Below are 72,089 nucleotides of genomic sequence, written 5' to 3' on the forward strand. Positions count from 1 at the left end.
TTCTCTCTGTCCTGATTTTATTTGTTTTTTTGTTAATAGAAAAAAAAATATTCTTTTGCTTTCGTAACATGCCAAGAGCTTTCCCTAAGACTAGAGGAACAGGTTTGGTGGCGCTGATACAAAATCAAGGAAAATGACACCATCAGCCTGGACACATTCACCAACCTGGAGAAAAGACCATCTCACAGCCTGGGCGGCGGGGGGCGGGGGGGGGGGGGACACGGAGTTGGTTTATGGGGGTGGGGGGGTGCGGGTGTGAGATTGATATGGGAACCTGGGTTTTTATGCTTTGGTGGGGCAGGATTCCCTGGCTCCCTTTGAGACAATGACACGCGGCCACATCTTCAAATTGTTAATTATGTACTGCCCCCTAGGGATTTTTGTTTTGCTGGTGGCAACCTGCTTCAAATCCTACAGGAAATATTTATCAGCCTGCCTCAGCCAGCATTGGTCTCACAGAACCCTGCAGCTTTTTGTGACCTTGTTGTACAGAGTCCGCCCTTTCCCCAGCAAGTCGGATTCATACACTTGACTTCTTGAATTGTTGGTTTTTTTTTTTTTTTCCTCCCTCTTTGTCTTTATTTTATTTTATTTCCCCAGGACAGCTACATTTGCATAATCTGGGATAGCCAGGATCGCCTCGGTGCTCTAAAAGCGTCGTCGCTTCCCCTCCACCACCACCACATTTCCCCTGCGGTTTTGTAAACATCTCTGGATTGGGGGAAGAGAGGACGAGCAAACTGTGAATTATAGACACTTACACACAGGCACTTACATATTTATCTGCACTTACCGATGGAGGATTTCTCTACACTCTGAAATGTGCTCTATGAAATCCCATTTAAATCAAAAACTTTTATCAGAAAAATGAAATTGCTTCGTGATTGAATAGCACTTTGCTTCTAAGTACCAGCCATCGAGGCTGATGAAATGACCAAGAGGACGCTCTTCCCCAGAAAGACATCCTTGTCCTTTATTTTAAAGTTGGAGTAAAAAATTTCAGCACCATGTTCCTACACACAGCGTCTCTCCATAGAGGAAAGGTCTCCAGCTATAATTAAAGACATGTTGGGATCTGATAGGAATTTTAGAAATACACATCATTTTGACTGCTTGTGTAGTTTATTTCTTCTTTTAATAATGCATTAGACAGCCCTGGTGGGAATCTTTCTTCATGCAGTATATATATATATATTTTTTAACACACACACACACACACACACACACACACACACAAATCCTGTACACAACAAGTTTAGCAAATATATGCATGATCAAAACAGTTCAGAAATATACGATCTGCAAATGAGCAGAGGGCAGCAGGTTTTGAATAGGCTTCATCAGCAGAGGGGAGAGGTCAGTCGTGGAGATTAGTTATAGGAGCTATTAAGTCTCCTCTGACACCCACAGTACAAGCTGCTTAACATAATCAGCCGCAATCAGCAAAACTGCTGTTTATTACAAAACGTTTTTCCCTTTTAATATTTCATATTGTTATGTAAAATGCTGCAGTGTAGGGACACACACATTTCACCAGGGACAAATTGTACAAATTGTCAGCAATAATAATTTGTGGCTCTTCTGGTGACATCTTTTGAAGTTAAAACCGGCGAGCGATACCTCTCCAGAGCTATTTTCTCTAATGTGGTTAATGGTTTGCACTGGAGTTGACCAGCCACTCTCTGTACAATGTTGTGGCCATTTACTGGCGTGAGACAATGTTTGCCTGACCGTATATCAACCAGACAAGTCTGTAATTCGGGGCCATGAAGCTTGGTTCTACTTACCCTTCTCCATTTGGCGAGACTCTCAGTTATAGGTGTGTCTCATACTGGAATAAAAATTAGCAGAAGTATTTCCTTACCTGTCCTAATCACTGAAGTCATTCCTTTTTTGTTTCAATAGATGATGAGGTACATGATAGGAGTCTGTATAGAATTCCCTTGAATTTTACATACTGGGTATTAGGATAAGAGAACTGTCCCAGCTGTCCAATAGGACAGGTTGCAGTGGTCCAGATTAGAGGACACTTAGATATTATCCCCACGCTTTTCTAAGGAATATGAGGATGTAGAGGGGCAGCTCCCATTCCAGCTCACTGATGATGTCATCCAATCCCTGGAAGGTTCTTGCTGGTCATCCTCCTTCCTACCCAGAGCCAGCCTGACTGCTTTGGGAATGCTGGACTGAGGAGGAAGCACTACAGCAAGACATAAGGGTAGGATTTTATTTGCACAAACAGGCTAAGACTGAAGAGGTAAAATGAGAATCATCAGGCTGAGGCCAAGGCGCAGCAGTAGAGCACTTGCCTAGCATGTGTGAGGTCCTGGATTTGACCTCCAGTATCACAGACAAACAAAAACAAGCATTGTCCTTTCCAAAGTGGTCAGCTTGGCAGGCTAAAAGACATACTTATTCAGGGGCTAGGGCTGGGGCTCAGTGATAGAGCGCCTGCCTTGCATTGTGAGGCACAGGGTTCAATCCTCAGCACCACATAAAAATAAATGAATAAAGATATGTGTAATCTAGAACAAAAAAAAAAAAAAAGCATACTTATTCAAACAAACAGCAGTGCTGCAATTTCTCATGTTTTGGTTCCATTTCCTTTAAACACCACAAAAGATAAAGATAATCAGTATCATTACCTGATACTTCTTTGTAATCCCAGCTTAATATCTATCTTATTCATTAGGCCTGGCTCCATATAAATGGACATTCCTTATACTTGGTACACCCTTCCCCCACTAGAACAATATAATTAGTGTTAGAATAATTTTTGTGGGTCTGGGGATGTGGCTCAAGCGGTAACGTGCTCGCCTGGCATGCGCGGGGTGCTGGGTTCGATCCTCAGCACCACATACAAATAACAAAAATAAAGATGTTGTGTCCACTGAGAACTGAAAAATAAATATTGAAAAATTTTCTCTCTCTCTCTTAAAAAAAAAAGAATAATTCTTGTGGGTGTATGATAAACTTCTTGAGGTCATAAATTTTCATTTTTACTTCTACAAGCATCCCTGTCTAGCTAACGTCAGGCACATAGTGGGTGCTCAATCTCTGTTAGTTCAATAAATGAGTGGATATTTTCCAAAAATTAAATTCATCCTTAGGACAAAATTGTGCCTCAATTAGGGCTCTGGACTCTGAAGACTGTTCCAATATAGGATTTTAAAAATTTCTTTGACATTTCTTGGCTTTTGATTACACTTTTATTAATGCATTCTAATTGTATGTATCTAATAACGTGTTTCTTGACAACTCCTTAAACAATGAAAACTTCTCAGGAATTAGTGTCCATGGGTTAGCATGTCACTGAAATGCAAAACCTCCCCTGTACTTGACTTTCTAGACAAGTGCTATCCACTAGAAATATAATGTAGGCCACTTATAGAATAAATTTCCAGTTTGTTAGAAGCATGGCAATTAAAAAAAGGCAAAATAGGTGAAATTTATTTTAATAAAATATTAACAATATATTTTACTTAATCCAATATATCCAAAAAATCAACTTAAAATTATTGAGGTATTTTACATTCTTCTTTGTTGTTGTTATCCTAAGTTATTAAGAATTGGTGTGTATTTTATGCTTCTAGCAGGTCTTCGTTTGCAGGGAGCAGCCGTAGTTCTAGTGCTCAATAGCCACCAGTGGCAAAGAAGCTAGCTACCATGTTAGCGTGGGTGCAGGTTTGCTTGATGGCCGTTTGGCCAGTGCCTTCTTGGGATTGAGACCTGTTGGGTGAACTGCAGGGGGCAGCAACAGGCAATGACTGGATGTGCCCTGAGTGGTCACTTCTCTGCTTTATTTGCCCTTTTCTCTCTAGCCAAAGAAAAGAGACTAGCGATACAATGGAATTTTGTTCATGTTAGAACTTCAAAAGCTTGTAAAGCAAACCACCTTTCATGTAAGTTCCAACCCCATTTTTATTCCTTAGGCTAGTTGTTCGTTTGTGCATTTCCTTGTTTTCAAGCCAGTCTTCCTCATGGAAAGGCTCAGGCCAGAGATGAGTGTGCTTTTGTCTAGAGTGGTAACAATAGTGCTGATGGAACTTCACGATGCCGGATGTGAGAAAGAGGATTCCAGGGTTATTCCTGGGTTTTGTCTTGTTCATCATGTTAGATGGTGGTATTGGTACCACCACCTAGGGAGACAGTCTGGATAGAAAAGCAGGTATTGCCAATTTGAGAGCCTTGGGACCTCACAGCACCATGAGACTGAGGGGAAGAGATTGTGAGAAACCCTGGGGCCTTCAGAAGCCTAAAGAAGAAATTGTCTCCCAATAGTGAGAATGGCCAACTCCTGCAAATCAAGTAAGCCTTGTGGATGCACAAATGTGATACACGGAAAGTGGGTTGAGAAGGCAGCTTGGGCCATGAGCAGAGCAGAATCAGGATGGTTGGAGGACAGAGTGACACTGATTCAATAGCCCTGGCAAGTGCAAGTCTGGGTCAGAGGAGAACAGATGTTAGGATCCAGTTAAGCTAGCACTAGACAAGGGAACACAGACAAAAAAAAAAAAAAAAAAAACCTTCATGACTTGACAGCTGCCAAGTGGAGCTTGGGTAGAGCTACCTACCTCCCACACACTGTTTTCCTTCTGCACAGAGGAGGCCCAGGAATATCTCCCTCCAAGGTTCCTGAAGAGTTGCAGTGTGTGTAGGTTTGAAATTTAGCATACCTGGAGACCTTGCTTTCTCAGCATCATATTTGCTTAGGATATTTTATGATAGAAATTCTTAATAAAAAGACTGATCTAAATTTTCTTATTTTGTTAAATAACTTATAGAACAATCAATGCAATAGTAAGCACCTATTAAAAAGAATGAGAGCTAGACACACTGTTTCAAGAAAATTACAAGATTCATTTCTGAGTGGTTCATAACACTGTATAGAGAATGCTCCCTTTTGTGGGGAAAAGGGGGTTTATGTACATATTATGCATATGTTTATGTATGTATGTGTGTATGTGTGTATACCTTGTATTTGGCCAGGAGTTTTCTGGAAGGATGAACAAGAAGCTGATAATAGTAATTGTCTTGGAGAAAGAACTAGAAAGGAATTGAGAGTGAGAGGGAGATTGGCCTTTTGTGTCTAATCTTTTGTATTGCTCAATTTCTAATGGTGAGGTACAGGAATTATTTTTCAAATTGAAATAGCAATTTAAAGCATTTTAAACAACATTTTACTTACAGTGTTTATATAAACTCTATACAATCTCTTGGAGAAAGAACTGCACACCTCTATGTTGTGATGACCAGTGAGTGCCCTGTGTTCATCCATTTGATCAATCATTCTTCCAATTTCAAATTTGGGGGCATTGAAGATGACATTGTCAAATACTTTCCTTTTAGTAATTTGACTCAGTGCCAAAAACCAAGTTCAGAGGCTGGCAGACAGTGAGATACTGATGTGGTGCTGAACCTCAGGTTATCTGCAAGTCTAAAGAGCAGGATGAATGTGAAAGATGGGACCAGTCACAGACTTGCCCTCCCAGCATTAGCATCACCTGCACACCATGTGACAAGTGGGAATTACCCCAACTGTGAGAAACAGGAATTGCCCCAGGCAGGTGCCATGAGGCTATGTATCAGGAACAAAGAGACGCTGCTTACTGTTCTGTTTCTTCTGGCTAGCATATATGGTAAGGATCATCTATTCCCATTAACAAATTTAGAGATGGTAGAATTCACTTCTAATCAGTGTGATTTGAAAAAAAATGGGATTTAGGTTAGGTCTTAATGCATGTGAGGTAAATATTATTTTAATGTATTATGTCATGTGTAATTTTTACTGCCCCAAATTCTTGCTGTTTTGCACTCCTTAATCCCTTGGAGCAACCCCCCCCCCCCCCCCCCCCGCCTCCTTTAGGGAAGAGCAGAATCTGGCCCTGAATGTGAGAAAGACACCATTTCTTCCTTCCTGTTTCAGGTTCAAATTTGTGAAAGCCACTTTCACTTGAGAGCCACCCTTGGTTGGAGGAAGAAAGCGTTGATGGGTTTCAGGGACAGAATTAGAGGAACAGAGTTTTTATGATTAGCCACAGGAAGATGGGGGGACACAGGGTATAGTATAAGGACTGTTCCTGAATCATAGAAGAACAGATATTTGCAAAACAGACAGGGAGGGGAGGACCGAGGAGCAGAAGGAGAGGTTTGGAGGAGACAAGTCTAGGATTAAAGCACAAATCAGACCCCTGAGAAGGACCTAGTATCTCTTAGTCCTGGTCCCTGGCTAGCCAGAGTGCAAGATGATGGGAACAATGGTACACTAAAGGGGCTCGGGCTTTGCTTTCTGTTGGAATTTCGGGAAGAGACCACCTGGCCAGTTACAAAACCAACAAGCGTTGTTGCAGGAGAATGTGACAGTAGAGTGTGTATAACAAGAGCAGGCATGAAATGGAGTCTCCCAGAGCTTCACAGACAGAGTGAGAGTCCCCTCCCAACCCTGTGGGGGAGCCGAAGGGCTGAGAGCTAGGAGACACCAGGCAAAGCCCAAAGCGAGAATGAAAAGATGATGGATCCCGTGAACGGGGACCTCTGAAAGGGTTTCAAATCTCAGCTATGGGTGCTACTAAGTACTTCTGAGCAGGGAGTGATATGGAGAGTGTGTTATTTTCTAGAAATTGGTCTTGACACTGGATGGCTTATGGTACATACTTAAGAAGATAGCTCTCAAGAAGTTCAGCCCTTACATAAAAAGGGCAGGTAGCAGTCTTCCCCAAAATTGCACAGTTGAGCTACTCCAAGGGATGCTAGAAGGTTTTTTTTTAAGCATCTCTTAGGTTAAATGTTTTGCTTTTTTACGTAGAATGGAGAACAGAGATAGTTTTCTGCTTGCGAGAGCTGTCTGGGATCACTGAAGGTCTTGGTCTCACCAAGTGGAGGCACTCACTTCAGGTGATGTTTGCCTGGTGGCATAGAGTTGACCATGGCCATTCTAAGGAGCACAAACATTTCATCTTCACTTGAGTGTCATATTTCTCATTTTATAATGTAGGCCTTAATCATTCAGTCCCCACCAACAAAGCCAAAATGCAAAACAAAACAAAACCCCCAGAAATGCAGTTAATAAGCCCTGGGGGAAACAGTCATGGCCCTTTGATCTTAAATCTGTTGAACTGGAAATGTAGTGCAAGTTAAGCCCTTTAAGCAAGTGATAAATCAAGATTGCCGCTGAAGGGAGGGGATGCAGTCTTTCAAGTGGACTCTACTCCTGCATTTCTTCTAATTTGTTCTGAGTATCTTTTCCTTTGGCCTCCATTTCTAGATTCCAGCAAAAATCCTACGTAGTAGGGAGTCTACCATTTCCTATGACACAAATATGTTTATGTGGTGGCTTTAACCAGCCTAACTAAGGAAATAGAACTCAAAGCTTCACCCCCCACTTTCTCTAACATTAGGACTGTATTATTCTCCATCTAGAAAGATCACCCAGCCATAAAGATTCAGATGATAACCAGAGCATATGCCCATCCAGATGCTTTTTCAGCTCTATATTAAGTGTTCCACCAATGCATGTGCATCCCATGTATTTCAAATTTTATTTATAGAGAAGAGACACTTACCCATTATACATTATACATTATATCTCTGGATGTTAAGGGAGATTACAGTCCATTTGCTGCCCTAGTGTATTGTTTTTTCTCCCTCATTAGATAGGGCCCACAAGAGCCAGACACATGAGCTCATGGAGTTTTAAAAGCATATTTGGTTGAATAGTAAGTCAAAATCCCCTCCTAATGAATTTCCCTCCTGAAAATTATCTTCCATGTCAGGAAATAGTCGACAAGGAACAAACATCTTCTTTCTCTGATTTGCATTGTGGAAAGAAAAGGAAAATAGCACAGATGCATTCGGTATTGTACAAAGAGCATATATGGGCATTTCAATCCCTAATATCGCACTAGTTTCTGATGCTAATGTAAAATATGTTCTTTTTGCATTTATAATCATGATGAGCAGATGGCGAAGACGGTTTAAAGTAGTACTGTATGTCTATTAAAATAATGTATGCTGTTAGTGAGTCTTCCCTAAAACTGGAGTTTAATTGCTTATAAACACATACATTAGAAAGAACCACAATTCTAAGAGCCATTTGCTTCGCTGGGACAATAGTTAGACAGAGTTTCCTATAACAGGCTTTGGCCCAAATATTCCTTGTGGTGGCAGATGCTTAGCTGTGCTTGCTCTCTCTCTCTCTTAAAGAGGCTTAATTGACAAAAATGTTGGGACTGGCACAAAAGGACCCTGGTTTCTTAAAACAAAGGAATCGTTCTTAAAATTAAACTAAAATGGAAAAATTGAGGAAAACGTGGGCTGGGGAAGAACTGGTAAGGAAAGAATTAAATATGTAAGCTGCTCCATTTTTTTTTTTTTCTGGCTTGTTTTAATTTTTTACTACCCTGTTTTAAGCAAACCGTCAGGATGGCATTTTGTGATGTTCCATGATTAATATCGATTATATGGTGGTTGTGCTTTCTAAAAGTCAAATCTTCCAGAGAAGAGAGTTTCCTTGTTTCAATCTAAGGGACTTCACAGCCCAGAGGATGTGGAGGCTTCTGTCTCTGACAGTTTAGACCACCCACTCGGCCTCCCTGGAAAGGGGTTGCTTCCAAGGGAGGACATGTGATCATCAAAGCAGATGATAAAGTCGGGAGGATCGAGTCCCCTGAATACCAGCGGAGAGAAGTGATGCTGTTTGCAAACAGGAGAAAGAGGGAGGCAGCAGCAGAGAAGGCAGGCTGAGAGCCAAGGGCCCTAAAAAGGCAGCAAGTTTTAGAAAACACTCATTTGACTAATTTGCCTAATATAATAAAGAAAGGATGGTTTTATTTTCAAATGCAAAAGTGGTGATTGATTAGGTGGGCATTATATTTGCAGCATGTGGAATGAATAATGGTTGTGAATAGATATGGAAAATATCTCACCAAGCAGGGAAAAAAAATCCATAAGTCATACAAGGCAGAGCACAAAAATACCAACATACCAACATTCAGAGAGAGTTTAAATAATAACAGACTGAATCTTGGAAGGGGTCCAAGGAAACAGGAACAGAAAGAGAGCTACACAGAGCATAATGGCTTCTAGACAATAGGCAAAGGGAGAGGGTCTGCACATGCTTGTGAATGTGGTGCTGGCTCTTTCATTAGTATAATTACCCAAGTTTAAGGTCAAGTCACCTGTGTATTGCTGATAAAGTGAATGATTTCTTTTAAAATAGAAATAGCTCTTGCATCACCCACATGTTATAGGAATAGACAATCCACGTGGGTGAGATATTACAGAATCATCTCCATCTTACAGAGCACATCTCTGGTAAAAAAAAATGGCACCGAATCCTGCCACATCTGCTGTATTCTAACACAGAAGCCTGGAAATACATTCCCCTGTCCAGGTTCCCTCTTTGGTAAAGGGTGGCCCCTCCCCTTACCTAACATATGCACTCATTTGACAGGGTAAAGACATGGTTGTCTTGGAATAGGGTTTACCCCAGGTAAAATGCAGCCAGATTTAGTTGTGTGTGTGTGTGTGTGTGTGTGTGTGTGTGTTTGTTTGATTGTTTTTTGTACCAGGGATTGAATCCTAGGGTGCTTTATTACTGAGCTACATCTCCATCTCCAGCCCTTTTTATGTTTTATTTAGAAGCAGAGACTTGCTGAGTTGCTTAGGGCCTTGATAAGATGCTGAGCCTGGCTTGGAAGGATTACAGGTGTCCACCACCACACCCAGCCAGATTTGGAAATTTGAACTCAAGTTGTTCGAGCTCCAATCAGTTATCAAATTACAACCCAAATTTAAAAAAAAAATGATATAGAGAATTTGCAAAATAGTTGTACTTTGAACATTTCTATTCCATGAAATGTTATTTAAGTGGTGGGATAAAAGATTTTTTAAATTTTTTTTCTGTAACAGAAATAACTCAAAAAGTCCATGACTTAATTTTACATCAGCATGAATTCCAAATAATTGAGAATAAATACTTAAAATGTCTGATGCAGAAACTATAGAGGAGAGCTTTCATATTGCCTGCAGGTAGGTCCTTAGCTAGAGCTCAGAATCCATGGGGGTGTGGCCCAGACATCAGCAATGGTTAAATACTTCAGAGGTGTTTGTGACCTGGGTTGGGCCTGAGACCATTGCTGAGAGAGGAGACAGTTTTTTAATGATTTTTCAGACCAAGTTAGATCTGCGTTTTTCATAGATACTAATTGAAACAGCGGATCAACTTAAGATGAGGCAAGATTGGTGTTAGGGAGTGCCCTTGGATGCTACTCTAACAGCCCTATGAGAGTTGCTGGAGTGTCTAAATTTGGACAGTGGAAGTTGGAGAGGGAGATGAAGGGTTAGAGATCGGGAGGCTGAGTCAATACATTTGAAGGCCAAGGCAGTGTTACGTGGATGGAATGTGGTGGGTGGACAAGTCATATATAACTATTAGGTTTCTACCTTGAATGACTGGTTGGATGGTGAAGCTTTTAACTAAATATGTTCTAACTCTAGTTTTCCAACGCCAACTGGTACCTGCCAATGCGATTCAATCCTGACACTAGCTATCCAGAGCTAGTGCAGACTCCATGGGTTAAGAGGTTCAGTCCCCCAAGACGGCCCCCATATCATATGCCAACCACGAGCGGAGCCCCTGTGCTACCCATGCTTTGGTTTGACTTGATTACAGATTTGGGGGTCCCATGACTCACTTCAGGTTTAATAATTCACTAGAATGACTCATAGAAATTGCCGCAAGCGTGATTATACAGTGTACCAATGAACAGCCAGATGAAGAGGCACTTCGAGCAAGGCTGGACGGGTCCTGAGCACAGGAGACTGTGCTCTGTGGAGTCAGGGTGTGCCACCCTCGGGTGATATAACCAGGAAATTCCCCTGGCCTCCTTGCTTCAGAATTTTCCTGATCTGAGGTTTTGTTTGGTCAGTGTGATTAGTTAAAAGGATTGGCTACATGACCCAATGCAATCTCCCCTCCCTGGGATCCAGAAGGGACTGAAAGTTCCTTGGACTGTTCTTGGCCACCCCTTGCTCTAAGCTGCTGCACTTGTGTGACCCCTGAGAAGGAAAGCTACATGTCAGGAAGGGGTGAGACCTCCTCGCATGCCTGATGTGTGGCATGGCCAGCCCTTCTGAAACCATCCAAGGGTCCACCAGGAGTCACCTCATTAGCATAAACTCAGGTATTGCTAAAAGGGAAAAATAAAAAATCCATTCCCACCACTCAGGAAGTTCCACATTTTTAAAGTTCTGTGCCAGGTATGGGGGTAACAACCAAACACATTTTTTAATCTTATCAAGTACTTTTTTTTTTAAATCCCACACTGAGGAATAAGTAAAATAGGTTTTCAGGGAAAGGTAGCTAGTACCATTTTGAAAGTGGTGAGTATAAGATTGCCAAAGTGGATAGAGCCAGCAGACAAGTGATGTACAATGAGAAGCTCACGGGTACATCAGACTGGAAGCAGAAATGCAGAAGTCAGTGTTTGAATGAAGTGGTTGCTCCAAAAGCAGCATAAGGGTGTATGAAATATGGTGACATTGTAAAAGAAGGACTTGAAGTTAAACTGTGTCTGGTAGAATCCAGAATGAGATGAGCTAACATCCTGACCTCCAGCACACGTGGGTCAGAAAGCTTTTCCTACAAAGAGACCTTTAAATATCTCAGGCTTTTCAGGTCTCTGACACTGCTGCTCAGTTCTGCCCCTGGAATGCAAAAGCAGCTGCAGGATGAGCCATACTTATTGAATAAGCACGGCTATGTTTTAATAAAACTTTATTTATAGACACTGACATTTGGATTTCTTGTATTTTTCACACGGCACAAAATATTCTTCCTTTTATTTCTTTTTCAAATGTCTAAAAATGTCAGAACCACTTATAGCTTGTGGACTGCATAAAACAAGAGGCGGGACAATTTGGTCCTTGGACTGTTCTTGGCCACCCCTTGCTCTAAACCGCTGCACTTGTGTGACCCCTGAGAAGGAAAGCTACATGTCAGGAGGGGGTGAGACCTCCTTGCACAGAGACACCTGTAGCCCCTTTGCTGATGACATAGAACTTGCCTGGGAAAGGTGAAGAGCCTGCTGAGCTGGGGAACTCAGCTGAGCCCGGGTACCATTCTTCAGGTAGGAGCAACTCCTTCTTCTCTTGGCTCTTTGACACCACCTGCTCCTGGGTGTCTCCTCTCCCAGCCGCTCCTCCCAGCCTTCCTCACAGACTCCTGCCTGCTCCACCTTCCTGTGTTGAAATGTTTCCAGTTAGTGCTGGGCCTTCTATCTGCCCTCCTGTCCTAATCAATTTGATCCAGCCCTGTGGGTTTAAGCATTATCCGTGTTCACTCCTAGATGTCTATCTTCAGTCTTACCTCACCCCGGAAATTCACATTTGTATCTCCAACTACCCATCTGACATCTGAACAGATATGTCAAATAGAAATCTCTTACCTTTCCCTAACTCAGTAGAAAATCACCATTCACCCAGTTGTTTAGACTCAAATCCTGCCTTTCTTTCACCCTCCTGTCCTGGCTATCAGTAAATCCCATTGGCCTGATTTCCAAAACATGCTCTGGATCCATTTTTCCCATCTCTTCCCTCTCCTTCCTCTTTGTCTCAAAGTCCAGCCGCATACCCCTTACCCAGATGGCAAGCCTCTAGACAAGTCTTCCAGTAACCACTCTTCCTCTGTCATTCAGTTGCTAAATATCAGCTCTAGTGATTAAAAAAACAAAGCACAAAAACAAAAGCTAGAACTGAGATGTGGTAGAGCTCTTACCTAATACACACAAGGCCCTGTTCCAACCTCATTCAAGGCAAAAAAGAAAAAAATGTTTTGTTTTGTTTTTTAAATCTGTTTTTGTTTTTTGTTTGTTTGCTTTTGCTTTTTAGCAGTTTTAGGTTTACAGAAAAATTGAACATTAAGTACATAAAGAGTTCCCGAATACCCCCTCACCAAATCTCTTCTTCCCTATTGCTTTCCCTATTATTACTGTGGTAGATTTGTTAGAATAGATGAGTCAATGTTGACATATAACAATGAACTAAAGTTCACTATACCAAGGTTCACTCTTTTGTCGGTGGGTTTTGACAAATATATAATGCCATGTATCCAAAATTACAGTATCAAGCAGAATAGTTTCACTACTCTAAAATAACCTCTGGACTCCTTCATTCTCTCCAAAACCCTGGCAACTACTTATCTTTTTATTGTCTCCTTAGATATGCCTTTTCCAGAATGTCATATATTTGAAATTATACAGTAGGTAGACATTTTGGATCAGCTTCTCTCACTTAGCACAATGTACTTCACATTCCTTTAGGTCTTTTCTTGACTTGATATTGCTCGCTCCATTTTTATCAGATATTCCCACAGTTTGTTCAGCCGTTGAAGGACATCTTCCTTGCTTCCAAATTCCAGTGATTTCTTAACATAGAAGTCAGAACATGACATTCTAATCATCACACCCCAAAACATTGCTTACTCAGTCTTTTAGTCGCCTCATGATCTGGCCCTACCTGCTCTTCTTCATCCCTGACCACTGTTGTCACTTGTCCTTCTTCTGTTCCTGCTTTAGGGCTTTTCATGGGCTGCTCTGTCCACTGGCATGCTCAGTCCATGGTGATCGGCTTGGTCCACTTCCAATTCAGATCTCAGCGTACATTGCCCTTCCTCAGCAGAGCTCTCCCTGACTTCAATCCAAAGTCACTGCCCAGTTACTCCCTGTTATTATATCCCATTTTAAATACTTTCCTTACCACTTATCTTTATTTTGCATTTTCCTTTTATTTGTTCATTGTCTTTCTTTCCCCAATAATAGCAGGGACCTATTCTGTCTTTATCTACTGACATATACTCAGCACCTAGAATTAAGCTGAATAAATAAGAACTTTATTATTAAGTGGTTCCCACTGCTGAGTCAGTTGCACCAAAGTATTTACAATACTTAAAGTAGAAATGAACATTTTGAAATGGACTTTTTCTAGACCACGTGTTTTTTATTTGCTTAGCAAAACACTTCTCTTGATTCCCACTCCTAGACATGGCTCTACCTCCTCCAAGGACCTCTGAGTCTTTCTTGGAGTCTCTCTTATCTTTGCTAAATCAACAAAGCTGTAGACTGAAGTGGCAGAGCCAGAGTGGTAGAGCAGGGGAAAACAGGGCTAACCCAGTAATACCCAAAGAGAAGAACAGAAAACAGCAAATGGATGATCAAGTACAAACGGCGGATTTGGCAAAAAGTTCTGAAAGCAATTCAAAGAATAGAGTCTTCCAAATGTTTTGAATAAGCAAAACATTGAGTAAATGGTTAGCCTCCTAAAGAGATTCCTTTCAAGGATAGCTTTCATTAAAAATGAAATAAGATTGGTTTAAAATTTTATACCCACACATTTTATTTAGGACAGCATTCAAGGTAGGGAAAGACTTTCTGTTTTGAAGAAGCAGAGAGCTAAACAACTAGATGGACAAAAGGCTTGCAGGATGGAGGGTAGCATGTTAGGGCAGAAGAGGACCCTGATTTGGAATTGCTCAAGGAGAGGAATAGATTTGCTTGTGGGCATTAACATATTAGGAGCCACAGCCAGCACTTGGTCCCAAGACCTCAGTCCTCCCTTTGGGTTCTCTACCTAACTTGTATACACTGCTTGTCTTTTTTTTTTTTTTGTACCAGGAATGGAACCCAGGGGCACTTTACCACTGAGCCACATCCCCATCCTTTTTTAATATTTTATTTAGAGACAGAGTCTCGCTAAGTTGCTTTGGCCTTGCTAAGTTGCTGAAGCTGGCTTTGAACTCAAAATCCTCCTGCTTCATCCTCCTGGGCTGCTGGGATTACAAACGTGTGCTACTGCACCGGCTCCAGTGTTATTTTAAGTCCGTGGGTTTTGGGATTACTTGTGATGCAGCATTATATAATGGAACACATTTAATTAAGGACATTCATGAAAAAATATAAGAAGTTAGGAGACACACATACACAAAGACAGAGATAGAGGAAGTAAAGGAAAGAATAGAGGGCAGAAAGGGAGAGAAGATTGACAGAAATGAGATGATAGTGTAGCAAACACTGATATCTGTTTTACAAAAGGACCTTAAAATACTCCTCCTGCTGTGTTTCTTTCTTTCTTTTTTTTTCTCTTTCCCTCCCTCCTTCCCTTTCTTCCTTCCTTTCTCATTACTGGGGGATCAAACACAGGGGCACTTTACCACTGAGCTACATCCTCAGCCCTTTTTAGTTAGTTTGTTTGTTTGAGACAGGATCTTGTGAAGTTGCTTAGGGCCTCCCCCTCCTCCTGCCTCAGCCTCCCAAGTCTCTAGGATTACAGGTGTGTGCCACCAAGCTGGCCCACCAAATCCTTTTAAAGAAAGCTGAGAATCCTCCTTAAAGAAGCCCTTCTGTATTAAGGGACCTGAAGGAACTCTACTTTCACCTTCTGCTTTGCTTCTGGAAAAATCAGCAGGTATCATTAAGGTGGAGATCCAGTAGCATGCTTCCTGCTCCAAGATGTTATCAGGGGATTGTGTGACCTCATCGAGGCATGACATGCACTTTAGGTAGCTTTCTGGTGTCTAGGCATCTCATTTATAGCTCACTCATATAGTAATTGAGGTCATTAAGGTCATTTCTGGAAGGTCTGGGGTACGGGGTCCTTGAGGAGGAGAGTTACACCATGCTTACAAGTTAAAGCAGTGGTGACTTAGGTTGTTTCCTCTGGCAGCACCATTCTCACAGGGACGTGAAGGTAAGAGAACATTCCTAATTCTGAGTTTGTATAGAACCTAAATTAATCCTTTTGGGAATGCTTTGGGAGCTCACCCTAGCTCAAGGTCTTTTTTCCAAGCCCTAATTAACATTGCTCTTCAGGTATAGAGAAGTTTCAATTAATGGAGAACTTGAAGATGGGGGTCCAAATAGAGAGTAAATCTGTTTTTATTATAGTAATTAATTAACATTCTCAATAATATTTTTCTCTCTCTTTCACACTAACCATATAGTAAAATAGCATTAAATTACTCATTTTGTAGAATTTCCTTATTCTCTCATTTATCTTCTTATTCAAGGTATTTTTGGATTAAACAAAGGAGTTTTTAAAGCCTTGGATAGCTATTGACCATTAAAAAATCAATAGTTAAATTTTCCCCCTTTACTAATAAAAATAATTTACCACAATTCCTATTATGAGAATTCATTCTTGGAGAATTTATTTGTCAATTGGAGGAAAATAAAGTTTACATCCTTGATATGTTTCTTGTCATCTTTGCCACTTGGCAAATCTTATTTTTATTTATTTTTTCTTGCCTGAGTCCTTGATAAGACAGAATTAGCTTGCCCATCTCCTCCTCACCAGCTACACCTGATATTTCTCCTCAAGATCAGAATTTTTTTAATGAATGTTACAATGAAATTTTTTTCCTATACTGGCTATACATACATTTTTTTTCCTATATAACTCAAAATTTGTTGCCTTTGACCAACATCCCCCAACTCCAAGGCTATAATTTAAAAACTGCTGCTTGTGTTTTGAAATCCATTGTATTTTATTACAATGTATTGAACATTACAGGTAGCTTTTTAGAAAAATTTGTGAATAGTAAGTTCTCTTTTCACCCAGTTCTTACCTGTAACTTACCTGTAACATCATCGTCTTTCCTGAACACTGAAAGCACATTTCTTCACCCTGTGTATGAGGCTCTTTCTCTGGCTCTTTTTTTTTTCAATAAAACTTTCAAGCGGTGCTGCTTTGCCCACTTCTCCTTCCCTTTCAGGGTTTGTTAACTGCTCTTGAGGCACTGAAAGCTTTTTCCTTCCTCCTTTACTTGCCCGGTACTCAGATGCCGAGGAGAAGCTCTTTTCCTGCCTCCTCTCCCACTTCAATCAGAACGATGGTGTGCTTACTCTGAGTTACTCAGCCCTTTGACCTGGGCGACAGCTAATTTCTTGCTTTTATCTGGCACGGCACCATGGGAACCCTGAGCTTTTCCCCGCAACCCCAGCTCTTTTACCATTTTCCGGGGGCCTCAGATGAGTACCTCACCTTAGATGCCAACAAGAGTGCTGCTGCTCAACCCCCTAACGTTGCAGGGAAGCGTGCTACCAAGTGTCAATCAATGGAGAGGTATATGATGGGGACAGTCACTTCATCACAAAGACTTCACTTGGGTCAGATAAACTCACAATAGCCTAAAATGGTCATGGGAATTTGCCACTTCAGATACTGAAAAGCTCATATTACAAGAGGTTTTTTTTTTAAGGTAGATTTGTTTCTTAAGAGTTTATTTCCTGTTGATGCTTTATCTACAAATACACAGTGTCTGATTGATTAGTAGAACATCTTTTATGGTGATATAATTAGAGACGTTGAAGACAGAAAAATCCTAAATTTCCCTTGTTTTTGGTAATTGTGATTCATAAGAACAAGACATTATCCCATTCTGATAATTAATCATTAGTACATAATTGATAATCTTTCTAAAAACTTGTATAGGTTTTAAATCTTAAAATAGAAAAAAAGATGTTTTACATTAAATATGACAAAATTATGACATGCATCTGTCTCCTCTTCCTCCACAAACTTCCCTAAAATGACAGTGAAGGAATAAAAAAGGTGTTGATATACAATAGAAAGGACAGAAAAGAGGACAAAAGCAGAAGAGAAAGTGAACAAGGTTTTCCAAAATGAAAACTGGATTGGAGAATTGGTAACGGACAGGGGAGCAGAAGAAGTTTCAAATAAGAATCTGAAGAGCTATCTCCATCCCATCTCCCACCACCAATCCTGTGTGAGGCTCGAGGATCATTTTGAAAAAAATGAACCAAAGAGGCTTTAGGGTCAAGTTTGAATTCAAACAGAGGGATGATGTGGAACATGGACTCGTGGGGCCCTCAGCCCTGGCCTTCTTCTGCTCCTGGACGCCAGGTGCTAGTTCTTTTCAGCAGGAGCCCAGAGGACTTTTCAAGTAAACTGGACACCCTCAGAGAAAAGACCTCAGCTTCTGATATTTTGGAAGCTTCCACTAGAAGTAGCCCTTAAAAAGCTGGACCATCCCATGGTGAAACCATCATACAGCAAGTCCTGTCCCCTCAAATCCCAGATTTTCCAAACAGCTGCTATTATCTCAGTCTCTAATAGAAAGCAAAGTACAGCAGATAGTTAAGGAAAATATCCCAGAACAGAGACTAAGAGAAGCAAACAGCCAGGGAAATAGAAGGAACCTCAAGAAGAAAAAAGCCAACTTCTGATTAAAACAAACAGTGCAAAACAAATCCAAGATATGATGAGAAAAAGAATCATCAGAAGAAAAAATATATTAGAAAATAAAAAATACAATCTAATAGAATGTTTTCTGTCTTCAACTTAGACCCAATCTCCAAATTTTTTTTTAAAATTGATTTTTAAAATTAAAAAAAAAAAAAGCACTGGGGACATAACTGGTGGTAGAGCACCCCTGGGTTCAATCCCCAGTACTGCAAAAGAAAAGAAAATTAAACCGTATAAACTTGACTATTAAAAATAATGATAATAAAGGTAATAAATACTCAAAATGCTTCATTTTCAATTTATTCTACCATTGTCCAGGCACTTATTTATGAGTATTGTTTCTGATTGGCAAAAATGCTGTAATTGACTGTATATTTCTGCTCAATTATACATTTCGTATTGTCACACTGGAGCTTGGAATTGGCCACTGAGAGTACTTCTACCATGGAGGTCAGCAACTGCTATAAATCAAGCTTTCCACCACCACCTTGCAGGGCTGGGGTCTAAACATTAGCCAGCATGCCAAAGACTAATGCCCAATTGCATAGACATCAGACATAAAGACTTCAATATAAGTGACAGCAAATTCTTAGCAAAGTCAATAGCTCTCATAAAGTTCTTTAACAGAACATTATTTCCTTTGTTCTATTCATGAATTCTCCAGATGTTTCCTTAGAGAATACCGACTTTAAGCTTATATACAATTCCTGTTAATCTACAGAAATAAATGAGGAAGGCATCTTTCTACCAGGGAGACATCACCACGAAGAGCTCAAAGAGCTCATCAGTCAACAGCTCGATGACAAAAATGGACAAATAAAGCAATGAAAGCCCACTCAAGAACAAATAAATTCGAGCGGTCTGAGGATACTAGCTTAGAAGGGCCCTGAGAGTTGCTGCAATACATCATAGAACAAGAGATAACCATCCTAAAGGTGACCCAGAACTATAAAGGGAAAGTTTGCTATTTTCTAGATACTGTTTAAGAAAGCAAAATACTGTGTAATAGGCATTTAAAATATCAAAAGTGGTTTTTCAACAAGTTGCTGGGAAAATTAAATGCCCCTATGCAAAAGAATAGAATTGAATCCTTGCTTTAAGCATATATAAGAAATTAACTCAAAATCTATCAAAGACCAAAACGTGAGAGATACAACTGTTAAAACTCTTAGAAGAAAACACGGGGAAAGTTTCATGACATTGGATTTGGCAATGATTTCTTTCATATGACACCAAAAGCACAGGCAACAAAAGAAAAACTAGACAAATTAGACTTCATCAAAAATAAAAATTTCGGTGCATCAAAGAATGCTATCAAGAAAACGAGAAGGCAGCCCATAGAATGGGAGAATATATTTGCAAGTCATAGATCTGATAATAAATTAATTAATGTCTTGAGTGTATAGAGAATTCCTACAACTCCATAACAACAAAACATTAAACATTGGGTGAAGGACTTCACTAGGCATTTCTCCAGAGAAGATATAAATGACCAATAAATGTATGAAAAGATGCTTAATGTCACCAATCACTAGGGAAATACAAATGCAAACCACAATGAAATACCATTTCACACCCATTAGCATAGCCATTATGTAACAAAACAAAATGGAAAATGACAAGCATTGCTGAGGGTGTAGAGAAATTAGAAACCTCACGCATTGCTGGTGGTATTGTAAAACACTGAAGCTGCTATGGAAAACAGTATACAGTTCCCAAAAAATTAAACAGAATTACTATATGACACTGTAGTCCCACTTTTAGGCATATACTAGAAAAAAATCAAAAGCAGGACTTGAACAGATAAATGTACACTCATGCTGATAGCATTATTCCCAATAGTCAAAAAGGTAGAAACAACCCAAACACCCCACTGATAGATGAACAAAATGTGATACATTTGCAATGGAATCTTGCTTCTTTCTTTTCTTTTTTTTTTCTTTCTTTCTTTTTTTTTTTTTTTTTTTTTTTTTTTTTTTGGTACTGGGGATTGAACCACCTAGGGGCCTTAACCACTGAGAGCCACACCCAAGCTCTTTTTTACGTTTCTTTAATTAAGATTCAGGGTTTTACTGAGCTGCCTAGGCCCTTACTAAATTGCTGAGGCTGGCTTTGAACTGGCTGGCAATCATTCTGCCTCAGCCTCCCAAGCCACTAGGATTACAGCCATGTGCCACCACACCCAGCACCTTGTTCCTTTTTTTTAATTAATTAATTAATTAATTAATTTTATTTATATATAACAGCAGAATGCATTATAATTCTTATTACATATATAGAGCTCAGTTTTTCATATCTCTGGTTTTGTATACGTAGTATACTCACACCAATTTGTGTCTTCATACATTTATCTTGTGTACCTTTTTAAAGAAAATTCTGACTGATGGTACAACAGGGATTAACCTTAAAAACATTATGCTAAGTGAAGTAAGCCAGAAACAAAGGACAAAAAAAATTACATGGTTCCACTTGTACATGTCTGTGAGACACATAGCCAATTCATAGACAGAAAGTGGCTAGCAGAGGCAGGGAGGATGGGGGCGAGGGGGATATTGTTCAAACAGCAGAATTTCAGTTTGGGCAGTTGAAAAGTTTGTGAAGATTGAGAGTAGTGACAGTCACACAACAATGTGACTATTCTTAATACGATGAAATTGCACATTAAACACAATGAATTTTATGTATGTTTTATCACAATAAAGAATGTGTGATTTATTGATTAAACATGTATGTTTAATCAAGAATGACATCCCCTATTGCTCTAAGGTAAACTTAATGATCAACATAAAGGTCAATACAGTCTTGGCAGAAGTTGGTGAAAGGAGGAAGATAGAGAGGAGGATTAGACTGGAGAGCTAGACAATGGACAGCTTCTCTCAGGGGCGTTAGAAAGGGGAACAATAAAAAAAAAAGGCAGATTGTCCTTAATAAAAACAAAAGGAGTAAGTTACAGAATAACAGGAGTCAGTCACATGCAGATCGGTGGGGTGGCTTCAGAAACTGTTGGCCTTGAGTTGTGCTACAGCATACCATCTTGGAATATTAACTTGCTCCATTGCACCCCATCCTGCACCTCCCAGCCGTTTTCTTTTCCCTTGGGCAGTTGCCCCATCTGATCCTTTTCCTGGGCTCATGACCTCAGACACGACAGAAAGCTACTGTCCTTGGAGACATTTCTTGGGTTTTTTATTTCCTTATCCTGTGTACTACAAGGAACACGAACAAATCAAGATGATTGTTGCAATATTTGAGAGTTTAGGGGGAATGATCACCCTCCCTCATCACCTCTCCCAAACAACATGAAGATCAGCTAGGACTAGCCTGGGCTCCGTTATCAGAGTAATGGTGGAGGAAAGGGAGGCCTCGGGAACATAGCTGTGGATTGGCCCTAGACAAGAAAGCTCCACTGCAGCCAGGAGGGCTGGGGGCCTGCATGGGGAATCTGCTGGGAGACAGCTTTGCAGAGATTTCCATCTGGGAAGGAAAAGCTCTGGACACTGAGAACAAAAGACGGCAATAGTGATGCAAATTAATAATTGAGTCAGAAAATTCAAAAAAGCAACAGGTTCTCTGTCCAACATTTGCACTTACTGTATCATTTGGGGGAGTTTAGGAAAGCATGTAGAGAAGGGTGATAAGACAGGTGGGAACTTTGAAATTCAGTGAGCAGGAAGTAGAAGCATCTACAAAGGAGATAAAGACACTGACAGGTAGGGGGAGAGTCAGGAGCCTGCGGCCTGGAGAACATGGACCTGCAACATTCGCAGACCTGCCGTCTGTCCCTGCCAGTCGACAAAGCAGTATCGCTTCTGTGGTCTTGGAGTGTAACCCTCTTCTCTGAGTCACCCTGGGGAAGATCAATCCTGTCTTCTCTGCCTGGAAATCCAAGCCCACTGGTTTCCATTTGGAGTTCCTTGATTTGGGTGATAGAAAGGCACCTACAGAGCTTTTCAGGTCATACTTGACTTTTTTCATGAGTGTCTTTGCCAGCTGGCCCACAATGGTTGCTTTTCCCCAGTGCATCTGCCACTTCATCACCATCTCACCTCTTTCATATTCCTGGGTAACCGCTCGCTAGGCTGTGACCTTACCTCCTCTTTTCAACCTGTCCTCTGGATTAGGATCAATACCTGCTGCTGGGCTTTCATTGCAGTGATGGATAGCTTAGGAGACTCTTATCTCAGTTGGCTTGCTGCCTCCATCTGATACTTCAAACTGACCTTCAGCCCGAGAGCCTTAAAAGAGTGTCCATATTTTAAGGAAAGATGGATGAGCCTCTCTGTTTCAAACAAGAAGGGAAATCTTTTGATCAGATGGAGAGCAAAGAGGGAATTTGATTCTTTTTTGTTTTAAGAAGTCCTTGAAGAGCCGTTAATAGATTGTCTTTCTTTCCTTTAATTATGTTTATGCCCCATACTAGGTACAGACCTGGGTCTTAAAGTAGGTTCATAAGCAGAACTTTTAAAGGCCTTTTTGAAGAGTTCTCCCATATATTTTTCTTCTGAGATTTCAAAAAATAGCTAAGAATTCATTTGGGTACTCAAATGACACCCCCAAGTTGGAATTCTTAAAAGCTTTCCTGGGGCTGCTCCTTCTCAAGAGTTTTGTACCTGAGCTTTTAGTCCCAGGAGGGAGAAAAGACGTAGCAGATTCTGCCCCCAAATGGTCTCTCTCCTGAGGTGGCTTTGGTGTTGTTCTTAGTTGTTCCTTCTTCCCAAATTATGGTTCAATCTCTAGCCCATCTTTCAAAATTGGTCCATTTGGTTAAAAGTTTAGAGCACTTATCAGAGCCAGGCACAGTGGTATGCATCTATAGTCCCAGTCACTTGTGAGGATCAGGTGGGAGGGTCACTTGAGCCATGAGTTTGAGTCCAGCCTGAGAAATTTAATAAGACCCCCATCTTAAAAAAAAAAAAAAAAATCAGGGCTTGGGTTGTGGCTCAGTGGTAGAAGGCTCACAGAGCATGTATGAGGCACTGGGTTCAATTCTCAGCACAACATATAAATAAGTAAATTGATTAATTAAAGGTCCCTCAACAACTAAAAAATATATTTAAAAAAAAGTATCAGAGACCTCTTAAGACATGCAAAGTTCAGAATCAGCTACAGAAAACTAGAGAAATCCTACCCTCCAAAAAAAGATGAACTATTGACCTGGATATCATGGAACTTGGAAAGTAGGGGACAGAAGACAAATATGAAAATAACTATAACATGTTTCTGTCATCAGAGAGAAAAGAATGAGTGACTCTGAATTTTAAGGTAGACGAGAGTTTTCAACTAGGGGCACTGAATAAGGAATCGACCACACAGTGGGACTTCATATGAGCTGAAGAAAATCTGGAAAAATTTCTAAGATTTTAAGCAAGGTAGAAAATTGAGGGGACAATTGGTTGGTTTAGAAAAATAAGGAAGCCGGGCACAGTGGTGCACACCTGTAATCCCAGTGGCTTGGGAAGTTAAGGCAGGATGATTTTGAGTTCAAAGCCAGCTTCAGCAATTTATCGAGACCTTGTCTCTAAATAAAATATGAAAAAGGGCTGGGGATGCAGTTCAGTGGTTAAGCGCCCTTAGGTTCAATCCCTGATAACAAAATAAAATAAAAAATAAAAGAAAGAAAGAAAAATAAGGAATACCATCAAACAAGTGTGCTTCTTCTAGAAATGCCTGCTTCGAGGGCCTGCAAGTGACCAAAATAACAACAAACACTTCAAAACAGTTCAGAGCAGGGACATTTAGATGTGGGAGAAGGAAACATGGTACCCTGGAAGAGAAGGAAAAGACAGTTTTTGAATAAAGTGGGGGCATCCATAGCACATTGGATTTTAAGGTTAGGAAATACTCTGTGGCCTTCCGAAATGCATAGTCACAGATCAAAAGAGAAAACGGAGACAGCCGATGTGAGTAGCCATCCCAAGCAGTTTGGCAGTGAGAAAGTGGGTACAGAAAAAGTGGCAGTGAGGCGTGTCAAGTGCTGGGGACTGGCCTATGTGGAAGTCAAGTGGAAGCCGAAGTAGACACACAATGAAAAGAAGAGGTGGAGGGTCAGGCAGTCAAGATGGAAAAGAGCCAAGAAAGGCATGTCTGGGGAGGTCAAGAGGACACCGTGGTGCGCAGGGAATGTGACAGGCCCCCTCTTTCAAAACAAATTAATTGTCTCTTTTTTCCCTGCATACCTCTGGCTCCACTTGTAAAGATGGTAGGGTAATTAAGTACTGAAATTAAATCCCTTCAAGACTCAGAATAACAAAATAACATCCTCGTTCTGTATCAGTGGGATGAGCAGAGAAGCAAAAGAACCATTATGAATCATTTTTTTTTTAGGACCTTGCCCAATTGTTGGAGCAAGTTAAGCAGTTTGGGCAAGCCCACCCTGCCCGGGGCCATGGTGGACTGAAAGTCAGTGGGTGTCCAGTGGCACGGAACATGGACGTGAAGCAGGAGAGCAGAGACAAAGTAGAGCTCAGAGGATAACCTGGAACTGGCACATGCTTCTCCCTGGAACCGGCACCTGCTTCTCCCTGGAACCCCCGTCATTCTCCCAGTGCTGTTGGGAGATGAGGCCAGGTGGGCAGGAAGAGTTATCTGTCAGTTTTATTCTCTTCTGTACTGTTTGAAGTTTTATTTCTATGTACATGAATTCCTTTTCTTTTATACTTATTTTTTAAATCACCAAGAAAAAAAGAAATCATCAGGTAATTCTGATAAACAGACATGGCTTTTGAATACCTGGCTTAGAGAACAGGCAAAAAGCTTCCCAAAGAATCTACTCAAGGCAAAATTGGGAAGTAGATAAAGCAGTTCTAGGGGTTTCACATCTAGACAAATTCAGGGAATCAAGGAAGAAAGATTAAATATCTGAGAAGAGACTTCACCAGAGCTTAGTTAGTCACATCTGTTTTTGAGTTGCAGCATATTTAAAGTCTTTTATCAGCACCAGGTGGGGTAGTGCCACTGTAATCCTAGCTAGCCAGGAGGCTGAGGCATGAGGATTATAAGTTTGAGGCCAGCCTCAGAAACTTTGTGAGGCTCCAAGCAACTTAGCATACACTGTCTCAAAATAAAATAAATAAATAAATTAATTAAAAAGGGCTTAGGATGTGACTCAGTCAGTGGCTAAGCACCCTGGTATAAATTTAAAACAAAAAATTTAAAATAAAGGGCTCTGGGGTTGTGGCTCAGTGGTGGAGTACTCACCTAGCCCATGCACAAGGTGCTGGGGTTGATCCTCAGCACCACATAAAAATAAATAGGGGTATTGTATCCAACTGCAACTAAAAAAATATTTAAAAAATTAAAGTAAAGCTTTCATCACTCCTGAGATGGGCATATTTTACCAAGGTCCAAGGTCTGAGTTGGGAGGATCATTCATCCATGAGTACAGACACTGCTTTGCATAACAATATGTACACCACCGATTGCCTTGCTAAGTGGCATCCTGACATATTTATGATGAGGAATGATTTTTACATATATAAAACCACACTAATGTTTTATATGAAAAGAAAATCACACTGAAAAGGAGAAAAGTCCACAGTGCCTGTTGACAGTCCCCAGCACTGTAGGACCTGCCAAAAGTCCTGGTTGCAAAACATTGATTTTATAATAGCAATAAAGTTCACAAATGGCAAAAATATGAGCTTGTTTACTCCTGGAAGATTTTATTATTCGTGCAAACTCTTAATCAAATACAAAGGCTATAATATACTTTGGGGAATCATTTATGATCCAGAAAGACCCCAAGGAAAGAGACTGAGTAGAAACAATTTTCCAAAATCAATTTGAAGGATTCTTATCCTTAGATTAAAAGGCAGCCTTGGAGAATATGTTTAAGATGTTTAAAATGTTTCAAGTGTTTATTCCATATATGGAGCAAAGGTGAAGCCTGGTCAGGGTCTTTGTGATCAGACAGAAAGAGGAAGAAGGAGGGTTTATTTAGCTGCCCCTCTTACAGTGGGCCGTGCTGTTTGCACCAACAGAAACTTCCAGGCTCTGGGACCCCCCCAGCATAAACTCAAGCTAACTGGCCATTCCAGACCAGAGAATCATACTCTGCAAGGGGGCTCTGAATCCAACTGCCCTGAATAGAGCTACTCAGAGGTCTTGCCAGGCAGCATCTTGCTGCTATTTGGTGGGTATTCGTGCATCTCCTTCATTGGTGTGCACTTAGCACAAGACAACAGCCTTCCTCCACTTAACCAGAGCCTGGTTCTCGGCTGGTTACCAGCATTCCTCAGTCTGACAGTAGCTCTTCAATGAGAAGCTGAACGTATTTTGTGAGACAGATCTTTTCCCTTTCACATTTATGCAATCTGCTTAGAATTTCCCTAAAATACATTGTCCAGATTGTAACAATAGAACTAGCAATGATCTAATCCATTCTACCATGGTAATATCCTATAGGTAGACACTAGGAGGTTGTCAAGGATCAATAAACAAAGCAAGAGACTTCACTAAGATGCTAATGGGATAGTGGGTTTTTTGTCTGTTTGTTCCCACCCCCAAACACACACACTCTTCTCAGTAGTCATTTCTTCCTTTTTTCCCATCTTCCTAGTAGGAGGGACTAGGGCCACCATGTAGGTGAAGTGTCCTTGACTTACCCCAGTGGGAACCTGATGGCCTTAGTCACATGTCTCCTCTGATTAGTTCTGAGGTGTGTGACACCAGTAGGTCTAAGCAGAAGGAATCTCTAATTGATAAGAGAGAAACAGCTGGTGCTTTCTTCCAGGAGATGAGGACTCACAACTCCAGTTGTTTCTGGCAACTGTTTTGCAACAAAGAGGAAAACCAGCCTTAGGAAGAAGTTAACACAGTGTGAGGTGAAAGAAAGGAGACAGACTGAAAGACACATGATATGGTTGAGTTTCTGGCTCAATCCTCACATAAAACTCTCCTAGTTCTGGATTTTTCTGCCAATAATTTCCCTTTAATTGTGTAAGCCAATTAGAGTTTGGTTTCTCATACACACAACCAGAAACATCCTTACTGACGTAGAGACCAACACAAAATCATGGATGCTTAGCTACTTTCCATGGAAACCTCTAGGCTTTTGTTTTTTTCCAAAAATAAGGATGGAATGTTGGGCCACCACTACTGACTCTAATTACTAGGGACCCTAAGACATTTCCAGGAACCTAGTCCCAAGAATTTTTGTCAGGATTTGAGTTCTAGATGAATCTGCAATCTCCTTGGTATTTACTGAACAATGCCTTAACCACCTTGGGGGAAGAGATGACCCAGGCAAAACCCCAGCTTCCCTAGAATTTTTGGACCTGAAGATGAGTTTTATCTTCAGCGGAGGAGGTCTTGGTCACACCAGGGTATTGACCAGAAGGAGGACAAATTCCTATGCAGCTACTCACTTCCTTGTCTTTGCACTACTGCCCCCTAGAGGCGAGGGGAGAGCATTTACAAATCAAAAGTATCAAAAAAGTTTCCTGGTTTCACCACTTCTGCCTTTAGAAGCACAGAGGGATGAGAGAAACTGTTCCTTTAGGGTCAGTCTGTGAACAAAAGTATTTTTTTAATTTTAAAGTGGATATTAGGAATATTGCTTTAATGAATAAATTCTGTATTATACCTCAGCAACAAAAATGAGGTGGTTTTTAAAAATACTGAGGATAGCCAGGCATGGTAGTGCTGTATTACAATCCCGTAACCCAAGAGCTTGAGGCAGGAGGATCAGGAGTTCAAAGCCAGCCTTAGAAAGCAACTTAGCAAGACCTTATCTCTAAATAAAATTTTTTAAATGGCTGGGAATATGGCTCAGTGGTTGAGTGCCCTGGGTTCAATCCCCAGTACCCCCCCCCCCAAAATAATAATAATAATAAATTAAAATAAATAAATAAATAAATAAGATTAAGAAAATAGAACATATCTATTAAAATAAAAGTAAATATAGACAAAGAAAATAATTACTGGATAAAATTAGTGTATAAAGTGGTTTCAGAATATTTTCTGCAGTTGCTATAGGAAAAAAAAAAAAACAAGTTTGTCTCTGTCCTTCCCAATTAGCCAAAGCAAAGAAGGAAATGTTCCTCTAAAAGATTCCAAAAGTCCAACAGATTTTCAAACGAGAAAGAAAATACACAAACAAAAGTATCCCCTTTCCTAAAGAGTTTTCCTGAGAAACCTTTCTCCCTCAATAGTGTACGATGGGAGCCCAGTGCTGCAGAGTGCTCCCACAGCAAATCTGGAAACCATGTCAAGGCAGCTGCTGTGGTTCAGACAAATGTCCCCCAAAGGCTCACCTGTTCAAGGCTTGGTCGAGGGGTGGTGCTCTTGGGAGACCATGGAACCTTGATGAGTGTGGCTTCGTGGGAGGTCCTAAGGTTATTGGGGACATGTCCTTGAAAGGAATTGTGGGATCCTGACTCCTTCCTTATTCTCTTTGCCTCCTGACCACGAGGTGAGCAGTTTGCTCCACCACAGGTTCCCTATCAATGTCATCCAGCACCCCCACCAGAAGCCTGAAGCAATGGGTACACCTGAACTCAGACTGGAGCCTCCAGAATTATGAGTTAAAGAAACTTTCCTCTTTTTAAGTTGATTATCTCTGGTGTTTTATTTTTGCAATAGAAACCTGACTGATACAGTAGCTGACAGTATATCCTCAAAGCTCTGTTCAGCAAAAACAGTTCTAGGGGAGGCATCGAACACTCTCTGGTTAGAGCACATAGTTCTTTATCTGCCTTGGTTTCACCGAGTGTCTATTTAGATATTAGTGCATGTAACTTCAGGGAATCCTCTGGTAATAAAGTCATACCACTGGGATTTTACTAGAGCTGTGTAGTTTGAGATTTTATTTTCTGGCAATAATCTGAAGTATAAATATTCTTTTCTACCCCACCCCTAGGTATCAGATATACAACCCAGGGAAACTTAACCACTGAGCCACATCCCCAGCCTGTTTCATTTTGAATCAGGATCTTGCTAAGTTGCTAAGCCTGGCCTTGAACTTGAGATCCTCCTGCCTCAGCATCCTGAGTCACTGGGATAACAGGAGCCACCATGCCCAGTTCGTTTTTTTGTTTTATTTTATTTTGTTTTTATTAAGAACAAAGTCATATGCAGTGACTATTAGAGCAAAACAAAGAACTGACATCATCCAAATCCTACTGTGAACAGCCCTGAGATGCTCAGGGCAGAATTCGCTGTGACACATGGACACAGGGGCAACCTAGGCCTCACTGACAGAAGCTAAGCGTGAGCACACACAGCAGAGGTGCCACAAGAGCCCTGATACCATGGATACTAGCTGGCATTTGCAGAGCCTCTGCTTTGGTTCCATACAGAGAAGCAATAAATTTGATCCCTGACTTTCAGAGAGACAAGGTCTGATACATGGAGTAATTCTAGAGGGGCAGTGTTGAACAGACTAACTTGCTTTTTTAAAATCATGTACGTATTGTATAGATGCAGAGGAAGTTATTTTTATAAAAAGAAAGAAAAGTTCATAAGGAGAAACTTCTTTAACCAGGTAAATCCTATGTGTCTTCGAGCCTCAGCTCAGATGCTCCCTCCTCCTGCAACATTTCTGCAGCCAAGGTAACTCTTCCTTCAGACCTCTGTGCCTCTCCTACCCAGTCTGTGTGCTTCCATCACCCTGCTGCTCCCTGGTGACTTCTCTCCTTTGTCCTCCCATCAGGGATCACCACTGTGATCTGTGGCTCTGGATGGCTAACTCCCTCCCATCCGGCCATGCACCCCAGGCGAGCAGTGAGCAGGAAGACCAGGCCTGGCCAAGCCAAACACTTCATCCTGGGGCCCAAGCCCTAAATTTGTATAGGAAATAAGTTTTCTCTTCACTAGAACCTCATACTGTATGGGTGCTGCCCATGGCATCTTGTATCCTTGGACTATCTCTGAGGAAAGCAGACCTGAGAGATGGAGAGAGACACACCTGTGGATCTGATGGTCTGAACACCTGGACTATGCAGCCTTGTGAACCAGTAATTCTGTTTTTTGTTTTGTTTTTGGTTTTTGCATAAGCTGGCTGGGGTGGGGTTCTCTTGGCTACTCCATTCCCTTTGTGCCTTAGGGGTGATGCACACTCTCATCCAAACAATGGCCAACTAAGCCCAGGGAGAGGAAGACATACCTGGGCATGTGAGAAGGTGGCACAATGTTAATTCTAATACCTGCAACCCCTTTGCATACTCTGACCAAGAAGCAAAATGGCAGCAGGATTTGTATTCCCAGGTCCTTTTATAGCTCTGGTTGTGGGTGTGAAACTAATTGCTTATGTTTCTTTATCTAGTATTTATTAAACTGTGAGTCAACTAAATGAGCCTGTATGATTGATCCTATTTATGAACTGAACATACACCATCTGGGTAACCCAGGGTTGGAGAGCAGATGGTACCTCTGAGGACAAGAATGTTTCCTGACCTAAGAGCACAACTCTTTGCAACTGCTGTGCCCCCTGCCATAGAACTGACTTGTCCCAGGTAATCTATATTTATCAATAGAGTGCTAACATTGTAAAAATAAGGCAATTACGCTCTGGTGACAGAGCTAAATATTATGTCACTATATGAAGCAAATGGCATTGTTAGTCATTTCTTCAGATATGATTTGCTTTATAAAAGCTGCATTTCAAGGCATCGGAACTCAGCAGGGATTCTTTGTCAACAATCTGCCATTTCTAGCTAAATTAAGTAATCATCTGGCTACTATATTTAGAAAGCATGTGCAGGCTACAGAACATATAGGGAGCTCAGAAATGGTGCGTTTATCTTCAGGGGACACCATTCCAAAGAAGCATCTGCTTTGAAGAGAAAATAGGCTTTCTATTAGGACCAAGCAACTATAAGAACACTATAAAGAAGTTACTGATGCTGCCGGAAGATGCAGGTGGATTGGACCATCCAGTTGCTGATGAAAATGATGAAGAGTATCTTCTGGGTTTTCTTTTAAACAGAGCTCTGTTAACTAAAAATTCTTTCTTCTTCCTACTTCAATCCTAAGCAAAAATTTTAAGAGTCTCTGCCAGGATTCTTTCAGTTCCCCTCCTTCTGTAGAAAGCACTATCTTCTCCCAGGTCAGGGACTCACTATTTTAAACCAGTAAGGCAACTTCTGTTTACTGTGCACTTACTATGTCCTAGAAATAGTAGGCATTTTACAAATATTATTTGATTCAATAAATGTGATAAAAGTGTATGTGTAGCGTTGATTGGGCTCAGGATCCATGTAAGTGGTCTATATTTTTGTCCCTGTTTTATAAATAAGAAAATCAAGGCTCAGAGATATAAGACATTTGCCAAACATCTCACAGAAAGCAAAACACAAGCTTGGTCTGGCTCCCATGGCTGCCTCCTAAATAATTCAACCTTCTGCTGTCCTTGCCCTCCTTACAGTAATCTGTGTCCTTAGTTGTGAATACTCAGAGTCCTCCGGCCTGCCTTCCTTCTGCTGCTGCCTGTGGAAATGGATAAAATAGAGCAGCTCTTTCAGATGTCCTAAGCCCTCTAAAAAGAACTCACAAAGGTGTGTGGAAATTAATAAAAAGGACGGGAAGAATGGCAGATGATGAGACAGAGTCTGCCCCTGCCTGATTCCAGCGGGTCAGTCCTGATTTGCTGAGTCCTGTTGGCCCTGAGGACCGGCTTCTCTTCCTGCTGGACTCCAGCCCTCTACTGTGGAAAAAAGACTTTAGGACTTTCTGCTTCTAAGAACTGCTTGCAGGAAGGAGTGAGGAGAGTGCAGACAGCCGGGGCTGGGGCTGGGGACACCGCACATCAAGTTTACACATCAGACTTCCAGGCTTTCTTTTGTACCTGAGATCTGCTCTGTGGTCAGCAGGAGGACGGGCCTCATGACTCTCCCTTAGAGAGATGAGATGCTGGAAACTCCACAGGGGCAGGGAAAGTGAACTTGCTAGGCACAGAATAGTGATTTCAAAAAGGCTGTTTGAAAGAAGTAGTGATAATACACAAAATATTTGTCCGGGATACAGAGAGGATCTGGAAAGCCGATACAGTGTCTGTTCAGGGGAGTGAAACTTGGCAATATGAGCTGAATCTGTATGCTCTTGATTCCTGATTTAATGCCCTGTGGTCAGAGAAGATACTCTCTAAGATTTCAATCTATTTAAATAGGTTGCCACTTATGTTGTGGCCCCAGCACATGGTCTGCCTTGTCCAGTTAAAAAGAGTGTGTATTCGGGCTGGGGATGTGGCTCAAGCGGTAGCGCGCTCGCCTGGCATGCGTGTGGCCCGGGTTCGAGCCTCAGCACCACATACAAAGATGTTGTGTCCGCCAAAAACTGAAAAATAAATATTAAAAAAAAAATTCTCTCTCTCTATCTCTCTTTAAAAAAAAAAGAGTATGTATTCTGCTGCTGTTGGAGCAAATATCATGAGCATGAGTTCAATCAAATTGCTCAATAGTGATATTCCACTGGTCTTTATCATTGCAGATCTTGTGTTTTTTCTGACCTCTGAAAGCAGACTATTGCAATGCTCAATTATAATTGTAGATTTGTTTCTTTTCTTTGTTAGTTGTCACTCTTTGCTTCATGCATTTTGGAGCTTTGTTATTACAGGCACACACATATGAGATTTTATGTTTTGTTGTTGTTGTTTGTTTTTGTTTTGCTACCAGGGATTGAACCCAGGGGTGCTTAAACACTGAGCTACATCCCCAGCCCTATTTTGTATTTTACTTAGAGACAGGGTCTCACTGAGTTGCTGAATGCTTTGTTAAATTGTGGAAGCTGGTTTTGAACTCGTGATCCTCCTGCCTCACCTCCCAAGCCACTGGGTTTACAGGCATGTGCCATCACACCCAGCTTTTTATGTTTTCTTGATAAATCTTTTCCTTGATCATCACAACGGTCCCATTTTATCTCTGTTAAGATTCTCTGTCCTGGGGTTGGGGATGTAGTTCAGTTGGTAGAGTACTTGCCTTGCATACACAAGGCCCTGGGTTCAATCCCCAGCACCACAAAAAAAAAAAAAAAAAAAAAAAAAAAATCTGTCTTGGAGTTTATGCCATCCAATATTAAAAAGTTAAAAAGTCATCCCAGCATTCTTATGATTGATTTTTGGATATTAGATCTTTTTCCCTACTTTAACCCTTAACCATTCTTGTTATGGTCAAAGTGGTTTTCTTATAGAAACCATACACTTGCTCTTTTAAAAAAAAAAAAAAAATCAGGTCTGACAATCTCTGCTTTAAGTAGAGTATTCAAATCATCTAATTATTGATATTTTTGAAATAAATATAAAAACTAGGAAAATCCATTTTTTAAATCTACTGAACATTCACTACTTCTAGAAATCTTGATTTCTTTACTTGATTCAAGTTTCCATCGGGCACCATTTTCCTTCCACCTGAAGAATTTCCTTCAACATTTATTTTTTTAAAATTTTTTTGGGTTGTAGATGAACACAATACCTTTACTTTATTTATTTTTATATGATGCTGAGGATTGAACCCAGTGCCTCCAACAGGCTAGGCAAGTGCTCTTACCACTGAGCCACAACCCCAGCCCCATCCTTCAACATTTCTTACAGTAAACCCATTAGCAATGAATCCCCTCTGCTAATAAAATAAAATAAAATAAGTTTTATTTCCACATTTAATTTTGAAAGAAAATTTTGCTGGCTATAAAATTCTAAGTGGATAGTTTTTTGCTTGTTTTCCCAGCACTTTAGAGAAATCATTCCAGGGGCTGGGGTTGTAGCTCAGCGGTAGAGCGCTCACCTAGCAGGTTCAATCCTCAGCACCACATAAAAATGAATAAATAAAATAAAGCTATTGTGTCCAACTACAACTTAAATAAGTAAATAAATACTTTTTTAAAAAAGAGAGAGAGAAGCCATTCTATCTTCCATCTTGTATCATTTCTGAAAAAAAAAATCTCTGGAATGTCTTAGTTTTGTTCATTATATGTAAATCTCTGTTCTCTGTGTGCTTTAAAGGTTTCCTCATAATCACTGGTTTTCAAGAATTTGTGATATGCTGTGGTGTGTGTGGGTGTGTGGGTGTCTGTTTCTCCTGCTTAAAGTTCATTGAGCTTCTTTTATCTAAGAGCTAGGAATTTTCATTGAATTATTTCTTCAAGTATACACTCTCTTCTTTTCTCTCCTCTTCTTTTGGGACTATAATTACACATATAGTTAGTTACCCTGCGGGTCGCCACTGCTCTGCGTTTTTGTTGCCTTAGTGATTTTTGCCTTAGTGATTTTTGCCTTAGTGATTTTTGCCTTAGTGATTTTTCTTTCAGTATTTTGTATAGATTCCTTTCTTGTGTCTTCACGTTTGCTGATCTTTTGTTCTTCGGTGCATAACCTTTTGTTAATTTCATCCAGTAAAATATTCTTTTCATTTATATACTTTTAATCTCTAGAAGTTCTCTTTGACTCTTTTATCTTCATTTTTCTTTCTCTTCATCAGGATCATGCTTTTTCTTTAGTTGCCTGGACATATTTCTCTCTCTCCCTCTATTTGATTATAGTTTTTTTGTAGTTTTTTCTCCGATTTTTTTGTTTGTACTTTTTAGTTATACGAGACAGTAGAGTATATTTTGACATATCATACATACATGGAGCATAACATCCCATTTTTGTGGTTGTACATGATGTGGAGTTACATTGGTCATGTATTCACATATGAACATGGAAAGTTATGGATGATTCATTCTACTGTCTTTCCTATTCCCTGGACATATTTCTAATAGCTATTTTAACATCCTTTTTTGCTGGTTCTCTCTGTAGAACTAGCCTGTACCAATTGACTGATTATTCTCCCGGTTATGGGTTACATTTTTCTGCTTTGTAGTATGTCTTGTGATTTTTTTTTATTCTAGACATTATGAATATTATATTGTTGAGTGTCTGGAGTTTTGCTTGTTTGTTTTACTTTAAAGGGTATTAAGCTTTGTTGTTTTGGTGAGCAATTAACTACTTGCTTTTTCAACTTGATCCCTTCTAGGCCTGTTTTCTTAGCTATTATATCAGTTACCTAGTGTAGTTTCATTCCAAGGGTTGTTCATCCTTCCTCTTAAGGCATGATCCCCTGCAGTGTCCACCCATGAGAACTTTCTACTCTGAATGCTTAGAGTTTACTAGAAAAGTCCCTGATTGTACTTTTCCCTGCCTCATGGAGCTTAACGTCATACATGCACAGCCTAATACGCAGCAAAGATTGGAGGGGGTTTTTCGTGGGGATTTATGGGGCTCTGTTTCTATATAGTACCCTTCTCTTCAGAATTCTGACCCATATCTTGCAGGCTCCTCAGTTCAGGAAACCCATTTTACTCTGCTTGAGATTCCCCTTCCCACACTGAGGTCTGGAAAGTGCCTAAAGACGAAATCTGTACAATAGTGGGGCCCACCTGCTTTGTTTTTCTTCTCTCAGGAATCACAGTCCTGAACTGCCTCAGTCCAATGTCTGAAGACAGTTATTTCATACAATTTGTCTAGTTTTCTAGCTTTTTGTGGTAGACTTTATCCCTGTGACTCCATCCTGGAAAGAAACAGAAATCTAGGGAATTTATTAAAATTTGAAAGTTATCCTTCCATTTCTCAAAAGCATTTATTTGGCCATGCAACAATTCTTATAGAATATTCATCGATATTTTTAGGAATTTGTATTCTTGAAATAAATATATTTTGGAAAACTTTCAGGAACATGATCCTGGGGTAGATATGAAATATTTAGGCTGTCAAGGAGATGGATTGTATGGACCTCACACATTCCTCATAGAGTTGATTTTTCTCTGAATGATTCATTTTTTCAGTAAGGTTGCTTTGGTCTATTGAATTCATGATGATTTAGTTTTTTGATTTGTGCTTTGTTATTACTTATATTGATCCCATATTGGTTGAATAATTTAGTTACCAAGGGAAATGCTCTTGCAGAATTCCTCCCGATATTTTAAGCACCAAATTAATGCCATTAATAGATGTCTCATTCAATATTTGAAGCCTCCAGTTACTTAACTAGTGGTGGTGGTCGGGGGAGGGGTGTTCTTCTCTACAAATATGTTAAAGACTAGTCAGATGTGCTTGAATGGGAAGGTCACATTCTTTTCCATGGAAGCGATGTCATATGTAGTCATGGTTACTTCTTCTAGTTCTGAGTGTCTGAGGTCTCCAAGACACCCCAGGCTCCATATGAGGCTGAAAGGTGATTGCCTGTCAGAACTCAGGGCCTACCCTATTGCCTTCCCTTGGTCACAATTTTCAACTTTGCATTAACAACAATAACAATTCAAAAACAATAAGAGTTCTTCAATAGTTAGCCAGACTCTCAGAATACAGACAAGGAGAGAATGGGATATGATTTGTTAAAGCCATTGGAAACTTTGGTTCAATTTAGTATTTATTGAACATATAATACATACAAGCTAAAATATCTTTAGAAATCTTCTCAATGGCTGATTTCCCCCCAATTAAGTGAGAACCAGCAAATGCAATCGGGCCAGCTTCTCGTGGGATATGTTTGCCTTCGCTAGCCAGAAGCTTTATTTTTCTTTTTAAGAAAAATCTTTGTTTCTGTGATTTGTTAACTGATGTTCTGCCTTGTAGAAGGTCTGCAAGTGAGATCCACCCCAAATACCAAGTATTAACACATGAGTGAACTACTCAAGTTAAAATTAACCCAGCTGCAGTGTGATTTGTAGAGAAGATCAGAGGAAGCAGAGGAAAGGGGAAAACAAGCCCAGATCAATGAAATGAATTAAAAACCAGTGACTTAAGAAGGGATGTAAGTCAGAGAAATGAGATCCAAGATTTATCTCAACATGGGTTAGTGTGGGTGTGAGTGTGCCAAAGTCATTCGAGTATGTCCATGAGAGAAAAAGAAAACCAAACAAAATCAAAATCATGTCCCTACCTCACTAGTAGCTTTATGTCTACCGACTTTCTCTTAAATTGAAAAACAGTAACTGTGATTTCAGGTAGAATGAGACTTACATACATAAACAGCGCAGAAAATACCTGTAAACTCTTTGTGAATCCAAAATTTCCTCATGTATATTTTTGGAAGCCTCGTTTTATCAGATGTAGGTGTCAGGACCCTAGTAAGTACTTCACAAATATCTGTTCATTGTATGAATACATGTTACTGACAATAATCCAATAGACCATGTAACTATACATCAAGTCCACAGAAGCACACTCTCTTGGTGACATAGATCTCATGTGTCTTCAACTACTTAAAACAAAAACAAAATCCTCCTATTATGCAATATTACCACTTTTCTTTAGAAAATCTGAAAAAAATTACCCAAGGTTCAAAATAAAAGTATGGCAGAATTGTCTAGGATTTAACGAGTGTGTATAAAATATTGCTCTTCCACTTACTTACCCCGACCCTGCTGGAACCATTGTTCACTGCTCACACAGGTACATGCGGTGGTCTTGCACACTGGATGCATGGAAAACTGGCCTTGGTGTGGAACTGGAGCTGCTGTTGCTAGAAGCTGTTATTTGTGGTTTGCCATTGCACTGTGGACTACACAATGCCTCTGTTCAACGCTGTCACCGTTACCACTCATCATCCTGCCATCTTTTACTTCTTCTCTTGACATTTTCCCCAATTCAATGTGTAATAGCTAACATGTGCCTCAGTGTGCACACAGCCAGCCTTCACACCTGATTCCAATTACCCCTCTGAATGGTGGCTGTGAAGGCCTCCACTTGACACCTTCTTCCCATGTGTCCCCTGAGCAAAAGTGTGACGCCTGACACTTAGGTCTGCCATTCACAGACCTCCTTGGTGATCCAACTGTAATGATCAATCAGTACAAAGTTGCATGTGTGTTGGTGAAACTGCTGCAAACGCTGATTGCAGAAGTGAATGCTAACCTTCTGGGTAGCATCCTATCCCTGTCAGAAAAGCTAATTCAGTATTTCTGATAAAATATTGATTGGTTTCAGGATTTTTCTACATATCCAATGTCAATAATTCTCACATGGCTTAAGAATCAGCAATGCAAATTAGTAATGCAAATTCTTTTTTGCAGGGGGAGTACCGGGGATTGAACTCACCACTGAGCCACATCCCCAGCCCTATTTTATATTTTATTTAGAGACAGGGTTTCACTGAGTTGCTTAGCAACTCGCTAAATTGCTGAGGCTGGCTTTGAACTTGCAATCCTCCTGCCTCAGCCTCCTGAGCCGCTGGGATTACAGACGTGCGCCACCAAGCCTGGTAGTAATGCAAATACTGAGACTCCATTATCAGAGATTCTAACAGGCACTACATGGGGCTCAGCAACATGCCCTTTGAATACCACCTCCAGGCAGTGCAGGAACTATGCTTTGAGAAACGCTGATGTCTGCACAACCTCAGAAGTTAACAAGTGTACCATGGAGCTACTGCATCTGTAAGTTCTATTTTCAAAAGTGCATTTTAGAAGTAAACAAACTCTGGCTTTTATCAACAGATATCAATGTCTGAATGAACTACCACTTCAACTTTTCTACCTTTGAAATGCAATATTCCCCAAGAGGATCACCAGCACTTCTACACGATGGTTTGACCTTGACAAAATACATTGCTGCTCAGACAGCAAGCCCCAGAATAAGACGACATGTTCTAACTAAGTCAGGAGGCACCTGAGCAGAGAGAGAAATGGATTTATTTTTCAATCTAAACAAAATCTGGAACTCACCCCATTTTATTTGTACCTCACCATCATCATAGAAGCTTCGTCGAAACTGTCAAATATTAGAAAGAGATACACTTGACCTAGAGTGAAGTATCAGGAATTTTTAAACATTTAACTCCTAGTGTGTATTAGTATGAAACTAAGTTGAGCAGAACCCATTAATGTCACAGTGATCGGTTACCAATGGAAATAAATAATTCATGATGAAGGGAATTAGTCTAATTAGCAGGCAGTTTGAGTCCTTTGATAAAACCCAGCTCTAATTCCGTGAAGGGCAGGAAGTGCTGTCATCAGTCAGCCCTGAAAAGATTAGCATCTATTATGAATGAGGTTCGTCACCCTAGCGAAGTCATGTGTGTCCTGGAGACAAACTTAATATGTTCCAGAATGGGACACAGTTTGTCTCACCAACACATCACGATTCCTACCAGGCTATTGTATGTAATAACAAGCAAAGATCAGCGCTCTGTCCTATGATTCGCTCCCCTGTCCATCATTCTGACAACTGCGCAAATACATTTTCCATGCAAAGTAGGGAATGTGCCCTGAATACTTGTAAAATTGCACAAGATGTCAAAGAAAATATGTGTTACTTTCTCACTCACCAAAACAAACACACAGAACCAAATGTCAGCCCTGAAACTGACGGTTTCAAAGATGGTGGGCAATAGAGTATGTCAGGCTTCGTGTACACACATTTCATTTTAAAAACTGTTGTCAGCTCTCCCGGGAAATTTGCTTCCCTACTTATCTCTCTCCAGATATTGAAGTTACAAGATCAATCATAGGCTTCCAGCTTCTGCAACTGCACATAAGTGGAGATGAGTGTCCTAGGCAAAGTAACTTCTGGAATTCCAAACTAATATCTAAGGGCAACGAGAAAAAGTTGTTTTGTTTTTCATTACAGCACATAAATGACTTAGATCGTTGGGATGGCTCAGCTCTAGGAAGATTTATAGTTTCTGAATCATCTCTGGCCTGGTGTGTCTAAAAGATGTTGACTGCTCCACACTGTGCAAGCCCCACATTATTTTGCAGCCCACAAGCTGACGCGGCGTCAGCTGTGTTTCCATTTTTACTTATGAGCCTTTTGAAATTACATGTTTCCATTTTGCAATTTGATGTAATAATGAAGAAACTCCAAATTTGTAAGTTATTGTATTGCTTGTTTTTATTGTGTAAAATTAATTGCTTCATTTATTTATGTCATTAAGAAGGGGGGTACCAGTTTGCACATTTTGTCATTTGCTGTAATAATTAACATGCCAATAATACCACAGAAGCCTTGGAAACGGGACGGATCATGCCCGGATGTCTGAACAGCATGGAACATGGCATCCCTTGCAGGTTGGAAGGGCTGCTTCCCCAGAGTGCAGGGAGGATAACATCACGTGGGTATTAATAATCCTGATGAGAGCGTACTGACGTATGGAAATGAGACTGTTTGGCCAATACAAGAGGTAGTTTTTGTAGAAACAAATGGCATAGTTCACAAAAATTATAATCTGGCTGTCTAAACATAGTGGAAGCAGGCATTGACACTGTAGCCTTCCATGAGCACCACAAACTTGGTGTCGACATCTTGCTTAGGTTTGAAAAGACAACTCCATAAATTGTTGGTACAAATTCTTTGAAAGTCTAAGTTACTCATAGGGGTTAAATAATGGATATATCCTTTTCAATATATCTACAGACTAGAAAGCTAAATCAGAATCTCACAGCTTTGAATTTTCAGTATTCAGCATCAGATCAGGTTTGCAGGGAAGGGTGGGAAAATGTCACGGATCAGCATTGGGTCCATACCTGCTGTGATGACCAGTTCTGTATGTATGTATGCATGCGCTCGCGTGTGTGTGTGTGTGTGTGTGTGTGTGTGTGTGTGTTTTACACTTGAAAACAGGAGCTAGGTATCATTCATCTTTGTATCTCATCTTGTCCCACCAGTTTTGAACTATAAGAGAAATCTAGTTGGTACTAAATGAACATTGATGCAATGAATAAACTAAGCAAGGCAGAGCAACCCAATCAAGTATTTCTTTATATTCCTAGTCTGAGAAGATGGCAAAATAAACCACAGATGACAAACCATATGCATAACTTTGAATACACCTGTTGCCCATTGTCTCACAATATTGTAATGATGGGTCCTTGTAGCTATAAGATCCAATTGTTAAGGCCTGGGTGCAAAATTGTATTCTGAGAGTGTCCATCAGCTGAGCTTTACTCTCCTTTTTTTTTTTTTTTTAAAGATAGAGAGAGGGGGAGAGAGAGAGAATTTTTTTTAATATTTTTTTTTTTTTTTTAGTTTTCGGCGGACACAACATCTTTTTTTGTATGTGGTGCTGAGGATCGAACCCAGGCCGCACGCATGCCAGGCGAGCGTGCTACCACTTGAGCCACATCCCCAGCCCTGAGCTTTACTCTCGTGCTCAAGATTGCCCTGGGGTCCAGCTGGGAGCTCTGGCTCCATGGAGAAAACCAAGACCCTAGCCACTTTCAAATGTCCATGCACAGAGACCCATTAGAGGCTGGAGATATTTTGAGGGCATTATGCAACAAATTTTTTTTTTTTTCAGAATCCAGAACATTAATCTAAGTCTCACACCTCCTTAGAACTCAGCTCAGTTTAGCTGATTGACATTTTAAGACAACACTATACCTCAGTACTATATTGATCCTTCAAAGACCTTTGGAGAAGCTGGCCACTTGAATTCAGTGAAAATTGCTAATTTCAATTAATTGGGAAATCTCTGAATTAGCACAGAATATGAAATACAGAATGTATATTTTTAAAATCAAAGTTGTATTCCTTTCAAATAGCATGCACTTTTCTGAATGGACTACAAGAATTCTGAGTGTCCACATTAAAAACCTGGAAATTGCCAGGTGTGGTACCATATGTCTGTAATCCCAGCGGCTTGGGAGGCTGAGGCAGAGAGAATTGAGAATTCAAGGCCAGCCTCAGAAATTTAGCAAGAACCTATGAAACTCAACAAGACCCTGTCTCTAAATAAAATATTAAAATGGGCTGGGGATGTGACTCAGTGGTTAAGTACCCCTGGGTCCAATCCCCAGTACCAAAAACAAAATAAAACCTGTAATGCTGATATGGAATTAGCATGTCATTTGCTTGTAAATAATAATTCTAAAACAGTATGTTTTAACAGAGGGGGTGTGGTAAAAGCTGCAGACCTTCTGTGCAGAAAAACACATAAATACCCACACAAATGAAATCTGTGCTCAATTTCTTCAAGATATCTAAAGTGTTCTTTAATTGTCTTTTTAGGTCTATTTTTATTTTGCTTAGGCAGATATTTCTTTGAAGAAAAAAAAAAGTATGTTTCAGTTCAAATACCAAAGAAATTACTACCAATGATGTATAATGGGATCCCCAATTCGTCTCTTTTTAATTTTTATCTCCCACTTCTCTATTTCTATAATTCTGTTTTGCCCCCCGCTGAGAGGTTCTGAATTCACCCTATCTTATAAAAGATAACTCCAACGTACAGAATGCATGTAATAGGTTCTCATCAGTGATACAAGATGGAGAGGGATTTTTTTCCAAAACTGACAATTGCCATTATTACATATGATGACAGATGCAGATAATTGTTTCCCCAATTATCAATTTCCCCCTTCTTTCTTGCTAACATAACCTGTATTTTATTTGGGGGTGAATAAAAGCGCTCAGTCCTGCAGCCTCTCTTACAACTAGAGGCAGCTATCAAATCATGGCAGTGAAAGTTTCTGGGAGGAAGACCTTGAAGTGATCTTTCCAAGGGCTCAGTGGTTTGCTCATTTCGTCCTTTCCCCCTTTGCCTAGAATATGACGACAGTGACCTGACAACCATGAGACAACCATGAGACCAAAAGCCACAGACTAAAGATGGCCTCGTGGAAATACAGCTGAGAAATGGACAATCGTGACACTGATTCTGAATTGGTTTACCTCCAGATTTCACATTACATGAGAAAAATAAAACCCCTGTTTTACTGAAGCTACTGTTTGGTAGGATTTTTCTCTATTGGCCACTGGAACTATATCCTAACCCGTATATCCACATTCCCCCAACCTGCTACCATTAAGCTGGGTTCCACTGACTCTTAGCCAGGATTCTCTAACTTCAGTGTGTATATCAATCACCTGGGAATTGAATGAAAAGAGCCTGTCTTTCTAGGTTCCCAAGTGAGACCGATTCTGTAGATCTATGGTCCAGTCAGGGTGGTGAGAGGATGCAAAAATTGAAGGCAAATTTCATCCATATGTGTTCTGGAGAGACAGCCCATTGTTTTCATCAGACAAGCCAGTCAGACGAGACGATTTAAAGCAGATATTGCATGGAATTAATTGACAACCAAAGAAAAAGATCAGATGACTACAACAGTCAATTCCTAACGAACTGGCTCTTCTCCATTTGCCTCCACTCTCAGTGTTCTGGGCTTTGGGGAGCTGTATCGCCTGGACTTTCTCATCAGCTCATTCTGGGTTGGGTTTGACCAACGGAGGCACCAGGAGGGGATCTAAATGTGGAGGGTGCAATTCAGAGGCAGAGCCCCCGGCTGGCATGTGTGAGGGCCCTGGATTCCATCCTTGGCACTGCAAAAAAATAAAATAAAATAAAAAAATAAAGAAGAAGGAGGAAGAGAAAGAGGAGGAAGAAGAGGAAGAGGAGTGAAGGAGGAGCAAGAGGGGGAGGACCCTAGAGAAGAGAGAGGTGGTGTTTCTTTCCTCCACTATCCCCTTGCCTTGGGCCAGGTCTTTGGCACTAACAATGTAACAATGACCCTCCACAACTGCAGCCCTATCAGTCAGCTCCTGCTCTTATTGGACTCTGCTAATGATGTCCTTCCCCTCTTCTTCATCTTAACAAGTAGTTCCTACTCTTGTTGGTTTACGAATGCCTCAACATCCCCCAATATAGGATGTTGGCATAGCAACTGCCTTCTGGGTCACCAGGACAGTGGCCACCTACCAGGACCCAGTTTAGATTTCTTTGTCTACAAACAGGCATATCACTATCATGCTGGTCTGTCTTCTAAGACCCCATCTTTGGTTTGCTAGAATCACCTCAAGGATGAGGTCAGAAATGAGTTAGCAGCCCTCTCCTGCCACTGTCCAGGGACAGTGTCGACCCTCAGTCTCCCTTCAACACAGTTTTATCACCTATAAAATGAAAAAGATGATAATAACCAGATCCTTAGCAGAGCCTCACGTTTCCTTTCCAAGCTCATTTCCAACTTCTCCTCTGTTCACATCCTTCCTGGGTTCACACTGACCCACTTAATGTTTCCTAAACACATCTTACTGTTTCAAGCCTCTCAACATGTTTACTTGCTATTCCTTCTTCCCAGAAGGGGACTCTCACTCTTTGGTTACCCAGAAGATTTCTACTTTCTCTTTTGGATCCTGACCAAATGTCCCTCTGAGGGACAGTTAGTTCAGCCATCCCCTCCACCCTCGGTGGCTTCAGGACATTCTGCACAGGGCTGCTTCTACCCATGCTCAGTATGTTGTCATATGTTTCTTTTTAAGTCTGTCTTCTCTGTTTGCCTGAACACACTGAGAACAGAACCACACCTTATTCCTCTCCATCTCCCCAATGTCTGACACACATCAGTGCTGTTTAAACAGGGGGAGGAGGCAGAGGGTAAAGAGAGAGGAATAATACTTAGGAAGGTTCACCTCAAATTTATCAGCTTTTGGAAGCAACAGTAGCAGCACACATTCTCATCTGTCAAGAACTTTATGCTTCCATTAAGTTTCGTCTGTGGCCTGAAATAAGTCAGGACTGACCCTTAGCCAAGCAAGGTGCAGCTCGATGACAAGAAATCTGCCAGCAGGCCTGAGTAAACACTCAAGTGCAACCCATTGACACCATTCTTCTAGAAACACATTGAATAACCTAGAGTTTGTTTTTGTTTTTGTTTTCCACAATAATTATTTATTTTTTAATTTTTTAATTTTTTTATTTTTTTGTACTGGGGATTGAACTCAGGGGCACTCAACCACGGAGCCACATCCCCAGCCCTATATTGTATTTTATTTAGAGACAGGGTCTCACTGAGTTGCTTAACGCTTCTTCTTTTTTAAAAATATTTATTTATTTATTTTTGCATTACAATTTAACGCTTCGCTTTTTGCTGAGGCTGTCTTTGAACCTGCAATCCTCTTGTCTCAGCCTCCCCAGCCACTGGGATTATAGGGGTGTGCCACCACACACGGCTCCACAATAATCATTTCTTACCTTGACATAATATTTATTTTTCTCGAGTCCCTGACTAAAATATAAACTAATGAGAATAGGAAAAAACTATGAGTGTCTTATGGAAATTCATTTAGTATTCACAATGGTGCCCTAAAAGATAGCCAGAGAGGATGAAATCGCTTTAATAATTGCCATCTTCTCTCCCTCCCTGCCAATAACCCAGTGTCTCCATCCTTAATTTCATACTTCCAAGCTTGACCCATATGTGCCATGTCTTTATGAGCCAAACATAACAACTCTAATATCCATCAGCCTTATTCTGCATCTCCTTTGTCTCTCCCTGCCGCTTCATGTCCCCTGCAAGATCTCCAACAACAATAAAGCAATGTGTTGCCGCAGCTAAGGACATGCCAAGCGACATTCACAGCTAAATCCGCATTACTTACAGCAAAAGCTTTTGTTCATCTCTACGAAGTGTCTGTAAGGGCCCCTAGTGACTCGGACCCCACTGGCTATTAATCATGTTGTTTTGAATCATTCTTCCTGTTGTGCAAAGCAATGTAAGTGACATCTGTCTCAAAGCTGACTGTCAATATCTTCTTTAGAACCTGCCGCCTTTGCTGGTGAGCAAGTGTCAGATTCCCCAAAGTGCCACTAGCGAGTGAGCGAGTCTTTTACCCAGACTCTTCTACAGAGCACAAATCATACTTGAACTTTAGAGTTCTGCGACTCAAGAATGGTGCCCTCTTGGTCTTGACACTGGATGATTGCTTCCCCATGATCTTAGAGGTACATTTTTCCCCTCCTGACAGCCATTAAATAGGAAAGGGTCGCGGTTGTTTCCCATTTCTCAAATGCCCCCATTTACTGGCAACTCAGTTCCAAGAGCATTTTATCCTGCCCTCTGGGGAATGTTGGACTCTGACCATTTAGAAATAATCTTACTTTGACATTAACATCATGTTAGAAGAGTAGGAATTTTCCCATCGTTCTAAATACTGAATGGAATGAATTCTATAAAGGACTTTATTTGGACTCAAGATGAAAAAAGAATCCTGCCATCCAGGTTTGTGTGAAGCTTATGAACGAGTGGAAGAGAGAATGGGAAGAGGCTGTGCTTTCGTGTTCTTTGGGTGTTTCTCACCTGGTCTCATTATTTGGACTTGGACTAGGTATGGCAACTAGCTGTCGCCCAGTATCACTTTGACCTTTCTATCCCAAAGATCTAGAACATCTATGTTTTGATGGGATTGTGACCACCTAGGAAAAAAGCAAACCTGGTTATATTCCCCATCCTCTTTTTCAGGGAAAGATGGCCATGTGTGGACGTTCCGGCCAATGTGAAGGGAGAGAAGCTGATGAATGGGATTTAGAGTAGCCCATAAGAAGTAGGAGCATGGCCTTTCTCCTTCCTTCCCGATGGCTGGATGTGTGGTGGCTGTCTATCCTAGGCCACAACAGTGACATTGGCACACTCCACAAAGGTAGCGTGTCACACAATGAGATGGAAGGGCATTTTTGAAGGGTGCAGAAAATGATCCAAGAATTGAGACCCTGAAGATCCAGCATCCCAAGAACAAGGGGCCCTAGAAATGCAATGGCTTTTCACAAATTGCATGTGTCCCAGAGGCCCTTTCGGGGTTCTCTAGCAGCTGTGATTGGATGAGTCCTCACTGACCACTGTTGAGAGTCCTAGAGATGCCCCAGTAGCCCCCCAGCTACAGCCTCCCTTTGGTAAGTGATACAAGCATTACCCTATGCATCCTGCACCTCCCAGTCATTGCTATTGGGTAGGGTGGTGGCACTATGCCAGTGGCTACCATTCCTGACAAACAGCTGACAGCACTAGGAATGGTCCACTTCTGTGTTGATTGTTTGTTAACCCTGCAGAGCTCAGCAGGCATCCTTTTACCTGTTTCCCAGGCCAAACACCCCTGGATGCCTTCCTGAAACACTCAGCCCAGGATCTGCTTCCTTCAGTGTTTTGATGACCAAACAAGCAGAAAGTTGAATGCCCTCATTGGCCAAGGAGGGAGCAGGATTGGGAGGAGACACTGAGCTGTGACGTAGGCATGAGACGTCCCTTAGTCATCAGGAGCTCCAAAGATGGGTGGCCCTTCAGAGTTGTCCCAAATGGAGCTGGAGGACCAGGGCTTTCTTTGCCTGTGTTGACCTGTCATTGGTTACAGGCTGACCTTGGAAAGTGCCCTTCCTTGGGCTTGGCAGTATTCTTATGCAGAGGGCTCACAGGTGGGACTGTCCAGGTTTTCCTTATTCTTGAAGGAAAATCTGGGTGGTGCATTACTCTTTCTACCACAATCTGCCCTCCAGAGGTTCCCAAGGAGCTAAAGAAAGGCTTCTCCTGGTCTTCAGAAGTGGCAGACGCCATCCCATTCCAGCCAGTAAATGTTCACCCCTCTTTTGTGCTTTCAAAAATCTCAACTTTATTTACCTTCAGGCAATCAGCTATGGCCTTGGGAGTGGCGGTTTGGAGCGGGTAGGCCCTATCCTACTATTCATAGTATCCATTCTTATGAAAGATGGTTTGAACATGGTAAAAGAACACAATTCTGGACAATGAGGCTTGAAGGAAGGTTTGCTATGGGCTTCTGAGAAAGTTTCCTTCACTCTTAAGAACACAAGGCAAGGTCCTTTCTTCTGTCTCTTCTCTTCCTCTCTTCAGTGTTATTATGTCTACATTTGATGGCTGGAACTGCAGCAGCCATCTTATGACCATAAAAATAGATGCTTAAAGATGACAGCCAAACAGCAAAACATTAAGAAGGAAAGAACCTGGATCTCTGGTGCTGCTGCATTCCTCCACCATGGAATTGCCTCTTCTCGATGTCCTATTATATGAGGTAATAAATGTTCTTACTTTTAAACCACTCTATTTTTTAAATTATATGCAATTGAAACATCTCGACAAATTCAGTGCTCAATTAATATTTGAATGAATTAATGCTAAGGAGCTCAACCACCTCAGGTGAGATGGAGTGGCACAGACTTCCTTTCATCTTGTTTTCTCATTCTTCTCTGTGTGGATGTAGAGTAAAGGGGTCTAGGGAACAGAAAGAGGCAGAACCAGGACTTGAATTTAGGAGGAGGGAGTCTGGTTGTTTGTAGTAGGCATGGATTTAGAAAGTCTCCATAGAGGCACATGGAAAATGTATAGCCAAAATGTGGCCCAGCTGCTCTGGCGTGGGTGGTGGTACCAGCGGAAGATGTGAATCACACCTCAAAAAAGCAAAACAACAATAAAGCCTCAACCAGAGATGCTGCACACTTCATATGACTTAGAAATAGCCCCACATTTGACAATCACTAAAACTCATACCAGCTACTTTGTCTTTCATTCTATAATTAAGCAGGATTCCTCTCCTTGGGTTTGGAGCCTTGCAAGAACTCCATCTTTTGACTAATTCACCTTCACGTAAGTGCTATGTCTTGATGTATTACAGCGATGGGCTGCACCATGCTAGTAATCCATCATCACAGTCAGCTGTTGCTGGGCTCCCAGAATAGAGAAACTGGGCCAGCTGTTGTTCTGACACCCGGGAGCAATGCATCACCAAGCTTAGAGCTCCAATGATCTATTACCCCAAGATGGCCCTGGCCAGAATAGAGATAGTCCTGGGGCACAGGGAGCATTGTGCAGGCTTGACAGAGCTACTCAGGACTGGAAAGAAAGACTTTTCTAACACGAAGTGGTTTGAAATAGATTGGTTTTCTAGACCCAGCTCAGCGGGCTTAATAAGGGGTAAAGAAAGATACACGGGTACTGCTGTTATTGATCAAACTCAGGACATGAATTTCTTCATAATGTGTCTCAAAAAAAAAAAAAAAAAAGATCAAAGCCTTCCCTGACAGAATTTCATGTATCTTCATCTTTATTGTTGATACCTAGAATTATCTTCACACAAATCTTTCAAGTCAGCAACATTGGGGCCCCCAGTTAGATATGTGTTAGCAGGAACTATTTAAATGTTGACCATTGAGAATTTCCTGAAATCATCTTCCAGTTTGCTTTTTGTTCCTGAGCTGAACACTTTCATCAGTATCTGCACTGTCTTGATCCACAAGAGCATGAAGAAAATTAGTTAAAACACTGGCATAAATACCTAGGGTGGGATAGCTACGCCCCACTCACGCTCTTCCACTTGCCCAGACTTACTGGTACTTTCCTGTCTGAAGGTTGAATTGACCAAGAAAGTGGAAAGGTTTGAAAATGAGTTACAAAAACTCTTAACTTTTTACTGAGCAGATAGTTTTATATCTCACTTATGAAGAGGTCAAATATTTATAAGCAAATCATCAGTTTTCATCCAGGATCTTTAATAAGCCCTAAGTGTAGCAAGATTGTTTTCTTGGCTGTGACTCTAATGGCACTAAGTGGACCCTTCTGTGCCTGAACTTCCCTATCTGCAAGATGGGAAATTGTTCACTACTCTAGTGAGCACAAAGAGATGACTTCCTAAAATTGGTGATATAATAATTCTGCTTATTTTATTTTTATTGGTACTGGGAATTGAACCCAGAGGTGCTTAACCCCTGAGTCACATCCCCAGCCCTTTTTTAGTATTTTTTTATTTTGAGGCGGGGTCTCACTGAGTTTCTCAGTACCTTGTTAAATTGCTGAGGCTGGCTTTGAACTCACAATCCTCCTGTCTCATCCTTCTGTGCTGCTGGGATTATAGGCATGCACCATCTTACCCAGCAATCCTACCTATTTTAACAACAAAATTTTAATTTTGATTTGCATGAAGAATAGAATTAGCCAAGTATACAGAAAAGTTTGTCTCAGAAATCCTTCATTCTGGGCTGGGCTCATGGCTCAGTGGTAGAGTGCTCGCCTGGCATGTGTGAGGCACTGGGTTCAATTCTCAGCACCACATACAAATAAATAAATAAGTGAAATAAAGGTTCATTGACAAATAAAAAATATTTTTTAAAAAATAAATCCTTCATTCTTTGCTATATTCTGTAGGACCAAAAAAATTGTCATGATTAATATCTCCATAAAAAAACCTAAGAATGATAGTGGTCAAATTATATTGCTATATTGTGTTCATGTACAAATATGTAACAATGAATCCTACCAATAAAAAAGTATGAGAAAAATTCTAGTATACCTCATATATAAAATTATTGTGTGTCAATTAAAAAGTAATTACTGTGCCTTGTATCTTTATATCAGAATTTATCCCTGGACAATGTGAGAAAAAAAAATTTATGTTACAAAGTAATAGTTATGACCGGAACCATGAAAAAAAAAAAAAAAAACTACCACAGGAATAAAAGAAGAAATATCTAAAAATGTTTATCTAGCTAATCCCTAAGTGGAGGAGATTGGGATTGATTTTTATTTTTAATATTCTTTTTGTTTCTTTCCCAAAAGTTTTAAAATATGTTTGCCTTACTTTTATCAGAAAGAAACTATCTTATCAAAGATAAGGAATGGAGGAATGAGTAATGTATTTTGTAAGAATTTTCCTGTGAAAATTAAAAAATCAAACAATATTCACAGTTAAAGAAAAAGAAAAGACCTCAAAATAAAATCATTAGCACCTTAATGGGATTAAAATGTCCAGTCAGGGCTGGGGCTGTAGCTCAGTGGTATAGCGCTTGCCTCGCATGTGTGAGGCCCTGGGTTCGATCCTCTGCACCACATAATAATAAATAAAGATATTTTAAAAAATGAGATATTTTTTTAAAAAAAGTCCAGTCAGCAATTTGGCATCCCATTCAGTCTCCCTGTCCCTGCCAGTTGAAGTAAAGCCTTCCTTGTTCATAGAGGCATCATATACCCACTGTTCTTACCTCCCCATCATAAGAGGCAGCATGGGACTCCAGGGTCATTTACCTTTAGAAAAGCAATGAAGACTTTACCTTAAGGAAGTTAGAGTGTACAAAGTAGGGACAGCGAACCGTTTGTCCCAGTTTGCCTGGGTCTTGCCCCATTTTAGCATTGCAGTCCCTTGTCCTGGAAATCCCTCTGTCCAAGGCAAACTGGGACGGTCACCCTAGCAGGAGGTCCTCAGGAACTAGCACTTGGGGGCAGTGTAACTAAGCCAAAATCCAGGCCATTCTAGCTAATCCTAGACTTTTCTTTCCTCCTGTACAAATAATAAAATGTGATGTGGTCAAAGATAGAATGAAAACTAGGTTAAGAAATGGGTTTATAACAGACACAAGTCTTCCCAAATGGCCTTCTTCACATGGGCTCTAAGGAAGAAAAGAAAGAGAACATTTATTCTACCCACCACTTTGCCTACCACATCCCTGTGGTTCTCACCACCCCAAGATAAAAGCTAACACTGTCTTCTACACAGTAGATTACTGGGGCTCAGAGGTGAAGTTCTCCTGAGGATCAAGCAGGTAACAAGTGGCACATCGGAGATTTGAGCTCAGGTGACTTTCTACTGCTCAGCACATTCTTAGAAGCAGACAGGAGGAAATCCTGCCCCAGTAGACCACGGCACTCTTCGTTCTCCTCTCCTTTCATCCAGAATATTGATAGCCTTCAATTAAAAGGCAAAAGTTCCTGACAGGGAATTTTTTCCTTGAAGGTAAATTGAAGGGTTCAAAAGAGTCATAAGTGGACATTTTCCCTATTGGCTGATGTTGTAGATGTTATGTGACAGCTAGCAGCTAGCAGGATGCCAAGAGGTCCCTCTGAGAGCGGGGTGATGATGAGGGAAACCAAGGGCCTCAAAGATGTAGAAATCAGTATCAAATAATCTTCCTTTACTACATAACAAGAAGACACAGACTAGGACCTGAGACCAGAGCTCTCATTAGAGTTCTGGAACCAACTTCTGGGTGTCTTTGGCAGCTGACGTTCTACCCCTCCCCTGTGTCTTAGCTCTGAGCATTCCCTTCCAGCCTAGAGCACTATGCTTTTAGAACAATGGAATTGTACTTTAGACTTCTCAGGGACCAGTTTGATAGTTTTCACCTCAACTTCAAAAGTTGGTGGGACAGATACAGAATTTGCAGCCTTCTGTTAACCCTGGCAGCAGCCATGTTACTGAATGAAAAGAACAGGAGGTTGTAGTCAGACCTGGGCTAAGATGCTTGATCTGACATTTGAAGCTATAACTTTGGGCAAGTTTTCTTGAGCTCTTTAATCATATTGTGCTCATCTGTAAAAATGCAGTGAACTGACCAACCCATGGTTTTGTTGGGAGCATTAATGATGAAGAATATGTGTGGCCTGAATCACAGAGGCACGGGGCCCTGCAGCCACTTGGCTAAAGCATTGGCCCCCTCCAGTAGCTCTTCCCAGCATTCCTAGCAGGGTCCCAGCTGCAACCGCTCCTGCACCCAGAGCCCTGCACGTTGGCCTTCCTGTCTGGCACCCACACTGCCGTCTTCGCTGCCCACAGTCCTGCTGTCCACGGCCAGTGGCCACCGCTCTCCTTTCATTCTAGTCACAGGGGAGAAGAAAGGGCTTTCTTCTTGACAGTTTGATCCCAATCCTGGTCCAGCCCTCCTCTATTTCCTGCAGGACACTGTGGAGCCCAGGCCATAATGTTTGTCCAGGGTAAATTGACAGGTTAGTGAAAAAGACCAACGAAAAGGAAGTTCCAGTCCAGAGAACATCAAAATGTTCCTAGGACCCATGCTGAGACCTTGTACAGGTCTCAATGCCTCATCCTGCTCTTGAACCCAATCTACTCCCATAAGGCCAGAAAACTCCAGGCCTCTCTCTGCCCAGAGATATGGACAGTGACCTCTAGTCTTACAGAAAAGAAAGACTATGCCCTTCCTTAGCTGGCCGACGCCTCCCCTGGAGGTTCCATGCAGCTCAGGAACAGCCTGTTGCCAGAAGAATGGGGTGTTCCTTCTCCTGAGAGGAAAGAACGTCCATGGGGTGTGGGCTGGATTTGGGCTACTGCCAACCTCTGAATCTTTCCCAAAGTCCACGTTCATTGGTCCTTGGTAACATTCTACAGTTGACGGTTCCCAGACTATCACCACGTTGATACCGTTGCCATTCTGCATTTTCCTCTTCTGTTATTTTTTTTTTAATATTATGTGAAATTTCACCCAGAGTTGCTTTAAACATGCATAAACCAAGGCCCATGTGTGCTAAATACATCCCTCCCATTTCCACCTGGGGCTCAAACATTGTCTCCCAGCATTGAGTTCTAGGAAGCACAGCAATTGCAGCCTGCACTATCAAGCATCTCGCACACTGAGGGTCCTTAAGGAGGAGCCAGGGGCCTACCCACTGCTCCCCAGGCCACAAGTCTACCCCCATTCCCAGACCAAAGAGTGGGCAGGGGTCCCATTTGCACCCCTCACTCAGCTCTGCTGACCTTCCTGGCTCCAACCACTTCCTTTCCATGGGCCCAACAGGGCTCCAGAGGATGCAAGCCCATGACTCCTGAAGAATACTCCAGAATCTATCTCAAGCAAAACTTCCTTCAGGTTAAAATTAACCATTCCACTGACACGAGGAACCGAGAGTAGTCAAGTATATAGAGCAGAAGCTGAAGAGGAAAATAGAGAGTAATTCAGTAGTTACAGAGTTTTAGTTTGGGAAGCAAGAAAAGTTCTGGAGATGGATGTTGGTGATGGTTGCCCAGCAATGCATATGGACTTGATGCCACTGAATGATTCGCTTAAATGTCGCTAAAATGATAAATGCTATGGATATTTCACCATCACCAAATCAAAACCAAACCAAAACACAACCTATCATAGTCATAAAGACAGACCTTGGATGTCTCCTGAGACCCATGCATGGATTGCATTTTAACGAGCAGCCACTTTGACTACGACTCTTGAGTGTAGGGAGAAGTGGAGAAGGAAACAGTGGACACAGTTCCAGATGCAGCTTGAGGAGCTCAGACTCCGGTGCAGACAGAGCACTTGCTTGGAAAACAGGGAAGAACCCAGGCGGGGAGAAGGCGCATGCAGCCCTGCATTGCCGGTGCTCCCGGTGCTGCGCATGGCCCCAGCATGAGGATAGCAATGGCAGCCGGAGTGTGTCACAGGAAAGATGTTGGAGTATTCTTCTGGAGTCATGGGCTTGCATCCTCTGGAACTCTGCTGGACCCATGGAAAGGAAGTGGTTGGAACCAGGAAGGTCAGCAGAGCTGGGTGAGGGGTGGGGATAGGGCATGGTCCCTTTTGGTACACCACTCCTTAGTCTGGACAAGGGGACAGACTTGTGGCCTGGGGAGCAGTGGGTAAGCCCCTGGCTCCTCCTTAAGCTTCAGTCCAGGAGACAATACAGAAAATGTATTAGCTAACTATTAATTAGTCAATATAGGTAAAGTCCTAGCATCAATCTGTGTAGGTTAAAATGTCAGACATGTGATCTTGAGCCATTAATGTAATCTCTCTGTGCCTCAGAGTCCCCATGTTTGAAACAGGAAAAAATAGATAATAGTGGTGGCTTCTATGATTATTGCATGAGTCCAATTACAAGAGTTTGGATATAGAAGGTCCTGCAAAGCTCCCTGTTTTAAAGGCTTAGTCCCAAGGTTGGCACTATTAGGAAGTGATAGAACCTTTAAGAGGTGTGGCCTACTGGGAGATGTTAGGTCATTGAGGATGTGCCCTCAAAGGAAAGAGTCAAAAGCCTCTTTCTTTGCTTACTTATGAGCAGTTTCCTCTTTCATAAGCTCCCAGCCATGATGAGCTGCCTACCACAGGCCCAAAGCAATGGGGTCAATCAGTCATGGACTAAAACTGCTGAAATCATGAAATCATGAGACAAAATAAAGCTTTCCTCTTTTTAAGTTGATTATCTCAGGTAATTTGTTACAGTAATAGAAAGATGACTAACACACAGGTGAAGTGACCAGATCTCCGCACACAATAAGTATTTAATAAATGCTATTGGGTGGTATTCCTGGCTACACCTTTACTCCTTTTCAAGTTCAGATAAAGTCACACTTGAGGTTTAGGGTCATGTGTTTGCCTTCTTAAGTTTCTTTTTTTTTTTTTTTTCTCAATCAGATTTTCTCCCTGAGCAGTGGCTTTTCCAGACTTACCAAAGGCCTTTATGGTCTTCATGGTTACTTCGAAATTTTCCTAGAAAATCTTTTTTTTTTTTTTTCCAGTCAAAGAAAATTTGACATACAAAGAGTAACATTAATATGCAAATTAGCATACTGAAAAATTCATTTTGGTGCCTTAGAGGCAGTATTTTTATAAATACGGAAACATAATTATGCATCCTCTAGAGGACTAAAAATAATTATACAGATTTACAACAAAGCCCAAGGCTGTGTTTCCTTTTAACTGACTGTTTTTAATATCATTTAAATCTTGTTAGAACTTAATTACCAAATCTCTCTAGTAATAATTCAGGTGGAAGATTTAAAGTCTAAACTTGCCATTCAGAAAACAGAACCTCATCAGAGAAACAAAGACATGGAGGCACTGGGCCCAAACAGCAGAACACAAGATGCTCCAAGATGGAGCCATTTGGCTGTTGAATCAGAGAAGCCTGCTAAGAGAAGGCGTTGACATCCACGCACCAGACGTATAGATTTGTAAGTTTTTAATCTACGATTTCTTGGAAAGACAAGATTATATATTATGATCATTATCATAAAACAGAGGTAGTTATTTCTACCTCTGCTTTAGTTTTCTATACTTTCCTTGTATTTTTCAAATTAAAGTTAAGTATAATTGGGGGGCAACATTTTTCATTACATTTAATTACCCTTTCTAAAGTCTAGACAGTATGTGTGTGTGTTTCATTTCTCAACTGGTTTATGTTAGTGTGGAAAAGAACAATGAGCAGAGTTATGAGCATCAGTCCAATTTATACACTGTTTTAAAGGTGGGTATTTATTAGCAGTTAGAGAAAATGGGCCCCTTATCATGAAATAAAAGGCACAAGAAACTCAAACACTTGAAATTCAAACCCACTTTCATTTACCACAAGTTAATAATAGTTTTCAGGACTTAAAGCTCCCTGCAAAATTAATTAGTCACCTTATGCTATAAAGGATGATAATTTGTTTATGTGTGATATCACTAACATAGGTTGTTATCCATTATCGCAGAAACTGTCCAATTAATTTTCTAAGGACTGTAGCAGTTCTGTATAGGAGATGTCTATGCAATGTCACAATTCATTCTAGTCACTACAAAGTATCAGTCAATTCAGAGAAAAAAATGTTAATCAAAATGATTATATGACAGCATTTAGACAAATCAGCCTGTCAATGGAATTTTTTATTTTTTCAACCATTTACTTTGATTTTATATATACATACATATAAATCCATACATATACTTATAGTGTATGAATTTTTCTTCCTTTTTCAATGGCTTTAATCCCATGAAGAAATATATGATACTAGAAATTTTTATGGCTAATATACTTGATGTATGTGGGGGTAAAACTTTCCTCTGGCTTAACCTGAGTTCAAGTCCCTTATTAACATCTCCTTTGAATGGATCCAGGCAAAATATTGCTTTAACACAGTTATAATGAAGATTCCAAAAGAATGGGCAGATTTTGGTGAGGGTGTGGAGGGTAATGGGGGATTGAACTCAGGAGCACATCCCCAGCCCTGTTTTGTATTTTATTTAGAGACAGGGTCTCACTGAGTTGCTTAGTGCTTTGCTATTGCTGAGGCTGGCTTTGAACTCTCAATCCTCCTACCTCAGCCTCCTGAGTCACTGGGATTACAGGTGTGTACCACTGCACCCTGCTTGGATTTTTCTTTTCCAACTTATATTCTTTCACCAATGTGTGAGCCTCTGAAAAATTATCTGAATTGTTCCATTTCCTCCTTTTAACATAAATTTTTCTCATCACCTAAATTCAAGCAGTATTGAAACCATTTATGGTTTGGGGAAATTTCCCTCTTGAAGTGTTTAAATCTCCAAGTCCTGCTCTTGGCTGGCATTTGTAACTGGTCCAGAGCATGTGTGAGTCCACGGGTACAATCCCCAACAAACACCCACACAATGTTTTTGTATATACACAAACCCTAAAAACAATGGATTCTTAAAACTAAATATTTTGCCTTGGCTGCTTAAAATGGAAAAACCTAAAAACTCTTTCTACAGATATTCTGCGCAGGCCTGATGGCTGTGGCCATTTCCTTCTGGCCTGTGTGGGAAATCCTCCATGATCTGTGCCCATTGCACATGTCTATAGCAGTTGCCAGCTAATGTTTAGTAACAAAGGCTGTTTGTTCTTCTGAATAATTTGAACTTTCTCCATTTGTGTTTACCTTCACAGCCAGACTAGAATAACTCTGCTCTGAGTTAATTCCCCAATTTTATTACGGCCACACTGGGGTTGGGGAAAAGGATCTGAGTCCAAACCAGCGGACAGGAAACAATGGGAACCGGCAGCAATCCAAGAGCTCTGGCGTGATGTGCAGGAGGAAACCAGCTCTGATTAATGCTATCAAAATGCTTGTCTTTCCTTTGATTGATATTCCAGACCCTTGTTTCAATGATTGATAATAGTGACAACTATTATCAGAGTCTTGTTTTGGTTTGCTATGAGGGAAGCTGCATGGATTGACCAGAACATGGGCACACCTACCTCAATTTAACCTAAAACCCATTATTTTGCAAACAAAACATATAACCCCAACATAGCAATCATTATTTCCCATTTTCTTCTATTAGAAATTCTGTGGTTCATGGTCGAGGGCAGACCCACTCCTGGCCCATCATAGGACCAGTGCATGAAAGGCAGTTTAATGGGTCGTTCACACTTTTAGAAGCTTCTTTGGGATCTGAAGACCTTTGGGATGGCATTGTTTGCCCTAGGATGTGACATTACAGCAGGCTAAAAACAGCCAGGTGTCAAGTTTTCTGGGTTGCTGCTTTTCAGAGGAAGTGATCCAACAGTCACAAGTGTCTGAAAATGACCTCGCCCAGAAGAGCTTGCCCTGCACAGCACAGATGCAGCTCTGAATCTCTGCACAGAACCCACGGGCTGGTTTTTGATAAGTGCGATAGGAAGTGTGAATAGGTTCTTTCTTACTCTCAGGTTATCCCATTATTCTGGTTAAAATAATTATTAGCCTAACCTCTGTGCACTTTCTCATTTAAACTTGACTGAACTAAAAATCTTTTTTTTTCTTTTTTCTATTTTTCTGCCTTTGAAATCAACAACTGAAACGTTTGGTCTTTCTGTCTCCCGGGGTAATATCCTAAATTACAGGAGCCAGAAAAATAAAGCACATTTTGCAAATGCTGTTCCAGAGGAACTCAGGTCATTTTTCTTATAACACATAGATTTAGTAAGGACATTGAGAGGAACTGGTTTTGTTTTGGTTTGGTTTGGTTTGGTTTTGTACCGGGGACTGAACTCAGGGGTACCAGCCCTATTTTGTATTTGATTTAGAGACAGGATCTCACTGAATTGCTTAGCACCTCACTTTTCCTGAGGCTGGCTTTGAACTCATGATGCTCCTGCTTCGGCCTCCTGAGCCACTGGGATTACAGGCATGTGCCATCATACCTGGCTGAAAATTCTTACATACATTCCAAAATATTTATTTTCTCTAAAGAATTTTTTGTTAAGTAGTTAACATAAATGCACAGGAGAAAATGAACATATGTTTTCTTTTTTCTCCCCTAAATAGCCACGGCCTAGAATTGTGCCACACACAGAGTAGGCACTGAACAATACTTATTGAAATAAATGAAATCAACAGAAATAACCCTTTGTAGGTAATGTTCTAATGTTCTGTAAGAGATGTTGCCCAGCTGACTTGATAACTGCAGTCAGCCAAATCCACACAAAATTGTCAAGCAATGTTGGCATGGTGGTGTACACTTATAATCCAGCTACTTGGGAGACTGAGGCAGGAGGATCAAAAGTTCAAGGGCAGCTTCAGCAACTTTGCAAGACCTTCAGCAAATTAGTGAGACTAGGGCTGGGGTTGTGACTCAGCAGTAGAGCGCTTGCCTAGCATGTGTGAGATGCTGGGTTCGATCCTCAACACCACATAAAAATAAATAAATAAAAATAAAGGTATTGTGTCCAGCTACAACTAAACAAATATTTAAAAAGTAAATAAATAGATAGATAGATAGATAAAATAAAAAAGGACTGGGGATGGTAAAGTGCCCCTAGTTCAATCCCCAGTGGTAAAGCTCCCTTAGGTTTGATTCTCAGTACCAAAAAATGATGATGATAATAATAATAATAATAATAATAATAATAATAATAAAAATAAAAGGAAGAAACAAAATAGATGAGAAAGGTACATCCACTCCAGATATCTATCTGAACCAATTTCAAGCATGTTTCCCCCCTAACTCTTTAGTATGAGATTAACATATTAAAAAGTTATAAGAACAGCTACAGTCCAAAAGATGTTGATCACATTTGCTTTCTCACTACATGTCTGTGGCCTCATAGTAATCTGCAAACTTGACCATACTTCACCTTTAGATACTTCAGCATCCCTTTCTTAAGCATAAGGATATTCTTCTCCATCATCGGACAGAGTTCTTTAATGGAAAATTCTAAAGGAAAAAAGAGAAAGACCAAGAATGTGAGGGAATGACAGGGAGAACTTAATAAGAATTCTGTTATTAAGCTTTGACTACAAATGTACACAGCAAGGCTTGAAGGTGGGGTTCTGATCATGGTCCCCAGCTCCCCCTCACAGGGACAAGGGACAGTCCTGAGCATCTGAGATGAGTTACCTGGCCCTGCCCTGAAGCTCCAGCCTGCCTGTCGCCAGGCTCCTGGCAGTGTTCCTTGTCTGCCTTGCTCCCTATCTGACTGCAACAGCTTCAAGACCAGGTAAAGCGCAGTCTGCTTCTTACCTGTATTTAAAACATGAGATCTTCTCTGATGCCGTCTGCCAGACATTGCCACCAGTTATTCACTGTCCTAGGATGGACTTCTTTCCCCCTTGGTACCGGAGTGGAGCTTTCTTCTCCAGGCATTCTCTCTGAATGTGTGTGGTCTGCATTTTGCCTGCAAGAGGGTCTCCCAGAGTGAGATTTCAGCTGAAATGAACATTTTATACAGCTGAATAGGAACCTTATTACCTTCCATGGAATGAGCACCTCTATGTCCACACTCTCCATCTCTCACCTCCTTAGAACAGCCCAGAGCCTTACAGATTAACCACTGCCCTCCCATACAGTAGGAGCCATGTTACATATTTATGCAAGCAACAACTTAGATGTTGAAAAACTAACTACCAATTCATTGAAGACCCGTGTTCTAGGCTTTTTTCCTGCTATGAATGGAATTGTGAAATGTGTGTCATTGGCCCAAAGATCTCTTCCTATTTTTTGGGGGGGAATTTATCTGGAAAGCAAGTATGGGCATTAGTTGGTAGCATGCTGAGGGAGCTGTGTCCTACTTCATCCCATGCAGGCCTACTGCGTGCTAAGCACCAACCCTGCCTAGATACTGAAGATACCAAGACAAAAGCTTGCCCCCACAAGGTCCATAGTTGATGGGAGTGACGCTAATTTCTCAAATTGATTCACTTCAATTCATTGAGCCAGTTGTTGTGTTTGAAGATGCAAAAAATTAATATGAATTAGAATCAACTTAGGGGCTGGGGATATGGCTCAAGTGGTAACGCGCTTGCCTGGCATGCGTGCGGCCCAGGTTCAATCCTCAGCACTACATACAAAGATGTTGTGTCTGCCAAAAACTAAAAAAATAAATAAATAAATATTAAAATTCTCTCTCTCTCTCTCTCTAAAACAAACAAACAAACAAACAACAACAACAAAAAAAACACCAACCAACTTAGCCTTTGAGCTAAGTGATTATATGCATTATCCCATTTGATCCTCAAAACAATTCTACCAGATAGTTTCTGATCCTAGTTATAAAAGTTAGATAACTTGCCTCAGATGCTAAAATCTAAACAGCTACCCTGGACTGTTTCCTACTTTCTTACGTGATGAAAAAGAGGCAGCTCTGCCTGAAATAAACCCTGTGAATTTGAGGCCACAAAGCCCATATTTATACCAATTGACTCTTTCCATTTGGAGCTCTCTACGAGGCAGTAAAATCTTTGGGTTTCACTCTGCACATCTGTCAAATGAAGGTAGGGCAGTTGGTCATTTAACCAGATTATAGTGTGGGTTTGTGTGTGGACACATGAGTGTCTGAGCTTCAGTAAGAAGCACGGTGATTCTTATTCTCTTAAAAAGAATAAAAAAAAAATGAATGACATCAGAGCATTATCTATGAGGAGGCTTTAGATCCACACATTCCTTAAAAGGGTAGATTTAGGGTAGAAAAGACTTCCTGTAGCTGAGTTCATGGTAATGGTTTCCCTCTGCCTTGACTTTCACTCCACACCCTGCCAACTTTCACATTCCCACAGCTGTCAGAGAGAAGAACATGTGGAATGCATACACCAACCGAAAAAAGAGACCTGTGCATGAGACAGGAAGTGAACATTTTTATTGCATTGTATTGCAGGAAGTGAACAACCACCATAGTTAGCCACGTCAAGCTTCCTATGCTTATCCTGAGACTCTCAGACTAAGCCAGGAATCAAAGGGTTTCAGTCCATGGGACATAACGACTGGCTGCATGATGTGCCCTTTCCAGTGCGGAAAGCCACCAGGACAACACTAGTCCCTAGCACAGAGCCTGCCACTTACCTAACATCATAAACATGAGAAAGCACAGGTGGTGACAAAAAGACCTCTGACCTTAGGTCAAACAAATCAAGTTCAAATCCTAACTTAACTTCTTAGTAGCTGTCGGATCTTCAACAAGTGGTCTCATCTCATTGTGCCTCAGCTGTTTCATCCACAGAGGGGAGGCACCCCGATACCTGCTTTATAGGGCTTCGTGAACAGTCTAAGCACCCAGAAAACTGAGAGTAATTTAAAGTTAAACTCACACTGTGTAGCCTATGAGTAAAATAAGTTCAGACGAAGGAAAAATAATCTCAGTTGAAAAAAGAAACTCATGGAAAAGATCAATGTCATGAGCAAGCTGTGTTATTAACACAAAAAAAACGTATTTGTGTCTTTTCCACAATGTCAGAATTTATTGAATAACAATAAATTAACAAGTTATTCACTTTCAGCAGTTCACCAAACACTTATGGGTCACCTGATCATCACAAGCCAGGCAATCACAAGTTCTTTTATTCTAACATTAATTATTAATATCCACAACACAGTTCACACAGTACACTTTACTCAAATAAATACGGGGAGAGAGAGAGAGAGAAAGGCTAAGAAAGGGTTAAGGCTGACCTGAGAGCAAAGCCACAGAGCAGGATGGAATGCAGAGTCACTGAAAGTGAAGGTGGTCAAACAAGATCACAAACATGCTCAGGACACAAAGCAGTCAAAGCAGAACTCATTCTAGGAGGGTTCTGGGGTTCTGACAGAAGGACAGCAGTTTCAGGGTGTCATCTTGGATTGCCAGCTTGGAGTAGGCTGAGCATGGTTGTTTCAAGTAGGAGAAACTGCCTTGTGCTGAAGCCTGAGGACAGAGAATGGAGGATTTCACTGTGGCGGTTTTGCTGGGCAAGGTTCATAATGAGCCACCAGGTTACGGCATCAGGTTGCCACAGGGTCCTTTGGGGGTGCTCCTCCTTTTATGGGTCTCAGATGAGGGGATTGCTTCATTCAGTGGCCCATGATGTGCTCGTGACCCTCGTTTTTCTGATATGGAGTTGATATGGCAGATGGCCATTTACTTGTACAAACAAGATGTAGAGTCTTTCTCTCTCAGCACTGGTACTCAAAATGGAGTAGCTTATGGCAAACTTCTGCTTTCTAAAACGGAGTGACTCTGGGTTAGGCCCAGCCTGAAAACTACTGTTGGATTCATCGTGGAGTAACTCAGAGCAGAGCCCGGCTTGCTCTCTACACCCAGCCAATGTCAGTGTCCTCCCGCTTCTTCCTTTACTGGTGAACAGTAAATAAGTCATTTTCTCAACATTCTCCTATTTTTGCAGTGAGAGATGAGATTCTTTTCCATGAGTTTCTTTTTTCAACTGAGATTATTTTTCCTTCGTCTGAACTTATTTTACTCATAGGCTACACAGTGTGAGTTTAACTTTAAATTACTCTCAGTGCTTTATCTGGGTTAATTTTATGTCCCATTAGATTGTAATCTCATTGCTATCAAGTACTATATTATTCTTCTGCATCTGTATCCCCCATAGTATCCAACATAATCCTGTCCCATAGAATAGACACTTTGATAGAATACTTACTCATAATGGATTGCCAATTCAATCAACAATCAGTGATATCATGCCAATTAATAACACCTAAAAGAATTGTGGAAGCAACTTTTTATTTTCCATATTCGTTTTGTTTTTGTATTGGTACCAGACATTGAACTCAGGGTACTTAACTACTGAGCCACATTCCTAGTCCCTTTTTATTTTTTGAGACATGGTCTCACTGAGTTGCTTGGGGCCTCACTAAATTGCTGAGGCTGGTCTCAAACTTGTGATCCTCCTGCCTCAGCCTCCCGAGTTGCTGGGATTATAGGTGTTGCCACCATGCCTGGCTCCACATTTATACCTGCTATTAATCTTATTTATAGTATCAAAATCCCTCTTGATCCCTGGATAGATACAAACACCAGCTTGTTTTGTACCATTATTAAACAGATCCAGAGAAGTGATCTCACTTAGTCAAGTTCCTAAAAAATGATTAACACTATAGAGTGAATAATGCGTTTCTTGTTCTAAATCGGAACTCTGGAGTCTCCTTAGGCTGTACCAAGATATCACTGTAGGTCATACTGCAAATTCAGGAACCTCCAGGCATAGGATATGAGAAGAGGAAAGGACCTCAGATGAAGAGACTGGGATGGAGAAGGGGAGGTACTCAGGTGAGGACCTATCTCCTAACTACCAGGCCAGGCCCTTCGGCAACCCGACATTAAATTCAGAGGACACCTGAGTGCACCATCCTAATAACTAGTGAGCAAGGCCTGAAAATGAAGGTGGATGTGAAGCGACTCTGACTCTCCAGCCCCTTGTGGTCAAGTCAGCCTTTAGCCCCGCCTGTTCATCGCCCAGGGATGAAGCAGAAGCCGAGAGCAGCCCTGCTCTGCGGCCCACAGTACGTGGGATCCAAAGGCCGTGGTTTGGCCCTTTCCCAACCTTCCTAAAAAGCTTCCTCTTTTTCTTTTCTGATTTCCCTGAATCTGTCTTCTTTTTCTCAGCAAGTTTGGTGTGTGTTTGCCAATGCTAATTAGGATGATCAGGGGGCTGGGAGGAAGAGTAGTTCATCGGTCTTGGGCCTAGTTGCAGAGAAACCTCCCTGGGCCTTTAGCCTAGTTGCTGATACATTCCCCTCAACTCTGATGACTTTGGCATTATTATAATTAGCTGTCACACACAGATCTACTCTACTCACCACCACCCTGCCCCTGGGCTGTGCCCAGGCTCAGGCTGCTTTTCAGTCATCTTATCTTCCCACTGCTCCAACATCTTTGGTGGGGAGGTAGACCAGCTGCCTGGAGCTCTCGCCTGTGCTGCTCTGGACCAGTCCCACGGCAGCCAGCCTCCTGCTCCTCCACCTCCCATCCTCCAAAGTCAGCTTAACTCGGCCTCCAATAGATGTTCGCTCGCTGGACAAGTCTGACTCAACCTAACCCCAAGTCCAAACCCTCCTCTCCTCCAACCCTTCCATCTTGCCCTAGGAACTTGCTGTGGTCAGCAAACTCTCCTACATCTTCCTGTCTAGGTGCATCTTCCTGTGGAGGGAGGCCAGGGTCCTCTGAGGTAACTACTTGCGGCAGCCCTCTCAGCTCAAGACTGTCTCTCTGGTTCCCCAATCCCCTCAAGGCTGGGAGAAGTCAATGCCCACCTGGTACCCCCTTGTTACTCTTCAGATGTCTTTCCCCTCCTTCAAAAGCGCCTCCTTTGTTAAACTTTACTGCCCATTTATGTTTGTTTTGCAGTGTTGGGGACAGAGCCCAGGGCCCCTGAGGTCAGCAGGTGCTCGACCTCTGCGCCACATCCTTGGTCTGCTTTACAGCCTCCGGAGTTTCTCACTGTTCTCATCAGCCTGAGTCGCAGGTGATGGCTATGGCCCCTACCTCCCCACCACAATTTCTGTCATCAGTCTTGGAGTGACCTGATATTCGAGTCCTTGCCTGCCTTAGTTCCTTGGATCTTTTCCTCCACTTCGTATCCATCATCTGCTCCCATGATATTATGGTTTAGATGTGGTGTCCCTCAACAGCCCACGTGTGAGACAATTCAAGAAGATTCAGAGGAGAAATGATTGGATTGTAAGAGTCTTAACCCAACCAGTGATTTAATCCTGTGATAGGGATTTAACTGAGTGGGAACCGAAGGGCCGGGTGTGGCTGGAGGAGGTAGGAACCGGGACATGGCTATGGAGTATACATTTGTATTTGGAAAGTGGAGACCCCTCTCTCTGCTTCCTGATCATGAAATGAGCTGCTTCCCTCTGCCACACTCTTCTGCCATGATGCCCTGCCTCGCCTCAAGCCCCGAGGAATGGAGCCAACCTTCTATGGACTAAGGCCTCTGAAACCACGAGCCCTCAAATAAACTTTTCCTCCTTTAAAATTGTTCTGGTTGGGTCCTTTAGTCACAGTGGTGGAAAAGCTGACTAAAACACACAGTCATGCGCTAGTCCTCACCATTGTGTCATGGCAACCCTGCCTTCCAGATGCCACTTTTTCTCCTTACTTTCCACTCAATAACCTTTGTAGGTTCCTCCTCATCCCTCTAATCTCTACATCCTGGGAAGTCCTTCAGGGTATTCAGCCTCTCCTCTATCTACATACATTCCCTTAGAGGTCTCCTGCAGTCTTGTGGCTGGGGATGACTTCCAGATTTTTATCTTCAGTGTAAGGTAGAACTAGACTCAAGTTCTGTTCCACATCTCGACTTTCAAGTCTGAGAGGAATCTCAACCCCGACATGAACAAAGCTGAAACCTGATCTTCAACCAAATTCTCAGTTTTTTCTCCACCTGAGCAAATATTGATTCCAGCCTTCCTGTTGCTCAGGCCAACATTCTTTGAATCTTCTGGCTTCTTTCTGTCCCACATCCAGCCCATGGGCAAACCCGTTGTGTTCCACTCTCACCAGGTGCCTGCAGTGTGACCACTCTTCATTATCTCCCACCGCACTCCCTAGGTCCTCCCTGTCATCTTTCACCTGGACTATTGCAAGAGTTTCCTAGCTGATCTCCCTCCTTCTGTGATTGTCCCCTTTCCTCCGTGCTGTCACCCTTTGGTCTCCTCTCAACACGGCAGGCATGGTGATCCTTTGAAGTGTAAGTCTTGGTTCTGCTCCAAACCCTCCAGTGGCTTCCTGTCTTCCTCAAAGTAAAAGCTAAATCCTTGTGGTGACTTGCAAAGCCCACCACAGTCTGGCATGCCATCTGACCCCCTCACTATTTCCATTATCTCTCTGACCTCCTCTCCAACCACTTTCCCCATGGCTGCTTCACTCCAACCTTGGGGTCACCTCGCATCTGTTATCATTTTGCCTGGACTGCCCTCCTGAGATGTCTCTGTGTCAACTCACCCCTTCCTTCCAACCTCTACTCAAAAGAGCCTTCCTAGTGAAGGCTTCCATGGCCCCTTGATTTAACTTTGCCATGACCACCTGTTCAGTATTCTCACTCCCTATTCTCCTTTCCTACCTTATTTTTTTTCTACAGCATTTGTCACAATCTGACATATTGTCATTTAATTACCCATTTATTGTCATTTTCTCAATATTAATGTATCATGAATGTTTATTTCATTCCATACGACAGTGATTGACACATGGTAGGATATAAACACTTCTGAGATCTCAGTCTCAATCAAAGCACTTACTGATCATCACACCCCATTCTTCCAGCACCCCTCTTTGAGATGTCCAATCCATTAACCCAACCATGTGTTCACTGTTGACCACTTCCTGAAGTCCTCCTAGGTCTCACCCCATATCACTACCTGTCTCATTTTCAAACATTCTCAACCACCTGCTCATCTTATGTATGCGTATTTATTTATTCATACACACACATACACATACACACACACACACACACACACACACACACACACACAATTTTTAGGACTTGGACCACTGATCATAATTGAAGCCAAGAACTGTAAACCCTAAGCCTTAGACTCTGCAGCCAGTTGACCTTCACATTCCAAAAGCTCCACATGATGGTTCCCAAGGTAATTATTCAGTCTCCTGAGGTATTTTCATCCTGAGACAGATAGTTTTAGAAGATCACAGGAGGGAGTCAATTGTTTGTTGTTGTTGTTGTTGTTGCATATCATGGATTATTAATGTCTTACCTTTTATCAGTAATAGAATCATTTTGGTACCTCTCAGGTACCCATCTTGATGGTCTATTGTTTGCAAACTGGTATAGAAGTGCATACTCTACCAGTAAGTGCACAAGCAGAAACCCTTGGGGGCATGGAATTTTTAAAAAAGAAAATTGTAATTTGGTGTTCTTGCAATTATTGAATTATTAGAGGAAAGCACTTGAAGGTGGTTTTATTGAAGAACAATAAAGAATGAATACATGGAGAAACCAATTCCCTTTAAGGCCACCATGAACCATTACTTTAAGAATTCATGCTTGTAGATGAATTCAGATTCCAGAAAGCTCCGACCAAGAAGCCGCCACCATTAGTTTTCTATACTTCAGGTCCATAAAATTGGAGACTGGAGACTAGAAAATTATCTAACCACACACACATTTGTGACCTTGTGGCAAGGGAAGGAGTCAGCCAAAAGGTGGTGAATAGAAGATAGCAATGTCAACACTGATGTCAGGGAGCCTACTATTACTCTCAAGGCAAAGAGCTCTAGAAATTGCAGATCATGGCTATTAGTCAGTTCATTAGTTTTCCAGTAAAGAAGATAATTCTGAGAGTAAGTAAGCCAACCTATGATATATATATACATGTAAATATGTAAAATATATATTTTTAGTTCAGGTAATGATTTTTCTGTCTCAATGTCTCCTCTCCTGCTCTCAAACCAACTTTTCAATTTACTATAATTGTCTTTTCTACATTTTTTTCTCTTTCCTAATTTATGAAGTCTATGAATTCCTTTTTTGCTTTCCAGAGCTTTATTTTGTTTTTGTAAACTTTTTATTTGGATGTTTGTTTTTAATTGTTTTATATATATATATATATATATATATATATATATATATATATATATATATATATATATATACACACACACATATACATATATAATATCCAGAGCTACGAATTTACTCTGATCCCTGCATCTAAATCTAATGTTAGTTGATATCATATGGAATTTGTCTTTATGTAATTTTTTTACAATTGTGAGAAGGCTTGTTAACATGAGATCTACCCTTTTAACCCATTTTAATGTACAGTACAAAAATGTTCACCACAGGTACAAAATTGTACAGCAGGTTTCTAGAACTTACTCATCTCACACGACTGAACCTATACCCACTGAATAACAACTCCCCATTTCCCTCTCCACTCACCTCAAGTCCTTCTAAACTTAATTAGCTACTTACTATATCCTAAACCAAAGCAGCTGCATGGTGCTGGAGAAAAATCATACAACCACCCTATCAGGACTCATTTCAAATTTATGACCAAAAATCTTCAGTGAGCACTCAACACTATTTGACACCTAAACTTCCCTAGTAAATTCATTAGCCTACTCCCAAGATGCCCATTATATGCTTTCTCCTCAATCCTCAAATCTCCCACATCCCCTCCCACCCAACTCTCAGCTGAAGTCTTTGTCATATATTTCATAGAGAAATATAGGTGCAATCAGGTGAAAGCCATTTCTGCTTCCCACCTTCAATTCTGTGAAGCTTTCCTGTATCTGTAGTCACATGTCCTGGTAAAGTGTATCTAATCCTGCTCTTTTCATGGACTTGACCCCCAAAACAATTTCTTCTTTCCAGCATCATCTATTCCTTCCTAAACTAAATCTCTGAGTGACGATTGCTCCAGGAATCTTGTAAGTCTCCTCTGGCTATCCTTAGTCCCCAGCCCCATGTCTTTAAATATGTTAATGATGCCTCAAATTAGTTTTTCTAGTCAAGATTTCTTCCCTGTGGTCTAGCCTTGGATGTATAAATACATCTATATTATATCTGTTTGTATGTTTAATATGCATCTTAAATTAACATGGCTAAAACTGAACTATTGATTTTCCCTATCTAAAAATCATTCCTAATAAAATTTCCCATCCCAGAAAACAGTACCAACATCCACCCAATTGCTCACGTCAAAATCCAAGGCACCACCTAGGAGTTCTCTCTTTCTGTCAGTGTCACATTCAATCCCCTAGCAAGTCCTGCCTGCATGACCTCTACAATTTATCCTGAATCCAGTCTGTCATCACCATCTCCATTGTAACCACCCTGGTCTCAGCTGTCCTCCCCCCCCCCCACCTTGGACCACTCTAAGATCAACAAACAAGAAAAATAAGTGAGAATCAAGAGTACATTTCATAGTGATAAGAAAGAAGGAGAGAATTAAAGCAAGGACTTGGATTATGAAGTTTTAAACTGAGTGGCCCGAAATTTTAAGTTGGGTGGCCATGAGAGGGCTCAGGCTTGGAGATGGGAGGGTGACTGGTACATTCAAGGAACAACAGGAGACAGGGGAGCTGAAGAAGTTGAAGAGGAAGAGGAAGAGGAGGTGAGAGTGTCACCAAGCAGGATCGGTGGCCAGATGCAGGGCCTGACAGATCATGGGAAGGACTTTGATTGGAGTGAGATGAAAGCCACTTAAGAGTTCTGACCAGAGGAGTGACAAGATCTGGCCTACCTTTAACAGGACCATTCCGCCGTGGTTGAGAATAGATCACAGACAGTAAGGGGACAGCCGGGAGCCTGTCACTATTACAGTAATTGTGATATTGCATCACCTATTTTTACAGTAATCCAGGGGAGAGATTATGTGACTGACAGGATGGTGGCAGTGGGGTAGGCTGTCACGAAAAGTGCTTGAATTCTGGAGATGCATTCATACATCCTCTTCTCACTAACAAGAATTGCTGAGAGCCCATGAGTGGGTGTGAGATCAGGAAAGAGCAAACAAGGTCTCCAGGGCTCCTGCTGACCTTTAGCCCTCAATTTTCTTATTACTGATGGACAATGAAAACGGTCAGTGAACATGAAGTCTAGTGCGTCTTGGAGTCAGGTTCAAAGCCACCACTGTCGAGTGGTGACCGCCTCCAGAATGTCTTTCTGAAATGAAAGGATTGAATGTCATCAGTCAATGCTCCAGGAGTAAGAAGACCACCTTTCTTCTTACCGTGGGCTTTGTGAGTCACCTTTGCTGGTGCCTTCGTGATTCCTGCTACTAAGAGTCCATTCTCCTTTCAGGTCCTCTGCTGATGCTCTCTGCCCACACACGGCTCCTGACCATGAGAAAGACCTTCAGCGGCCACTCTGGCTGAATCTCGTCTTTTGTCCACCCCACTCTACCCCCTGATTTTTTTATTTCTAATCTCTGAAATTATCACGTATATGTATTTATTTATTTGTGCACTGTCTATCTCCCCTACGAAGCTCTAAGGGACACAAAAGTGGCCACATCTCCATTTTATTATCCACAGCATGCAGAAAAATCTACACACAATATAAATTGATGAGTGGATGAATAAATGAATACATAATAATGAAATTTACTATGTTACAGTATTATCAATCCTTTTCACTTACTACCCCCAAATAACCTAAGAGCTAAGTAGTAGTAGTTTTCCATTTTTACACAGGAGGAAACTGAGTCCCAGAGAAGTTGTCACTTGCCCAAAGCCATCATGCTAACAAGAGAGAGGACCACAGTTTGAGCAGAGGTATCATGCTCAGTCCCTCCTCCCAGGCCAGGTTTGAATCATTGGAGGAACAAAACAAAATGAGAGAAATAGAGGTCAAATATTCTCTTTATTACTCAAAGAGGCCAAGTTGGAAGGGGTGGCATTAGGGCTTTCTGGAGAATAGACTGGTTAAAATCTAGCCCAGCGCTGACAGTCCAGCTCTGGGCCCCGTGGCTGCACAGGGAGGGGCCCTGCCCACAGGGACTCCCATCTAGGAGGGAGCAGAGCACAGGGCCTCTTCAGAAGACAAGTAGCTCCCCAAAGAAAGAAAGGGGTCACTAAACCAAATAGGCCCATTTATAATTCCCAAGTTTACCAATCCAAGAAGTCATCCCACGATTCTAGGGAGAGAGGGGTAAAGGGCACAGAGGCCAGGCATTGCATTCTCTGGGTTCCCTTCCCAAGCCTAGAACATCAAGAATGGGAGAGAGCATGCCACTCCAGAGCTCACAAGGGTCAGTGGGGGCGGTGGCTTTGGTTGCATGTTCAGATGGTGGGAGTATCAAAAGTGATGGGGCCTCTAAGAGATGGGCCTAGTGGAAGGTGGATAGGTCACTAGGGATGTGCCCTTGAGAGGGATTAACAGTGGTCTCAAGAGTGGTAGTTATGACCCCGAGTGCTAGGAGAGAACAGGCTAACTCCTCCTCCCCCCAGCGGAAAAACTCACCTTCCTTTTCCAAGATGCAACTCACATTACCTCCTTGCGTCCGGGCTCCTGTTAAGCATGGGACTCTTTCCTCTTCTCTCTCTCAGTGGCATTTTGTGTCTGCTACTGCCATGCGTTCAGTGTGATTATTTGTGTAGACTGGATCATCACATGCACTTTCCACTCTGCTCAGTCCGTATTTTCTTGTGCTCCACCGGTAGCCCTAGTGGAGAAAGTGCTCTGATGCCCGCGTTTCTGGGCTACGCTGTTGTGCAAGGTCAAGACCTTTCAGAATTTTAATATTGGTCTTTGTCCAGCACCTTGGACATTCACCTGAAGGAATCTACAAGAAAAGAAAATTCTCCCTTCCTAGAAAAGTGCCATGATGTTGGTCTGGGCGATGATATGTAATTTTGTATATGTCCAAAAAAATAGGTAACATGTTAAAATAGACAAATAGGATTGCATCAAACTGAAAGGTTTCTGCACAGCAAAAGAAACAATCTTCAGAGGGAAGAGACAGTCTACAGAATGGGAGAAAATATTT

The sequence above is a fragment of the Callospermophilus lateralis genome, chromosome 9 (genome assembly GCF_048772815.1).
Source record: "Callospermophilus lateralis isolate mCalLat2 chromosome 9, mCalLat2.hap1, whole genome shotgun sequence".
Lineage (NCBI taxonomy): Eukaryota > Metazoa > Chordata > Mammalia > Rodentia > Sciuridae > Callospermophilus > Callospermophilus lateralis.